Genomic DNA, 70,870 nt, shown 5'->3' with positions numbered 1-70,870 from the left:
AATAGTGCAGACTGGATGCAGGGGTGAGTATGCAGCCAACACAGCAAGACGGCACAGTGGTGGAGGGCATGGGCCCTAAACCAGGGGGTCAGTATTCAACCCCTGCTCCCCTCCATCTCTCTGTGCCTTAGTTTCCCCATCTATAAAATGGGATTCATGACAATTCCCTCCCTCAGGATTGATGTGAGGATTAAATGACTTAAGATGTGTCAAGTACTTATAACAGTTCCTGTGTCTAGGAAGATTCAGGAAATGCTGGTTCCTGCTATCATATCTTAAAACATTAGGGAAACCAGAGTTTGTTTAGGGTAAGATATTTTGAGACCGTGAAGACTCGCTTGGGAGTCTTTTGCCCTATTAAGACACTGGAGGACTTTAGGAAACTCTCTTCCCTTCTTGGGCCTCAGTTTTCCCATCTGGAACATAAAGGGATTGAATCTGAACTTGTAGCATATACTCATGTACTCACACATTTGCTGTCTGCCTCCCCCACAGGAATGAGAGGTCCGCAAGGGCAAGACCCTTGGTGCTGCTCTCTCCTCAACACCTGCATCAGTACCTGGCTCATAGTAGGGGATCACTAAGTATTTGTGGAATGGATTAATTAACCAATCTGTAAAAGGGCCCTTCCAATCCTGATCTCTTTGATTCTAGGAGTCTGTAAATAAGGCATGGCTGGGAAAGCATGTAAGAAAACCACAATATTCCTCCCAGGGCCATGGCCTATTATAGTTTAGAAAGTTCTTTCTCAGACATAAAAACAAACCAAAAACAAAAAAAACAAAAAAAAAGAAAAAAGCTAACTTTGTTTTAGCTCTTTCTATGTGGTAGGCCCCATGCTCCATGCTTGGTACACATTTTCTCATTTCATCATCACCATCTACTTAATAGGTGCCATTTAACAGATAACAGGTGAGCACATTGAGGCTAAGAGAACCCAAGAAATTTGTCCAAGGCCACACAGCAAGAAAGGGTAGTCAGGATTCACACCCAGATCAGCTGTCAAGAGGCAGGTAGCAACTGCCATCTTCATTGTACAGTTGGGGAAACTGAGGCCCAGAGAAAGGAGAATCTCCCAAGGTCATGTAATAACAACAGCAAACAGTTCCATCACTCTTACCATGTATCAGGTGCTGTGTTGAGTGCTTTTCACATATTAAATCCTCAAAACTGCTCATATTATCACCATGCCAGTTTTCAGATAGAGAAACTATAGCAGATACCTTGCCAAGGTTGCACAGTTAGCAAATAGCCAGGATTCGAACCAGGGAAGTCTAGTCCCGTGGTGTGAAAGGCTCAACTCTATCGCACTGTCCGACGGTACAGCAAGTCCGGCTCAGGCTGGTGTCTGGCCAGCACCCTGCTGCCTGGGCTGGGGGCAGGGTGGAGAACAAAAGCACATTGAGAGTATCCTCAGCCGCCAGCTGGGACTTTCCACCTTGAAGGGAGGGTACTGTTATGGAAAAAGTGATAAAGCTCTGGAAAGAGGAATGTCTCCCCAGGGGCCCCAAGTCTCCTCAGAGTCTCCCCCCTCCTTTTGCTTTGGGGGAAGACCACAAACTGTGCCGTCCTGATCCAGATGAGATGAAGGCCACCTGGATCCCAACACACCCCAGCCTGGCTACTCAAATACTGAGGATCACTGGCCCTGACGGAAAGTTCCAATTTCTCAGCCAAGGGCACGAAGCTTCCACTCGGGGACCCCCCAAGGAATCAGGTTCAGACTGGAACTCCCTTGTCCTTGGATGGTGAGAAATTCACATCTCCCAGGCACAGCTCAATCCTTCCTTTATTCAGCAAACTTTGACAAGGGTGTGTGCTCTGAAGGAAGGTAAGGAGGGTAGAGAGAGTCACAGCTGGCTGCTTTGTAAAACAAAATGTTTTTAAAGATTAAGAATCTCTAAGCTCTGCCATGACCATGTGACCTTAGGCAAATCAAAATATACGGAGTGAAGGGGTTAGGGTAGAATTCTTTATGCGACTGTCTCAAGAATATTTGAATATTCTATTTCAACAGCTTGAAAAAATATACAAGTTCAGTTTCAATTTCGGCACTGTTTCCTTCTGTTCAGTTCAGGGTTTAGTTAAAAATAATACTAATGATGGGATGGGAGCTCTGGGTTCAACAGTGTGTGTTGTTTTCCCAGTTCCATCTGATTCAAGTTCAAGGCTAAGATGGATCACTGTTCCAGTTTCTGTGCCGCATAACAAACCACCCAAAGCTTAGTGGCATAAAAACAATCATTTTATTATACTCATAGATTTTGTGAGTCAGGAATTTGGGCAGGGCGAAGTGGGTACTGCTCTTCTCTGGGACCTCGGCTGGGAAACTCACAAAGACTGGAGTGACTGTAATCATCTCACAGATCTGGAGCTGAAATCATTCACACGTCTGGAGGTTGATTCCGGCAGTAAAGTGGAGTCTCACCTACAACGCGGACTCTCTAGGTGTCCTGGTGCTTTTGTTTCCTATTGCTGCCATAACAAATTACCACAAACTTAACGGCTTAAAACAGCAAATTTATTATCTTATAGTTCTGTCAAATAGAAGTCCAACTTGGGTCCCACTGGGCTAAAACCAAGGTGTCTGCAGGGCTGCATTCCTTTCTAGAGGCTCTAGAGAAGCTTTTGTTTCCTTGCCTTTCTCAGCTGCTAGAAGCCAGCCGCTTTCCTTGGCTCATGACCGCTCGCTCCATCTTCAAAGAGAGCAATGTCGAGCCAAGTCCATCTCATGCTGCCATCTCTCTGGTTCTCTCTCTTCTGCCTCACTCTTCCACCTCTGTGATTACATTGAGCCCATCCAGACAATCCAGCGTAACCTTCCTCTTTTACAGTTAGCAGATTAGCAGCCTGAAATTCCATCTGTGACCTTAATTCCCCTTTGCCGTGTAACATAACATATTCACAGGTTCCAGGACTTCCCTGGTGGCCCAGTAGGTAAGACTCCATGCTCCCAATGCAGGGGACCCAGGTTCGATCCCTGGTCAGGGAACTAGATCCCGCAGGCATGCCGCAACTAAGAGTTTGAATGCCAAAACTAAGTAGTCCGCGTGCCGCAACTAAGACCTGGCACAGCCAAAATAAATAAGTAAATAAATATTTTTTTAAAAAACATATTCACAGGTTCCAGAGACTAGGATCTGGACATTTGGGGGAGCCAACCCATGGCAGGATAAGGTGGAGGCTGAAGGAAGGCTGTGGCTGGGTCTTTACTCTCCCCCAACACACAAACTCAGTCTTGTTCTAATGAGTACAGAGAGAAGGCCCTAAGGTAAAGGGGTTCCTTCCTAGTGGGATGTCGGGGGCACTGGGACACTGTCCCCAGAGTCTGACCTTGCCTCCCTTCCTCAAACCCATGCCTCTCTCCAGGAGCACCAGTTTCTTCAAGCCTGCACTGGGCAAATCTCCATCCACCTTTCAGAAAACCCTACTCCTTACCGACAGACATAGGTCTTGCCTCAGAATTATCCCCCACCCCTAGCAGTAATCTTCAGAAGTCTGAGTTATTGGGGCTGGATTAAGACTCCAGGTGCCCCAGCAGGGCAGTCAAGGGTGTTCTTAGCTCTTCTTAGCTCTTCTAGTCTTACAGAAGAGTCCAGAGTAAGTGTGACCACTCCAAACTCAGTCCTCTTCACGGTCTGCCCACCTGTGTGAATAAGTTTGCATGCCTTTCCACACAGTCAGTTGTCTGTGAATCTTACATACATGCGTGCACGTATGCACATGTGCACTTTGAATCCAAAACCTAAGCCAGGGGTCACAAATGCAAATGCTCACAGAATCAGGTAATATAAATCAATGACGTAGACTGGGTGACAAACATTAGGGAGCATCAAGGTCTGTGGCAAACTGGAACTCCTTTCCTACCTAAAAGGAGTGACAGAACTAAGCTGCCTATTACTCCTGTTAGGATATGAAGCCAGTGTTGCCAGATATTTCATTTTTTTCTAAGAAAAGCAGCAAGCCAGATATTTATGTGAAGTATCCCAATTCCTAAATAACTATTGCTAATTCCAATTTTTTTAAGCCCTGGATAGGAGAAGCAAAACATGTCCCCTAGCCAGGTTCTGACCAGAGGCTGACAGTTTGTAACCTCTGGTCTAAACCCAAATAGTGAGAGAGAAATGTATTCTCAGCCATTCCCCAGTCTGCAGGGTCACCCCTCATACCATGTAGTTAGTACTTAATTATAAAGAACGATTTGTTCTTTTTGTTCAGCTCCTCCCAATCCCCTTTCCCAGAGTGCCTCTTCAGGCCTATTGGGATTCCAAAGGTGCCCAATGCCAAGTGGTACATTTTTTAAATTGAACTTTGAATTACATAAATAATACATTTTAATTATAAGGATAAATCAGAAAAACAGAAAATATATGGTAAAAGTAAAAATGCATTTATCTGTTAAGCTGCCCTCAACTACACATGATAGAAACCCTTATAAGGATATTTTCTAACAGAATGTCCAGAAGTAGGCAATTCTAAGGTTGATTCATCAGCCTTAAAATGTCAGGACACTGGGTCTGCATCTCCATAATTCTCTAGCCATTTCCTTCATGGTTGCAACATGGCTACAACAACTCCAAGCATCACATCCTCACACCAGTATTACAAGCAAGAATGGGAGGCGAAAGGTCAGAAAGAGGGTTTCTTTTTATCGAGGAGGAAATTATTCTCCTAGCAGTTTCCTTTCATATCTCACTGGCCAGACTGAGTCTCATGGCCACCTCTAGCTGCAAGGGAGGCTGAGAAAGCAACTATCAGGCAAAAAGGAATGAGATCGCCACACTTGGCTTGGGCCAATAATGATTCATCCCTTTGCTGCTCTTTTGTGAGCAACAGAGAAGGGGGTAAGGGTTGTTGGATAGCAATTTTAGTATTTTCCACAGAACTCCTTTCATTTCCCCCCCATCCCACTCCTCTCCCCAGAAGTACCCACCATTAGCAGTTTGGAGTGTATCCTTCCCGATCTTTCAGCACACTTGGATATATATTGTAGCAGACATTTGGCCATCTTTGTTTTCTTCCATACTGTCAGAGTCACAATTTTGCTCTGTTGTTCTCATTTTCATGGGATCAAGAATAAATCCTGGGAATTCCCTGGCGGTCCAGTGGTTAAGATTCTATGGTCTCAGTGCCAAGGGCCCAGGTTCAATCCCTGATATGGGAACTAACATCCCACAAGCCCCACAGTGCAGCCAAATAAATAAATAAATAAATAAATAAAATAAAGATGGACTTACAAACTAGCTATGACCAATGAAATGTGAGGGAAGGTTGGCTGGAGGGTTCTAGAAAAAAGTTTCTTTGCTTTTGAAAAAGAGATGAAAAACAAGCAAACAAACAAACAAAAAGAGCTGCAGCAGAAAGGGAGTCCCTTATCTTCTGGTAATTGAAATATATGAACAAGTTGCCTGGAACTGTAGCCACCATCTGGCATTATGACGGGATCTAGTCAGAGGATGGCAAAGCTGAAAGATGGGAAGTCCCTGAGTCCTTGGTGATGGAGTCGAGCCACCAAATTAGCCAACCCTGAAGCTGCCCCACCTCTGGACTTGTTATGTAAGATAATACGTCTTCAACGTTGAAGCAAATTACCTTGGGGTTTCTGTGCCAAAGTCAAAATCATCCATCTGGTACACATATATAGGTTTGTTTGCTTTTTTTCACATAAATGGGGTCATAGTTATATGTGTTCAGTTGCACAGGGATGAAAGCTACAAGGGACTGAAAAGCTGCAAGGGATGAAATCCAAACTAGCAGTGATGGAAACACAAAAGAAGTCCAGAAGCGGGCAGTCCAAGGCTGGCATGGCATTCCACAGTGCAGGGACCCTGGCTCCTTCTATCTTGTGGTTCCACCATCTTCAATCCACTATGCTGCCCAAGCTGCAGTAGTCGCATCCACATTTCAGCCAGCAGGAACTAGTTAGGAGCTCAAAAAAAAGCAAAGCCTCTCCAAAGATGTACATATCACCTCTGCTTACATCTCATTGGCCAGAGCTTAGTCACATCACCACACTTAATTGCAAAGGAGTCTAGAATACTTTATTCTGAATAGCCATGTGCCAGCTCAAAATCAGGGATTCTATGTTTGAAGGAAAGGTAGAAGAACAGCAAGGGGCAGCAAGCAATTGCTGCCTCGATACTGTACATATTATGTATAATTTGCTTTTTTCATGTAATTTCTCCTGGCTTTCTATCCATGCCAGTACATATAAATCTACCTTATTATTTGTTCTTCTTTTTCTAGCTGCTTAAGATAGAAACTTAGATCAATTATTTGAGACCTTTCTTCTTTTATAATATAAGCATGTAAAGCTGTATTAGAAAAAAAAGCTATATAATTTATATCAAGCTATAAATTTTCCTCCAAGCACTGCTTGAGATGCATCCCACAAATTTTGGTATGTTGTGTTTTCATTATCATTCAGTTTAAGATATTTTCCAATTTCCCCTGTGATTTCTTCTTCCCATAGGTTATTCAGAAATACATTGTTTAATTTCCAAATATTTGAGGGGTTCCTATAGGTGCTTTTTGTTATTGATTTCTAATTTAATCCAATTGCAAATTTGAGAGTCGTTTTGTATATAGGGTCTATCATAATCCATGTTCCATGTACACTTGAAAATAATCTGCATTCTGCCATTGTTTGGTGTAGTCTTCTAAAAATGTCAATTAGGCCTAGGTGATTGAAAATGCTGTTAGAGGGAAACATAGGCAGAACACTCTATGACATAAATCACAGCAAGATCCTTTTTGACTCACCTCCTAGAGAAATGGAAATAAAAACAAAAATAAACAAATGGGACCTAATGAAACTTAAAAGCTTTTGCACAGCAAAGGAAAACATAAACAAGATGAAAAGACAACCCTCAGAATGGGAGAAAATATTTGCAAACCAAGCAACTGACAAAGGATTAATCTCCAAAATTTACAAGCAGCTCATGCAGCTCAATATCAAAAAAACAAACAACCCAATCCAAAAATGGCCAGAAGACCTAAATAGACATTTCTCCAAAGAAGATATACAGATTGCCAAAAAACACATGAAAGGATGCTCAACATCACTAATCATTAGAGAAATGCAAATCAAAACTACAATGAGGCATCACCTCACACCAGTCGGAATAGCCATCATCAAAAAATCTACAAACAATAAATACTGGAGAGGGTGTGGAGAAAAGGGAACCCTCTTGCACTGTTGGTGGGAATGAAAATTGATACTGCCACTATGGAGAACAGTATGGAGGTTCCTTAAAAAACTAAAAATAGAACTACCATACGACCCAGCAATCCCACTACTGGGCGTATACCCTGAGAAAACCATAATTCAAAAAGAGTCATGTACCACAATGTTCATTGCAGCTCTATTTACAATAGCCAAGACATGGAAGCAACCTAAGTGTCCATCGACAGATGACTGGATAAAGGAGATGTGGCACATATATACAATGGAATATTACTCAGCCACAAAAAGAAATGAAATTGAGTTATTTGTAGTGAGGTGGATGGACCTAGAGTCTGTCATACAGAGTGAAGTAAGTCAGAAAGAGAAAAACAAATACCATATGCTAACACATATATATGGAATCTAAAAAAAAAAAGGTTCTGAAGAACCTAGGGGCAGGAGAGGAATAAAGATGCAGACATAGGGAATAGACTTGAGGACACGGGGAGGGGGAAGGGTAAGCTGGGACGAAGTGAGAGAGTGGCATGGACATATATACACTACCAAATGTAAAATAGGTAGCTAGTGGGAAGCAGCCACATAGCACAGGGAGATCAGCTCAGTGCTTTGTGACCACCTAGAGGGGTGGGATAGGGAGGATGGAAGGGAGACGCAAGAGGGAGGAGATATGGGGTTATATGTATACGTATAGCTGATTCACTTTGTTATAAAGCAGAAACTAACACACCACTGTAAAGCAATTATACTCCAATAAAGATGTTAAAAAAAAAAAAAATGAGATGTTGAAATAATGCTATAGCCTAAAAGAAAAGTTCTTATAAAAATTCATTTTGTTGCAAAAAAAGAAAAAAGAAAAAGAAAATGCTGTTCAAGTCTTCCATTTACTTAGTGACTTTATGTCTACTTGTTTTATCAATTTGTGAGAAAGGAGTGTTGAAATCTTCAATTATAATTGTGATATGTCTTTTTCTCCTTTCAGTCTGTACATTTTTTCTTTAACTTGTTCTTTTCACTGCTGCAAAATATTCCACAATATGGATTACATATTTTACCAATCGAAGGTGAGTGAATTTAGGTTAGTGTAACTGTTTTACAAACAGTGCGGCAGTGAATATTCTTTTTTTAAAATATTTATTTATTTATTTATTTGGCTGTGCCTGGTCTTCACTGCGGCATGCGGGATCTTTTAGTTGCAGCATGCAAACTCTTAGTTGCGGCATGTGGGATCTAGTTCCCTGACCAGGGATCGAACCCGGCCCCCTGAATTGGGAGCGTGGAGTTTTAACCACTGGACCACCAGGAAGTCCCTTTGGGGTTTTTTTGTTTTTGTTTTTTTGTTTTTTGTCTGTTTGTTTGTTCTAGGCAGTGAATATTCTTGCACTTAGAGAAGAAATTACTGAATTCACATTCACTGAGTCAAAGGGCATGTACATTTTACATTTTGACAGACTGCCAACTTGCCCTCCAAAACGGCTCTTTTTGTTTATATTCATATCAACAGTACCCAATTCCCCACATTAGATGTTACCAGTTGCTATATTGTAATTTATAGAAAACATATATATTTGGTCACTCAGACAACCAAAATATATTCCTCATGTGTATTTGGTCTTCATCCACAGTTCTTGCCTCATAGCCCCCAAAACCCTTGATATAAATGACAAGAGCAATGGGAGCATATTTTGTTATAATATTTGGTCTCTTGTCCTCAGTTCCAGAAAACTAGCTTCAGAGCTATAAAGGTGAAATGAGTGGCTTGTTATTCATAACAAGCCCCTTTCTGCCACAACTGTGTTGATGTTCATAAAGGTGACTTTTGGAAAGCACCTAAGGATTGGGGCTGGTTGCCAGGGGAACCAACCCTGAATAGAACTGTGGAACTTTCAGTCCCACCATGTGATTTCCAAGGAGGGGAGAGGGGCTGGAGTTTGAATCAATCACCAATGGCCAATGAGTTAATTAAACATGCCCAGGTGAAAACCCAAAAGAAGGGAGTTCAGAGAGCTTCCAAGTTGGGGAACCAGACCACTTCCACGTGCCCCTGTGCCGGGCCCCAAAATCCACGAGGACAGAAGTCCTTTGTTCAGGACCTCACCCTATGCACCTCTTCATCTGGCTGTTGATTTGTGTCCCTTTAATATCCTTTGTAATAAATCAGTCATCTGGTGAGTAAAAGGTTTTCCTGAGTTCTGTGAGCTGTTCTACCAAATTAATCAAACCCAAGGAAGGGGTCATGGGAACCTCTGATTTATAGCCAGTCAGCCAGAAGTACAGCTAACAACCCGGCATCTGTAGTGGAGGGCTGTCTTGTGGGACTGAGCCCTGTACCTAGGAGATCTGATGCTATCTCCAGGTAGATGGTGTCAGGATTGACACCAGCAGGGTGTCCAAGAATTGCTTGTTGGTATGGGGAAGCACACACACACACACACACACACACACACACATTGGAATTGGGTCTAGGAACCCAAAAGACCAGTCTTTTCTTATTTGACATTCTCTCAGGGACAGGATGAGGGAAGGTTGGGGGGAGAAAGATGTCTCATTGTTTACTTTGCATTTCTCTGATTCTTCTGAAGTTGAGCAATATTTCTCTCAATGACTGTGCCTATTCGCTGCCCAAAATCCCAGTGAAACTTTGAAATTATAGCTTCCAAGGGCCAGATTAAATTTTTAGCCTAGGTTACTCCACTCTTCATTATCTGCCTGGAGTAGAGGGGTGTTCTTTCTTCCAGATACCAGAGCTGTTTCATTCATCTTCACAACAGTAAGAGACAATACCATCTTACAGATGAGGAAAACTGAGGCTCCAAGAGGCTAAGTATTTTGTCCAAAGTCACCCAGTTAGTAACCTGCAGAGCTAAGGATTAAAACAACAATGTCTGACTCCCAAGCCTGCTTCCCAGCGTAGCTAGCTCATTTCACGGATTAGGAAACTGAAGCCCAGGGAGACAAAATAACATATAAAATTAAATGGTGAGCGAGCAGCAACCAGTTGACCAAATATTTCCCTTCCTTCCAGGTCTGGGTGACCAGCTGCAGAAGAGACAAGAGAGTGGAGGCAGGGACAGCCACCCAGCAGAGGAGTCAAGAGCATGGAAAATGTCTCTTTCAGCCAATTTTCCTGAGGAACCCTGGCTGAGACTCAGGGCTGGGAATGGAAAGTGTGCAGGGAGGAGGCGGCAGCCGCGTCCATCCCCATCCGGAGAGGTTGTTTGCAAAGTCCTGCTGGGAGATGCAAGGCGGGGAATGCAGGGGGAGGGGGAGCAGACCCGGGAGGCCAAAGATCTGGCATCTGCCCAGGGCCTCGTCTCCTGGGAGAGGAGGAGCAGGCGTCCCCCGAGCTCCCCACTTCCTCCTTGGGCTCTCCCGCTCTGCTAGCTCCTGCTGTGCCCTGCCCGCTTGTCTGGGCATCAGCCATCCTAGAACTGAGACACTGGCAAACCCGACTCTCTGGGGACCGTGCACAGCTGACTCGGGGAGGTGCAGTGGCCAGGAAGAAGGACTGGTCTTACTCTTGGAGATCTTGACCAGGGCTGGGCTTGAAAGCCATTGGCTTCATCCGTGCAGCCCCTCTGCCTGGAAAATCTCCCTTTGCTACTCACAGTGCCTGCAATTCCACCATTATAGATTCGACCGAGGCTGGTGTTCAGCCAGGATGCAAAGTATGGCTGTACCAGTTGTCAAAATATTTAGATACATTCCTACTAGTTGTTAAGAACCCCTGTCCCAAATGTCCCCCAAGTATCCCCCAAGTAATGGCCACTCCAGAGCTTCCTCTGGGACCACGCAGACCTCCCCACTTACAACCACTGACGGGGTAATACCTGCCATAGCAGGGCCGTCCAGGACTGTGTGGGTATGTTGGTGAGTGACAGTCATAACTGTTGTTAACACTTTTCATATCATTCCTAGAAACAACCCTTTCGCTTACAACTTTGTCCCTTGTTTAAAGGCAAATTGATACAAATTTAGAAGTGAAAAGGCCTTGTGCAAACTCTTCATTTTCCAGATGAGGAAACTAAGGCCCAGAGAGAAGCAGAGACTTGCCCAAGGTCACACAGCCTGTCAGCATAAGCGAGGACAATAGAACACAGGTCCCAGACTCCTGACAACTCCCTGGGTGTCAAGTCATCTGGCCCACAAACACTAAACTTTAGCAGGTGATGGAAGAAGGTGAGAGGGAGGAACCTGTCCTAAGATAGAACTGATAACCAATCACTTGACTCTTGTACCTGGTAATTATAGTCTTGGCAACAGTCTCCTTGGTCACTATCACCACAGAGATAGTTGTCATGGCAACCACCAGCCAGGGCCCCAACTTCCTGACACCAAGAGCCTTAAGATAAACCCAGAAGCAAGTTTGTTCCATAGCACTGACCCAGATCAGAGCTCCGAGTAGGAAAGAAACTTGCCCAACATCACACAGCAAGTTGGTGATGAAGCCAGGTTTCCTGAGTCCCCAGCCCAAGGCTCACAGCTGCCCCGTCCTTTCTGTGGCTGACACCCCCACCCCTGCCCCTGTTTTTTTGCCTGCCTTAGTGCTTCCCATATTCCTTCCACCCTCAGTCAGGATCTCCTTCCCACGGCATCTCACACTTGGCTGCCTGTCAGCCACTCATCCTCCTGGGAACAGGCTGACATGAGCTTAGTGTAGGACCCATCACAGGGGTTTTCATCATTAGCTGGGGCTCCCTGAAGACTGAAAAGCCTTCAACACCCTCTGCCCGCCCCCAAAGGAAATGATCTCCAATGGTGGAATTTCAGGCACTGTTAGCTCAGAATTGAGGGGCTCTTTTTGGGCAGTCAGGCCCTGTGTGATGCCAGACAGAGCTGTCTCATTGTGGAGAGAGCTCTGGGCTGGGAGGCCAATGGCCTGGATTCTAGCCCTTCCCGCTCTGAGTCTGACCCCTGTTTTGCTTTTATCAAGTCCATCCTAAGGCTGCTGGGGGCCAGATGCAATTTGGCGTCGTAGTATCACCACACAAGGGGTAGTGTGGTTTAAAGAACTTGCCTATCTTCCTGTTATCTTCTTCTAGAATAATGGAATCTCAGGTTTGGAAGGATGGTCCCCACATAGGGAGGAGCTTGAGCAAAAGCAGGGAGGCCGAAAAGAATCTAGGAACCTATGAGTAGTTTGCGTGTTGAAGTGTAGGGTGTAAGGCTGGGAATGAAGAGAGGAGGCTACAAGGAGAGGCCAGAGGTGATTGAAAAGGATCAGTCACACCAGTCCCAGGTGTGAGGACATTGCCCCATGGGCCTCAGGGACTCACTGAATGCTATGAGACAGTCCCCTGCCTGGGTCTGACCCACATAATTCCAATACTGTGGGATACAACTATGTAGGATGAGGGACAGCCTGGAGGCAAAGAGAGCAAGGTGTATACCAGGGAACCATTCATCCATTCATTCAATGAGTATCTGTTAGACACAACCTGAGCTGTGTGACCTTGTGCAAATTATTTGGCCTCTCTGCACTTCAGATTCCTCTTGTGTGAAGATGCCTGCCCACAGAAGTGGTGGTGTGAGGCTCAAATGAGTCAGTTGATACATACATGTAAATGTTAAGCACAGTGCATAGGAATAAGTGCTCCATAAATGTGTGTTATAATTATGATGATTATTGAGCATCTACTATGTGCCTGGAACCCTCTAGACAGTAGATGTACAGTGTGAACACTGGTAAACACTGTACATTATTCTGCCCTCAAGGGGCTCATAGTCTAATGGAGGAGTCAAACCAAAAACAGAAAACTTCATAAAAACAGACAAAATAAAAATAATTACAAATTGTTGCAATCAGATGTAAATCTTAACCCCCAAACTCAGGTGGGCAAGGAATATTCATTTCTCAAAAAACCAAGTTAAGTTCTACTATTCCCCTATCCTTCTGGAATGGAGGGAAATTCAGTCTTCATCCTTACTGGAGGCTACTCTTGCCAGGGGACAAGGAGGGAAGCCAGGGGGCTCTCAGTAGCGCTGGACCATGTGAGGCTTCTAACCACAGTGCCCAAGCCCTCAAGGGCACCTGAGTCCAGCAGCCCCTGCTTCTAAGCCAAGGAGGGACCTGGGAGTCTTGCTGGAGGCTGGGATCACCAGGACTGGGTCCAGCCTCCCCATACCCTGTCCATTCATCCCCACAGTCTGGCCAAGAAGGGGGAGGATCCCCTGATCCCAGACTCCACTGACCTTCCTTCAATTCACAGCCTCCAAGAGCTCCTTCCTCTCCCCTGTCCTTGACTTCAGAAGAAATGAGCACTCTCTCTACACCAAAGATTTGCAAACTCTGAGTCTCCAGGAGACAAACTGGTAACCAAAAAAAAAAGTGTGAGACTTGGTGACCGGAGAGCACAGGTCCCACTTAAAGGGGGCAGCACAGCTCAGCTCACCAAACAGCCATAAGGCAGTGTTGACCAGTGGTTAGGAGCCCACATTCTAGAGCTATGCTGCCTGGGTTCAAATTCTGATGCTGCTGTTTCCTGTCTGTGAGTTCTTAGGCCAGTCACTTAACCACTCTGTGCCCATTTCCTTAACCATGGTAATAATAATACTCGTACCTCCTGTAGAACAACTTCCTGTGAGAAAGCACTTTGAACAGAGCCCGACATTAGTAGGTACTCAGTAAATATCAGTGCTCATCTCATGAAAATGCCGGGCTGAGACTGCCAGATCTTCTAAATATTCAAGAAAAGGCAAATATCCAAATTTTTATTTTGAAATTGCTGTTTTTTAACTTTGGCAACTGAGTGAAGACAGTTGTTAAACCTTGGTGAAGGACATACAGAACACATCTATGAACAGGATAGGGCCTAAGAAACGCAGTTTGAAATATCTGCTCTATGATGTTTAAACACATAGAAAATGAAGCCAGAAAGGAAAGAATCAGAGGCAGTTTCTGCTGTGAACCCCATGACCAAACCTCTCCTAGCCAAGAGATACAGAAAGGGGAGGAGAAAATAGAGGGGAAAAAAAATTAACATATCAAATTATCCTGGTAGATAGCACATTGCACATTGAAGTGCTACGTGTTATGAGGATTTTTTTTTTTTAAGTAGCAAAGAAAGAATAGGAAAGGTTGTGGGGAAGGTAATGTATAAGGTGTCACCCATGATAAGGAGCTAGCTTAACAATCAGGAAGAGAGAAGATGGTGGGGGGGGGGGGTGGACAGCCTATGCAAAGGGCCTGAGGCAGAAAAGAGCTTAATGCAAAAGAGGAGAGTGGTAATGGATGAGCTGGATATGTAGGCAGGGGCAGTACATGCATGGCCTCAAAGGCCACGGTGAGGAGCATGAGATTATTTTAAGGGTAATTGGGAGATATTGAAGGGTTTCAAGCAAAGAGGTATGATATAGAGTTGACTTCAGGAGACAAATTAGGAAACTGTTAAAATAGCCTGGGAGAGACGATGTGGCCTGGATTGGCCAGCAGCCTTGGACGTGGACAGCACCAGATTTCTGAGTCTGGATTGGCCTCAAAATCAGAGGCTGGATTTAAGCCTCAAAGCAAACCCGCTGCTTTTACATCAGCCAGGTAGTGGCCTTCCCATAGCCAGTGTCCCCCAGGCCCATCTTGGACATCCCCATTTCACCTGGGCTGGATCTGTTAACTGGCCTCAGCTGCCCTCTGCTGGCAGAAGAGGGCACTAGAGCAAGGGGAGCAGCTGCTTCCCAAAGCTGCACAATTCTCAATACAAGAGGATACCTCGGGCTTCCCTGGTGGTGCAGTGTTTGAGAATCTGCCTGCCAGTTCAGGGGACACGGGTTCGAGCCCTGGTCTGGGAGGATCCCACATGCCGCAGAGCAACTAGGCCTGTGAGCCACAACTACTGAGCCTGCGCGTCTGGAGCCTGTGCTACGCAACAGGAGAGGCCGCGACAGTGAGTGAGAGGCCCACACACCGCGATGAAGAGTGGCCCCCGCTCGCCGCAACTGGAGAAATCCCTCGCGCAGAAACGAGGACCCAACACAGCCAAAAATAAATAAATAAATAAATAAATAAATTTATAAAAAAAAAGAGGATACCTCGCCAGCACCCATCTTCCCCGTCTCAGTTAGTAGAATCTCTATCATCCGGTAGCTCAATTCAGAAACCCAGGACTCAGTTCCTCCTTCTCCCTCACTCCCCATCAGGGAGTCCCTTTGACTCTATTTTCTGAATAAAATCCTAAATCAGAGATGTCCTAAATATATCTAATCACGTCCACTTTTCTCCATCTCCACCAGCCACACCCTAGCCAAAGCCACCACTATCTCTTCTTTGGCCGATTTGTTCACTGTCACTCTTGTCCTGGCCAATCCATTTCCCACTCAGCAGGCAGAGTGCTCATGGTATACTCTGACTCCAAAATCCTTTCTCCTCAGTGTATAGCTCCTCATACCATTCAGTGTTGAACCAAATAGGGAAATCCCTGATATACACACAGCCCCATCCACCCTGGGCACTCTGCAGGCGTGGAAAATCGTATGAAGATTCAGGAGAACAGAGATGCTCATATCCAAGCCTTACAAACGCACTTGCCAGCCCACCACTGAGAATTTTCCCTTCTCTCCACGTGGTGTCCCAGCTTCACCATCTCACTGGCTCCTCTCCTTCCTCCATCCTCCCCTTCATTTCTGTCTGTCTCATTCTCTCCCTCCCACAAATTCCTTATCATTTCTAATGCAAAGCACATTTGCCATCTCTGTTTATTTGGCACCTGCCAGCGAGGGCTCTTGGGGTCTCACATTCCCCTCAAGCAGATTGTCAAGGTTATCTTCCCATACTATACATATACACAGTTCCCTCCCCAGGAAAAATACCAATACCAAGACAATAACATTTTCACCTGAGTACAGAGTGGTGCTAACATTCTATGACTAACATTCCATCATTCCAACATCCTACGGCGTGGCCTGAGATTACTGAAATCCCCGCTGAGCCCAGACTCAGACCATGTAATGGATGCTTCACCCCCCACAGGGGACCTGTGTCAGTAGAACTGGACACCCTGACCACAAGGGAGCCTCCGGGTTCCTGAGGCAAATCACAGCATGTTAACTCAGCTCATGGGGGCTGCCATTGTAGCACACAGGTTTGCTGTGGAAGAAAATAAAGACACATTGCAGAGAAAGGATCCTGGCAATATAGACATCCTGGTTTTCGGGGGGTAACTGAAGTCCAGCTCTGTCCCTGCCTGTCCTGTCCAGGGGTTGGTTTTTCACCTCTTCCTTGGGGCCTATACATGCCCGCTTTTGCCTAAAGTACGTCCGGCTGGCCTTCCTGGTTCCACCAACCACAGCGCCCTGACTCACCGTCAGAGAGGCACTGCCTTTCCCTTGGCAAACCCAGCGAGGAAGAAAGGGAACTGTAAGTGACAACTTTTTCTTAGTCTTCAAAGATCTTTGGGCTTCCCTGGTGGCGCAGTGGTTGCAAATCCGCCTGCCAACGCAGGGGACACAGGTTCGAGCCCTGGTCTGCGAAGATCCCACATGCCGTGGAGCAACTAAGCCCGTGCACCACAACTACTGAGCCTGCACTCTAAAGCCCGCGAGCCACAACTACTGAGCCCGTGTGCCACAACTACTGAAGCCCACGCGCCTAGAGCCCGTGCTCCGCAACAAGAAAAGCCACCGCAGTGAGAAGCCCATGCACCACAACGAAGAGTAGGCCCTGCTCGCTGCAACTAGAGAAAAGCCCACGCGCAGCAGCGAAGACCCAACACAGCCAAAAATAAATAATAAATTAAATAAATTTTTTTTAAAAAAAAAGATCTTTTATTTCCTTTTTGAATGTCAGGAGCAGAGGGATGGGTTCATCACACTCATTCCTTCATAGTAGACCATCATCACTCTTTTCCTCAAGGCCCCTATTTTACTTTACTTATGTACATATTTTTTGTTTGTTTTAATTACCAGTTCTCACCCTCATTCCCATCCCTCTATAAGCAACCATTCTAATGTACTCAATATATATTCTTTAATATGTAAATATCCTTGTTAGATTTGCAATGTTGCTATGTAATATGTACTTTTTAAATTTATTTTATTGTAGTATAGTTGATTACAATGTTGTGTTAATTTCTACTTACAGCAACATGATTCAGTTATACATGTATACATTCTTTTTCATATTCTTTTCCATTAGGGTTTATCAGTGTGATATGTGCTTTTTTTTTAACTTTTTATTTTTTATTTTTTAAAATTTATTTATTTTATTTATTTATTTTTGGCCGTATTGGGTCTTTGTTGCTGTGCGCGGACTTTCTCTAGTTGCAACAAACAGGGGCTACACTTCATTGCGGTGCACGCACGGGCTTCTCATTGCGGTGGCTTCTCTTGTTGCAGAGCACGGGCTCCAGGCACGTGGGCTTCAATAGTTGTGGCACGTGGGCTCATTAGTTGTGGCTCATGGGCTCTAGAGCACAGGCTCAGTATTTGTGGCACACAGGCTTAGTTGCTCCACGGCATGTGGGATCTTCCCGGACCAGGGCTCGAACCTGTGTCCCCTGCGCTGGCAGGCAGACTCTTAACCACTGCGCCACCAGGGAAGTCCCTGATATGTGCTTTTAATCTATGTAAATCATATCACACATTTTTCTTAACACTTAGCTCTATGTTTTAAAGATCTACACATGTTGATGAGGGTAGGGGGATTATAAGGGATGCAGTTGCTGCCCCACCCAGATTCCCTTTACCAGACATAGTGGCCTGACCACCAGCTGTTGTGAGTATTGGCTAAAAAACACTCACAGCTGCCACCTTCTCTGGAGAATTGCCCTTGGTCAAACAGAAGACAACTGGCCAGGGAGAATCCCCGCCTCCCTCCCTGACCCCTAGACTTGGCCAGTGACTGACAGATACAGGGTTACAAGAGGCCTCAAGGCGGGAACAAGTCTGTGGCACAATTTGTGCCACAGAGGTCCCCATGAGGTCATGCTGGAGCGAGTCCCTGGCAGAGACCCCATCCTCACTTGACCTTTTATCTCCTGCCTTCCTTCCTTCTTCCCTTCCTCCTAAGGACACTCCCCACCAAAGGCAGTTAAACAAGAATACTCATCTCTGGCTCTCTGACCTATGAGAGTGACCGTGCATTATCATCCAAACTGGTACACATTTGAGAATGCAAGGAGTTCTATTAATAATCAGCCAGGGCAATCTTATGGTAAACCATAATGGAAAAGAATATTTAAAAAAAAGAATGTATATATATGTATAACTGAATCACTTTGCTGTACAGCAGAAATTAACACGACATTGTAAATCAACTATAATTTGATAAAAAATATTGAAAAAAAATCGTCCAGGGCAAAGGGCAGAAGCCATGACTGTCCTGCCCAAACCAGGACATGCACTGACCGAGCAGGCACTTGGCTCATTGCTTCTCATTGCTGCCTAGTATCCCATGGTATACACCCAGCACATTTTGTCTATTTGTTCCTCAGGGACACACACCTAGGTTCACTCTAACTTCCTGCTACCACCAGAAAAAAAAAAAAACACTGCAGGAAAATCCTCAGACATGTTCCCTAATAGACCTGTGTGAGAATTTCTCTAGGATGATGGAACTGAAAACACAAGCCACATGAGCAGTTTTAGCCTCCAAAAAAATCTTCCCAAATGAGAATTCCAGTCTTACTGTAAGGAGGTATAGGGGCACAGAGAGTGTTTCTCCCTGTTTCTTCTATCTTAGTAAAATCCCTGTGGCGCTTACTGCTGGCTCCACGCTGCTAGAAATACAGGAGTTCCCTGAAGTTTCCTGAGGAAATCACATTTGACTCAAGCTTTGAGGAATGAGTAGGGGTTAACCAGTGTTGTGAGGAAAGATAAACATGGTTAGGTGGAGGGAACAATAAACTCATTCATTCACATATAAATATTTATTGAGCACATATATTTAAAGGTCCTGTAGCCTCAGTAGATAATTTAACAGTAAACGTTTACACAGAGTTTTACTGCTTCCCTGCCCATTGTCTCCCAAGAATCAAGAACACAGGATCACCTGGGCTCCTGAGGCAGGACTATACCTCCTAAAAATACAGAGGGTCTCCTACACCAGCATTTGTCAAACTAAATGTGCACTTAGATCACCTGGACATCCAGTAGGTCTGGGTGGGGCCTGAGATTCTGCATTTCTGATAGGCTCCCAGCTGCTACTGTGAGTCTGGGGATCACGCCCTGATTAGCAACGTCCTGCAGAACAACAATACCATTATCACTCCCAAACAATCCACATTCAAATTTCCCCACGCGTCCGAAATTTTTCTTTATAGCCTTTTTTAAAATGTTGTGATCCAGGATCCAATCAAGGATGATAGATTACATTTGCTTTTCCCCTCCCTTCATTCTCCTTTCATCTACAACATGGATTTTTTTTTTTTTTCTCTTTCATGGCACCAATATTTTTGAAGAGTTCAGGCTAGTTGTTCTGAATATGCCACAGTCTGGCTTTTTCTGATTTTTCCTGATGTTTCCTCATGAGTAGATGCAGGTTAAACATGTTTGGCAAGAAGACTACGCAGGTGATGTGTCCCCCACATTGCATCACGTCTAGTCATTTTGTCCCATCCCATTCGGTGATGCTAAATTTGATCGCTTGGTTAAGGGAGTGTCCACCAGGTCACTCCACTTTAAAGGGAAGTTTTTCGTTTATAAATAACTAGTAATCTGTGGGGTAAATTGTGTGACTATCCTGTCCCTCAAAAACCTTTCTCCCAAGGGTTAGCATACACTAATGATCCTTGCTTACTATTTTCAGAATTATTTAAGCATGTAAGAGTGTGTGTAAGTGTGTGTGTATATGTGTGTGCGCATATATGAGAAAAAAGTTGGAAAAACTGAAATCCATTCACAGTGACTGAACACAGTAATAAGAGAAATGGGGTGGGAGTAAGGTCTGCATCTTTCTTTGGAATAAGTGTTTGGTAATTTAACTATCCCAGGCTCTAAACAGGCTCCATTACTGACCTCAGCTCAGATCTCCTCTGGGAAAGTAACACCATACAGGAGGCTTGGCAGCTGAAGCCTCGGGGCACCCCCCCCCCCACCACGCACAAGATTGTCTTATCCCTGTCTCCAGAGAATACCAAGACAGGCTGGCTCCAAGCCAGAAATCCAACCCTCCAGAAGCCTTGACAGGAGCTTTCTGAACTTGAGTCGACCCCTCAGTTCCCTGGGTCATATTCACAGTCTCCCATGAGTGTAAAGGGAGATGGCCAGATCTGCCCCAGACCAAGCTAAATCAAGTGCTCAGCCTTGCATGAAGCAGGAGTGTCTCTGATTTCCAATTGTATGCTCTCAGATGAAGAGGCTCGGAGCCATGAGGCCCAGCTGCTGGGCAAATCCTGTAGCCTGAATTATTGATGGATGAATTCATCAGGCACACTGCCTTCACCCATCCACTCAGGTCATGTCCAGCTTATTGAAAAACAGAGCCTGGAACTGTATACCACCTGCCCAGAAGGAAGTCACTCTGGTCCAAACTCCTTAGCCCTCTTTGTAGCTGGAATATTATAAAGAGCAGAGGCTTCGGAACCCTACAGACCCGAGTTCAAGTCTCTCCTCTTCCTCTGCTGGACTGTGTGACCTGGCTGGCTAGTTTACCTCTGTGAGCCTGTTTCCTCATCTGCAAAATGGGACTAATCATATCTTACCAGTGTTTTTGAGATCAAAGAAAACACCCATAAAGTTACCAGTACAGTGCCTGGCATGAACTAGGCAAACTCAACTTTGCAAACTTTTATAGTCTGACTCCTTGCCTTTGTCTCCTCTCACTGTGAACCCTATACTCCAACCCCACCTCACCACCTGTCCAGCTTGGACCAGGCCATGTGATTTTACACTATCAGTGTCACTTATCAACTTATTGCCTCTCTGCTCTAAAACCACTCTTTTTGCCAGCTCTGTGATAATGGAGGCAGACCTCGTAAATATTTCTTCCTTGCCAGCTGATATACGTTAAGCCTTTTCAGTAGAGTATACTAGAGGAACACTGGAGGAGAATGGACCTTCCCTTCCTGGTTTGAGGTTGGCTCACTTCCTGGGTTCCTGGAGAGCATGCTTTTTTCCCACTGCTTGGCGCAGAGTTTCTCCAGTGCTAGGTGCCTGCAGGGTACAGCTTTCATCAATTTGTCTGCTACATACTTTCTCCAGCTCTTAACTAGAGCATCAGTAGCATAGCCAGGAGCCCCAGACAGCTTGGGTCTGCACCCAAGTTCAGGTCACTCCTACCCACACCCTCTCCTCACTCCTGGACACACATACACTGGGAGCCCGACAGAGCTGGCCATCTGCAGAGCAAGCCACCTGACTTTTGTCCTCTGGAACTGCCTGGAACCACCCTGGCCCAAGCCATATACAAAAGTTCACTAGGTTCCTAGAGAGGGAGGTCTCTCTAAATTACTAATCTCCCTTAAATTACTTAATTTAATTTAATTTACTTAAATTACTAATCTCTCTCTAAATTACTTAATCTCCTATGCAGGGCTTCCGTGGTGGTGCAGTGGTTAAGAATCTGCCTGCCCATGCAAGGGACATGGGTTCGAGCCCTGGTCCGGGAAGATCACACATGCCGCAGAGCAACCAAGCCCATGCGCCACAACTACTGAGCCTGCACTCTAGAGCCCATGAGCCACAACTACTGAGCCGGCGTGCCACAACTACTGAAGCCCGAGCCCATGCTACGCAACAAGAGAAGCCACCGCAATGAGAAAGCCCACGCACCTCAACAAATAGCCCCCGCTCGCCGCAACTAGAGAAAGCCCGCACACAGCAACAAAGACCCAATGCAGCCAAAAATAAATAAAATAAATAAATTTTTTTAAAAACATGCTATGTAACATATAACTACACACTAACATCCTATAGACTTTGATTTATTTATTTTATTCATTTTATTTATTATCCTCCCAACAACCCCCCACCACCACCACACTAAAAGTGCAAGCTTCATGAGAGCAGGGACGGACTTTTGCCTATATTGTTCCCTTCTGTGTCCCCAGAGCCTAGGACAGTGCCTGGATATGATGGGATACTCAAATACTTAAGGAGTGAGGGAATGATTTAATATTGAATGAATGCCTGCATGAGTAAACAAGTTCTTAGTTATTAGGATCTGCGGGGAGTGGGACATCCTGGGGTTAAGGAGGTTGACTGGGACTGGGGAATGGGGTTCTCAGATCTCCCTAGGGATGGATACCCACTGCAATGGTCCAGTGTTCCTCTCCCTGCTGCCAGCAAGTTGCTTAGCAACCGGCCTCCTGTCCCTCTGCCACCGCTAGAGGGCGCGCGGGCGGGGAGACGTGAACGCGCACGCGTGCGCGGCGCGGGCCGGCGAGGTAAGGACGTCACTTCCTGTTTCTTTAGGGGAACGTGGCTTTCCCCACAGCGCCCGTCTTCACTTCTGCGTCTCTGCTGCAGCTGCCGGAGCTGGAGTTGGACCCCGAGTGCAGCCTTGCCATGGACTCGGCCCTCAGCGACCCGCATAACGGCAGTGTCGAGGCAGGCGGCCCAACCAACGGCACGACGCGGCCGCCTTCCACGCCCGAGGGCATCGCGCTGGCCTATGGCAGCCTCCTGCTCATGGCGCTGCTGCCCATCTTCTTCGGCGCCCTGCGCTCCGTGCGCTGCGCCCGCGGCAAGGTAGGGTCAGCGGCAAAGCCGGGCCCTGACACGGCTGGCACGGACCCTTCCCCCGCCCGCCCTAGACGGGACAGACACCTCTTCTGCCCGGACACTGACCCTTCCCAGCATCCCCAACCCGGGCCCACATCCCGGGGCTGACCTTAGGTGCCCCAGGATCTGGGCACCGATCCACGAACCAGGTACTGACACCTTTCTCAAATAGGGAGCGGTTTCCACCCCCGTTCGGACCTTGACACATCCCTCCCTCTGTGCACCGTGCTGGAAGCACTGTCGGCCGACCCTGACACTGTGATTCGGGTACTAATTGTTTTGAGCCTGCTGGACCCAGCCAGACCAGCCTCACCCTCTGCTCTGGCTGCTCATCCCGTCTGGGACAGTCACCCCATCCCAGGCTCTGGGTCAACATGTGTACCTGATGGGGCACTGGTTCTGACACCTCCTGAATGGTACAGCCTCTTGTCATTCCTCACCCTAACCCAGGGCAAATTCTGGTACCCAGGCTCGTCCCTAGACTCTGACACCTGTCCAGCTGGAATCTGTGACCCCTAGAGTGCTCTCCTAGAACTCCCAGATCAGGCCTTTGCCCCACCTAAAAAAAAAAAAAAACAAAAACACAGGAATATTAGCTCCTGGAACCCCCAGCTCAGCTCCTAGTTTTTTGCATCACTTTCTGGAACCAATTCTGGTCAGCTAACTCCTCAGAACCTGGCACTTTGGTGCATCTCTTTTTAACCAGCCATAGACCCCTTGGTTTGCTGATTTCCTCTCCCTGACTACACCCAAGCTCGGACCTGTCCGAGCCTGAGCCCAGACCCTATTCCTAACCCCTAACCCTAACCCTGTTCCCACCCCAGACCCTACCTCAAAGTAGCTCTTCTCCTCATGCCTCTTAAGACAGTCTTTCCACCAAATTGGGCTTACCTGCTGAGTAACTGAGCTGCTGTAGGCCTCTCTTGTGAGAATGGGCCAGAGTTCATCCCTGTCCTTCAACATCTGTCCCATTGGATACCTAAGAGGTCCCCAGGGCCTTCCACCTTCTGACTTCCTCTCTGTCACCCTTCTTCCCTATATTAAGCCCTCTCTAGCCTGTTGCACCAGTGGCTTCTCACTTCCTGGCAGCCTCTCCCATCATCCTCCACCACCTCCTGATCTGCAGCTCCCTGCTGCTCCTCCCCCACCCAGACCTGAAGTTGAACCTTAGCGGAAGCCGTCGTACCCAAAGAGGGCAGACCCATAGAGGAGCTGCCACTTTTGAAACTGCTCAAGCCCAGGTTCTCAAAACATTACCCAACTTGAGCAGTGGCCGAGGCCTGCCACCTTCCTTTCTCAAGATCAGAGAACTTGAGGCTGGTTCCCTCTGTGGTCAGATGCAAAGGGGATTGGTCACGCAGGGCTTAGGTGGCCGCATTTTCCTTCCTATTCTGCCTCTTCTAAGCAGAGTTCTGGTGGCTTTCATCCTCCCTACCTTTGCCTTTCGGGCAAACACTTGGTACAGGGAGATGTTCTGAAATAGATCAGGACAAAGAAGGTGAAGGGCAGCATGGAGTGAGCTGGGCACTTGATGTGAGAGGCTCTCTATACTGAGTAATTCTCCTTGGCACATCTACACATGGGTTAGTAATCTCTTCAGAAAACATCATACAGACAACAGAATTTCCTGAACCTCCACTGTTGTCCAGGTCAGACGGATGCTGCAAAGATGAATGGGTCGGAGCCCTGTCACCGAGTTTAGGTGTCTGGATGAGAGAGGAATAACTAGATCTGTGATTGTAGTACAGGTAGTGCTGCAGGCTTTAGGGAGAAAGATTGAGCATACCTGGGGCAGGGCAGGGCGGCTTTGTGCTGGAGGCGGGCTGGAGCCTTGATGTAGAGGTCGAATTTCCGCCAGAAGACATTCCAGGCAGAGGATACCAGGAAAGCAGCTGTACGAGGCAGTTTAGGTGATGGTGGAAAGTCTGGAGTGGCTGAAGCAGAGGGTAGGGATAGAAGAGAGCTTTAGATCTACTGAAGCATCTAAATACCTCTCCCCAGCATCTCCGGCAAGACAGGGGGGCTGGAAGACTGTGCATGGAATTGCAAACAGCCTGACCCTTAGTAGCCTCCCACCACCAGTAACCAAGGTATTCTAAAGTTTACAAGCCTTCGCCCTCTGATTCTCCCAGCACCTGAGTGAGACAGGCAGAGCCAGTTTTATTATCACCATTGTACAGAGAAACTGAGAGTCAAAGAAATGACTTCTCTGCCAATTAGGAGCAGAACCAGGTGTCCCTGGTCCTAGTCCGGGGCTCTCTCCTTGATGCAGGTGCCTCTAAAGACCCATACAAGTGGCATTTTGGCCTAGGGAGAGGACAGGCCAAACGACTCCCTTTTTCTACCCTGAGTTGTTTCCCTAATCATTTGGCAAGGAGAGAAAAGTTAGCTTGGGGGCCCAGGAGTTTTGATTTCCCACTAGTGTTAGACCCCCCCACAGCCAGCTGAGAGAGGGCACGTGAGGACAGAATTCTCCCTGGGGGCAAGTTGTCCATGACAGGCAGGGCGAGTTGTGAAATCATGGGAGGAGAAGTCCAGGAGTGTGTGGGGAAGAAGTAGCCATGGGCAGAGCCATCTGAGAGCAGTGCCCATCCCTGTCAGAGACCTCTGTTCCCAGAAGGGAGCAAATCCCAGCAACAGCTACTCATCATCGCTTCAGAGGCCTTTGGCCTGTAACTCAGAGGAGCCCCTCAGCCAGCTGGACTGGGTTCCTGCTCTGGGCTGGGTACCAGGGGTGCCAAGACAAAGAAGGCCAAGCCCTCCCCTCACAGAGCGCAGTCACCAAGGAGAAACAGCTGTGTGACCAGCCCACTGCTAGAGGTGGCAGCAGTGGTCTTTGGCAGGGTGGATGAGAGCTCAGCAGGCAGGACAGGAGGAGAGGGAGGCCTGGGGCCACAGGTGTTTTCTGGGAGGCAGTGAGCAGTTTGATGTGAGCCCAGTACAGGTACTTGGGTGATGTAACAGGAAGATGCTCTGGGATCCTGTGGCCCTTCGGAGGTACAGAATCCTGAGGGCAATGCACCAGTTAATCTTCATAGTTACTACATGTTTGCATTTGTAAAAATTGAAGCAACGCAGAAGTATAAAGGGAAAGCCCCCCCAGTACCTCTTCCATGGAAGTAACCCAGGTAGCTGTTTGGTGTGCCATCTTCCAGACCTTTTTCTGTATATATACAAACATGTATGTGCCTGTGTGTATATACATATGTAAATTTATTTTTGTAAAAGTGGGATTTTGCGGTACATAATTGCTCTGAGACTTGATTCTTTTTTTTTTCCTTAACAATATATCTTGGTCATTTTCCTATGTCAGTACATGTAGATGTACCTTGTTGTTTTATGGCGGGGAGGGTAGGTCACGCAAGCCCAAGGTGTAGAATTCCAAAGGTACAAGGGGACAAAGTGAAATCTCCCTCCCACCCCAGCTGCCCAGTTTCCCTCCCCAGAGGCAGCCCCTGTTACGTGTTTCTTGGCTATCCATCGAGAGCCTCTGTGCCTTTACAAATAAATAAGCATATGCTTTCCCCCCATTTTTTGCTATATAACTGTTACATTTTGTTATAGATACACTCTTTTTTACACCTTGCTGTTTTCACCACTTATATGTTGCAGATCTAATATGTCAGTACCCATGGCACAGTTGTGTTCTTTAACAGCTGTGTGGTGTCCACCTGTACCCCCCAGCCATGATTCTCAAAATGTAATCCCAGGACCAGCAGCATCAGTATCACCTGGGAACTTGTTAGAAACGCAAATCTGTTCACAAGCCCTCCTGGCGATTCTGATGCGAGCCCAAGTGTGAGGGCCCCTGATTTGGAGTCCTCCACTGGTCAGTTAGGTGTGTCAATCTTCTGCTATCGCAAACCATGCTGAAATTAATCTCCTTATACATTTGTTACTTCACACTTTTCTGCATATTTGTAGGATAAATTCCTTGAAATCGATTTGCTGGGTCAAAGGCTCTGTGCATGTTTGATTTAGATGGATTTTATCAAATTATCCACCATAGAGGTTGTACCAGTTTATACTCCCACCCGCGGTGACCTCAGTTCTTGTTTGATGGCTGCTTGGTAGTCCATTCTTCAGAGGTTTCTGAGCTGTTGTGGATGCGATCAGGTCCTTCAGAAAGAGCTCCTGATAGGGGACGTGACAGGCGGGAAGGGGGCTGGTGAGGTGGTGCTAGTGGAACCTGCAGTAGGGGCAAAGGGCTGGGGTTGGGGGGGGGTAGTTCAGGAGATGCTCAGGTGAGTGAGTGCACGTGGCAGTGAGGAGAGGAGACCCTGGGGTAACAGAATGGTCCACGAATTCCAGATCCTTTCTAGGGCATGGCCTGGAAGCAGAACTCCCAGAGCTCCAGCTGAGCCAATGACTTGAGCGAGCCATCTTCCCTCGCTGCTTTTGCTTCTGCCCTGATAACCGAGCATGCAGAATGTCACTGGAAGCTGAATTTATTTCTGCTCTTTGTGTCAGTTCCCAACCCCCCCCCACCGCCCCCAAGTATGTTTTGCATTTTAGGAGCCATTGCATTTGCATAAGAACGTCTAGTTTAAAAATCCAAATTGAATCAGTGGAGAATCCTGACAACTTTTTGTATTTTTCTAACTACAAAGATTCTGTTGCCTTCAGGATTCTGTTCCTCAGAAAGGTCGCAGGCTCCCTGAGCATCTTGTCACAACTTTCCAGCAGAAATTTCCAGACGGAAAAGGTAGAGGACGTCTAGGGGGTAATAGCCAAGAGTTTGGGCTCTGGAACCAGACTGCCTCAGTGTGAATCCTGGCTCTGCCACTCGTCAGCTGTGTGACCTTAAAGCAAGTTATGTCACCTCTCTGAGCCTCAGTTTCTTCATCTGTAAAGTGGAGCTATTAAAAGTACCTGCTTCCTGGGGTTACTGTGAGGATGAAATCATGTAAAGCGCCTAGAACAATGCTTGGCACCTAGAAAGCTCTCTAAGTGTTATCCGTGTTACTGTCATCATTGGTCAGATTTGAAGTCTCCCGTTCTGACTCAACATTGCACGTGGGATATTTCTAATAGTCACCCACAGAGGAGACCAGATTCCTCTGTGTGATGGAGCATCTGTCCAACCTGGTTTGTCATCGAATAATATTAAGCCTCTTCCTGCCCAGGATCCTGGGCTGAATTGAAATGACTGTGTGGAAATGAGCGGTAACACTGGTTTGTAGGTGAAGCCAGAGTCTGTGAATGCTTTCATACCATGTGCCCTGCCTGCATCTACAGGTCCCTCTGCCTGGTAAGCACTTCCCTTCCTCGTACACAAAGCAAACTCCTCAACTTAGTCAGCGTTTATCTGGCTCCTACTACATACCAGACCCTGTGCTTGGCCTGCAAGGCCTTGCTTAAGTGATATCTGCTCTAACCACCTCTGACCCTCCCCTGCTTCCTTGCGAAAGTAGTGTCCTGTCTGCTTTCTCATGATTCCCTTATAAGAATAATACAAATAGTTTATACAACTTGTGGGAAGCTCAAGGCACAACACAAATACTTCCAGTGCTGTGGGGGGAAAAAAAAAATCATCAAATCCTGGCAACCCATTTTACAGCTGAGGAAATTGAGGCTCTGAGAAGGAAGATAACTTCCCCAAGGTCCCAAACCTGGAAAGAAGCAGAGCTGGGATTGCAGCTGGGCCTGCTGACATCAGAGCCCTCCCTCCACCACTGGGCACTCATGCCATGTACCACCGCAGTATGTGTGTCTCTGTTCTGTCACATGTCACACTATGTGGTGATACTCTGTTTACATGTCAAGGTCTTGGCCTACCTGCCTGTGAACTCTCTATGGTCAGGAGCTTATTTATTTTTGTGCCCACCCTGCTGCTACACAGGAAATATAATGATTTTATGGAGGTACACAGAGAGGGTGATGAATTTGCCCAGACCCCACAGCACAGTGCTGCCAAAAACAGAAACCAAGGGCTGGGAGAGAAGAGGGAAGGAAGATGACCCTGCCTCTCAATGTCACTGTTGCTCACCCACCACCACCCCACTCCCAGCAAAGCTGCCAGAGAGTGACTCACACAAAACTACCTGGTCCCTCCACAAGGGCGGGTCTCGCTTCAGCCCTGTGCCTGGGCCGCCTCAGCCATGCATATGTTGGGGTTTGGTTAAGGGCCTCCCCACTTGACTAAAAAACATTTTTAATATAAATTTAAACCAGAATTATAATACTATGATGGATTTTTATTGGAAAGTCTTTTGTCATGAATTCTATGGAGCTGACTTAATTTTCTATGTTGCACTGTTACTCTATTTCCAATTTTTTTCCATTTTGATTATACTGAAATGATTTTGATTGCCTTCAGTTGTTTTTCGTGTAAATATTTATCCTCCGTCGGCTCTTTACCTAGATCACATTCTTGCCAACTATTGCATCTGCCATTGTGAATTTAATTGTGGCGTTTACTCTGACCAGATTCAGTTTTCGCAGTCACACTTCTTGAGTTTGAGTTTTGTCCAGATTTCCTTCTCCTTGCAGTTGGTGTCCTCCCATACTCGGTTTTAGCCATTGTTAAGTTTTGTGTGTTGTTGGTTTATTTCCGCTCATAATATTCACTGCCTACTGGATAAAAGACTGATCATATTTACATCTCAGCTAATCCATAAGAAAACTGGAGGTAGTCCTCACGAGACCCAGAACTGCTCTCTTGTCACCAGTGTCCAGGGTTTTCTCTTTCAGTTATTATGTACCCACTGCCTCTGCCGCATGTGCCCTGGGTCCTCCCAGGACTGTCCCTGTTGGAGTCCAGGTCTCCTCAATAGCAAGACGATGGGATCAGAGCGTCCTGCCCCAGGTTGGGTGGTCCGCAGCCCAGGCAGAGGGAACAGCACTTGCAAAGCCCCGAGTCAGGAGAACGTGGGGATCCCTGAGGCACCTCAGTGATGGCAGGAGGGGAAGGAGATGAACGAGCTGTTGGGGCACCAAATTCCCGCCAGCGTCCAGCCGTCAGAGGCCAGAAGCACTCCCCGCACTCAGCAGGGCCTTTCTTCTCTCGTCTAGAATGCCTCGGACATGCCCGAGACCATCACCAGCCGGGACGCTGCCCGGTTCCCCATCATCGCCAGCTGCACGCTCTTGGGGCTCTACCTCTTTTTCAAAGTAAGTCCTTTGTCACCTGTTGTAGCATTTGGTTTGAATAACTTTATTTGATTTTGTTTTATTTTTCCCATCACAGGAGACATGCATGTTCATTTATAGAAAATAAAGAGCAGGAAAAATAACAATTTACCCTTAGGCCCACTACCCAGAGACCCCACTGTGATGTCGGGGACCCCTTCCCACCAGTCTTTATTTCCCTTCTTCGAGGAGCTTTCTGTTTTGTTTTCCTGGTACCGGTTTGGTTTCATTGTACTCTTCATGTTGGGGTGGGGTATAGCTATATCTCGGACATACCTCTACCATACTAATTGCTTTTTTTTTTTTTAATTTATCGAGGTTTATTTTCCCAATAAAAGTTACACAGGCTCAGTGTTGAAAACCTGGAAAACACAGAAAAGTAAAAAGGGGAAAACAGCAGCCATCCAAAACCCCCCTGCCAGAGACAGTCACAGAGTCCCTTTGGAGGTGTGTCCTTCCTCTGCTTTTCCCTGTGCATGGTTCCTCCATAGCTGTGAACATGTGGTGTATTCAGTCCTGTAGCTGCTTTTCTCACTTCACATTAATTACATCGTGAGCATTTTCTCATGTTACTGCAAACTCTCAAACTTTTTTTTTTAATATACCATGTACTGTTTTCTGATTATAAAAGTAATATATGCAGAAAACTTAAAGAGAGGGAAGAATACACAGAGGTAATCACTATTAACGTTCTGGCATATCTTCTCTCAGGCTTTTCATAATTGTATTTTTAACCTAATTATAATTATTTTATGACTAATTTTTTTTAATAATACATTACAAGCACTTTTTTCCTGGTCATTAAAAATTCCTCAAGGATAACTTTTTTTTTTTTTTTCCCGGCCATGCTGCTCGGCCCATGGGATCTGAGTTCCCCAACCAGGGATTGAACCCGTGCCCCCTGCGGTGGAAGCTCAGAGTCCTAACCACTGGACCACCAGGGAGATCCCTCCTCAAGGATAACTTTTAATTCACATTTTAAAAATACATGTACATAGTTTAAAAAAAGTTTTTTCAATCTAAGGGAAGGTGCAAATGAGCCATAATCCTCTCCCCAACATAGTTTCTTGTGACTCATTCTATTATGCATAGATCTACATTTATGTAAAAATTTTAAAACAAATATATGTATCGAACATATGGTTCTTACCAGGGAGATATTTTCGTATCAACACAGTCAGAGCTACCTCATTCTTTGTAACAGCTGCTTGTGGTTGTGTTTCGTGGATGTGCCCCTGAGGGGCATTCAGTGGTGGGATGTCCCAGCACTGCTGCCATGAGCATCCTCATGTAAGTATCTTGGCAAGTATATCTGCAGTAGCATCACCAGATCAAACAGCATCTGGAATAGTTGGTGCCAAATCCCTCTGATTGTACCAATTTACATTCCCTCCAACAGTTACAAGTGTGCTGGCTTCACTGTACTCCCACCTACACTGACTAGCATCAGAATTCTTTATTTTTACCAGTCTGTGAGTGAGTCAGAAACATAATTTTTAACGCCTGCTTCCTGTTCCATCACTCCCTCATTATTGGATCAGAACTGCTCTTCTTAATGATTTCAGAATATCCCCACAAGCAGATACACCACGACTGACTTATAGCATCCCCCTCACTTTAAACAGAAAATATCGTTCTGATTTTTACTCTTATAAGTAAGAGTGCATCAAATAACATTAGGTATTCACTGATTTTTTTTTTTTTTCCTGGACCTTGGGAGGAGAGGTGAATTTATCACATGCTTTGGTTCACAGCACACTGGCATCAGCCCGTGCCAGGCCCCCCTCCTTGTTTCCTTCACCGCCTTCACCCTGATGCCCATCTCCATTTGCCACCTTCATTTCCCTTCACCAGAGGCACCTGCCCTAATGCGTTTGATTTGTGTCCTTGGATGTGTGTCTTTTTATAAAATATATGGTGTTAATGTATCTGTGTGTATTTAGTGAGAGTCTAGTTTCCATAAGTAGAACTGTGTTCCTTTTCCTCTCCCCTGTGCTCTTGAGATCTCTCTGTGGCTCTGTACACATCTAGCTCATTGCCTCCGACTTGGCTTTTGGCAGATATTTCTCGAGTCTCTGCTGTGCTGAGTGCTAGGAATATACACCCAGGCCTTTGCCTCAGGACCAGCTAACATTTTTAGTATTTAGGATTCTCTCCTTAGGCTAGATTCCCCAGAAAGGACTTTCTGGCAGCAGAGGGTGTGAACATTTTTATTTAAGGCTCCGGACGCCTGTTGCTCAGCCTGTCCTCCTCTCCAGGCAGGTAAGCCCCAACCTGCCTTGTGCCAGAGGACACAGCATACCTCCTCCCAAGTCACCAGAGTGTCCTTGTTGAGATGTCTGAAAGGCAACTGCCTGGATAACACGGCCACCAGATCCCTCCCAGACTCCAGACTGACTGCTGGTTGTGGTTTGCTTAACAGTGGCTCTCACTCTGCCCCTTTCCTCCTCCTTTCCTGGTTGGGGCACTGGAGTTTGTTGCATTTCTCAAAATCATAAAATTTACCTTATCCCACCTCATTTAAACCTGATTGCTTTGAGGCAACGTATAAAAATTAAATCCAACAGCATAAGAAAAATAATAAAGGAAGAAACTGGCGTAAAGGAGAAAAAATAAAATAGGAAAAGACAGTGAAGATTTGGGTGAGGACCATACCCAGACCCCATGCTCTAAAGTCTAAAGACTTGTACTCTTGCCAGAAGTGCCTCTGACACAGGCGTGACTCTGATTTTCTAGCAGCCAAAGCACAAAGAAAGTGAGACTTGGTGCACAATTCATAGTCCACACAGTCAAGCCGACCAGAAGCTCAAAGGTGTAGCCAGAGAGAAATTTCTCCCCAGGGCCCACGTTGAAAGAACACTGTGTGGGAGGACACCATGTCTTCACGGGTAAGCACGGTCCACACGCCTGTGTGGGTAGGAGCATTCACACTGCAGCCACTGATGTGCTCGTCCATTTGGGCATTCTTCAAACACACACCAGATCCTGTGCTGGGTGCTGGGGACACTGCAGTGAGAAAAACAGCTGGCCCACCCCTGCCCTCAAGGAGCTTCCTGTTAAGTGGTGGAGACAGACACCAGTCAAGCAGTCACACAGATAAATGTGAAGTGACAGTCCTAGAAAGTGGTGTGAAGGCGAGGTCTGTAGCACCAGAAGAGCACAGAAGAATCTGCTCCTGCCCGAGCCCCCATCTCAGACAACAGCACCTCATCCACCTCACTGCTCAGCCGAAAACTCTAGAAGGGCTCCTCCCTCCTCAGCACGCAGCCCTCGGCACAACCCACTTCTCTAGTCCAGAGCTGATCGGGGATCCGACCCCGGCTCATCACATCCCTCCTGCCCCCCAGCCCAGGGCACCATCCACCTGGATGCAGCTTGCTCCTCGCTGGGGTGTCGGCCTTGACTTTTGCCCTGTGGAGTCTGCCTTCCACACAGCAGCAGAGGGATCCTCTCAGGCCGTCAGATCAGATCACAGCCTTGCCCTCAGCCCTGCAGTACCGGCCTGTCTTACCCAGACGAAGCTAAAACCTTTTTCACGGTCCATCTCCCTTTTACCTTCCCAGCCTCGTCTCCTGACACTCTCCTTCCTACCTTGGCTCCTGGCCACAGGCCCTCACCATCCCCTGCACACATGAACACATGCCCACCTCAGGACCTTTGCACTCACCCTTCCCTCCGCCTCAAAGGCTCTTCCCCCAGGTATCACAGCCGCTCCCTTACTTCGTTAAGGGCTCTACTCCTAAATGAAGTCAGTGTCGGAGGCTTTCCCAGGCCACCTGTCTGATGGCCACCCCCCCGCCTCCTTGCCCTGCTCTGCTTTGCTTCTTAGCGCCCACCTCCACCGGACAGTGTATTGCATGCTCATCTCTTGAGATTCTCCCTCACTGGCACATGAACTCCATGAGAGCAGGGACTTTTCTGCCTATTCCAGTGCTGAGCACGACGCACTGCACGTAGCAGACAGTCGGTAAACATGAGCTGAATTAACGGAGGTCACGTCAAGGAAAAGTGCTTGGAAGCCTGGGTGAGGAGAGGAGAGCGTCCTGGGCAGCAGAGAGGCATGTACGTGGGCTGCCCCTGGGTGGGAATGTGGCACAACAAGGCCAGTGTGGCCGCAGCACGGAGAACGAGAAGGAGCGGCTGAGGAGGCCTGCGGTGGTCACCATGAGAGCATGAGAGGCCAAGGGGAGGATGTGGGCCTTGAGCTCGTGGGAGCACAGGGAAGCTGCTGAGAGGCGTTAAGCAGCGGATCGAGGGGATCAGACAGAGGTTTAAACAGGTCCCTACTTGAGAGTGGCCAGTGGCCCCAGACCCCACACCACAGCACATTATTCCCTCCCAGTTAGAAAGCCTCATGATAACAAATTAGAAGACGATGCAGGGCTTCCCTGGTGGCGCAGTGGTTAAGAATCCGCCTGCCAATGCAGGGGACACAGGTTCGAGCCCTGGTCCAGGAAGATCCCACGTGCCGCGGAGCAGCTAAGCCCGTGTGCCACAGCTACTGAGCCTGCGCTCTAGGGCCCGTGAGCCACAACTACTGAAGCCCGCGCACCTAGAGCCCATGCTCCACAACAAGAGAAGCCACCGCAATGAGAAGCCCGCGCACCGCAACGAAGAGTAGCCCCCACTCGCCGCAACTAGAGAAAGCCCACGCGCAGCAACAAAGACCCAACACAGCCAAAAATAAATAAATTTATGAAAAAAAAAGACAGTGCAGCAACCCTGGAGCCATATGGCACAGCCTGCCTGAAGTCCAGAATTAACAACATGTGACCACTGGCTTTAGCCCTGTGAGAGACAACATTCCTTGGGTTCACCTAACAACAGGACCAAGAAGCAGCTGTGAGGGCCTGCCATCAGAGCTTCAGAATCACTGTGGGAGGGGTCGTCCAGAAGAGCATGGAGAATGGAACAGGGTGCAGATGACTCATAACTGGGTGGCCGCTGTACGGGGCTCCCTAGATTTTTGAGCAGAGAGAAGGAAGCTTGGAAGAGTGCATTCTGAGGTTCAGACGGCTCTCTTGGGACTCTGAAATTCAGACTCCCCTCCCCCATGCAGGACCCTCGACACGCACACAATACTGCCTGTCTGCAAATAATGGAGCCACGAAGCGCAAACCTACAGACTCCTTTGGGAGGTGCATCTGAGGGCTTGAAGTTCCTTCCCTTTTTCCCGTTGCCATAGAAACTAGAAGCCCCCCCCCCCCCAGTACCATTTGAGAGTCTTTCTGACACCATTCCCCAACTCCAGAAGAGAAGCGTGGACTCTGGTTTCCTCATAGCCACTGGCAACCCTGACTTCCTGTTTCTCTTTGTATTTCTGCCTCAGATATTCTCCCAGGAGTACATCAACCTCTTGCTGTCCATGTATTTCTTCGTGCTGGGAATCCTGGCCCTGTCCCACACCATCAGGTCAGAAGGCATCTCTGCGACATTTGAAGCAGCTTTCTCAAGAGCAAGTACAGGGTCTCGGATGAGAACATGACCTTTGGCGTCATTCAGAGCCAGGTTTGAATCCTGGCTGTAAAATCCAAGGGAATCTTTCCCCTGTGTTATACCATGGGTGACCTAGAACAAGAACCATAACCTCTCTGGGCCACAGTTTCTTTACAAGGAATGGTAAGAATATCCAGTGGGTATTTCCCACCACGGTTGTTGGGAAAGTTATTTGTGAACAGTAATGTCATGGTAGTTGTCACAGTACTGAGAAGAGTGATGCCAGTGCCACCTGCAAGGTGTCGTAGTTGCTGCACACGCACTAAGCTGGCCTCTCACACGTGGTCTCAGCTCATCAGAGAGCGAGGCAGTATTGAGAGAAGTTAGGAGCACAGGCTCTGGAATTTCACTATCTGACTTTGAATCCAGACTCTGCCACTTAATAGCCCTGTGACTTTGGGCAGTTTACTTAATCTCTCTGGGCTCAATTTCCTCACCTGAACGTGGAGAAAACTGATAGTACCTTCCTTATGGGTCATGTGGAAAGCTTTTAGCACAGTATCTGGCACTCAGTGTGTTCAATAAGTGTTAGCCGTTGTTATTATTATTATTATTATTATTATTATTACCTGTTACATTCAGAAACTGAAGCTCAGAGAGGTTAAGAAATTTGCTAGGACAACACAGCTGATAAGCAGCAGAGCCAAGATTCAAACCTAAGTTTCTGTGGCCCCGGAGCCCATCCTCTTTTCACCGCCACCCTGCTCAGATTGCCACATGCTGTTTCAGTTCAGTGGGGATGAAGGGTCTAAGCCACTGGTCCTCAGGTGGGGCTGCTTACCAAATGGGAGTTGTGCCCCCAGCACACCCCCTCACTGTGACTACAAAAGCATCCCAATCTATTTCCATCTGGTCCCTTGAGGAGGTACAGCCTCGGGCTGAGAACCACAGAGGTGGTCAGCAGACCAGGAAAAGTTCCCAGAAGACAGGAACACAACTTGAACTCAACTCCGAAGTGTAGGAAACCCGGAAGAGGGTGTAGGAGGGAGACACCAGGCCAGGAGCTGGAAGGTCTGTGCACATTGACAGCGCAGGCGGGATCTTCCCAGAACAGTCAGAGAGAAAGAGCAGGATCCTCGTAGAAGCCTGGAGAGCCAGGGGGAGTTTGGCCTCGTTCCTCTGAGCAGGACCCTGGAAGTCAGGAGCATAGGCTCAAAAGGCACATGGCCCTGGAACCAAGGCCTGGCTCTATTATTTGTGCAAGTTACTCAAGCTCTCCTAGCATCAGTTTCTTCACCTATAAAATGGAGATGCTGCGAGTACCTCCTTGTAGGGGCGTGGGAAGGATCAAGTGAGCACGTCTGTGACGTGCCCAGAGCAAGTGCCAAGCGCACTGAGAGTGAGCAGCTGGCCCGAATTCACACAGCTGGGACCGAGTTCCATGTTGTCTTCAACTACACCTACCTTCACCCACAAGGCCTTGTTCTAGCGCCCCCTCTCCCGCCAACCCCGCCATCCTTTTAGGGTGAAAACCCAGAGAGCCTGACTGACTGGGACCCACCAAGATAGTGGCAGACCCAGTCACCCTTCCTCAAAGGACAGACCTCTCCTTTCCTGGTGGACCAGTGTGGGAGCAGTCACTTCCCATGCTGGTTTGGATCCCCCCCAATTCTAGCCCATCTCCCCCCACCCCCCAGCATCTGCAAGAGCCTTGAGACCCGAGTCCTCCCCACAGCCCAGCCACCACCTCAGAGTGCAAGAATCCAATATATTTTGCTCGGCCATGTGCTGAGGAGCTGATTATTTCACTTTATCTCAACAATCCTACAATCAATACGAGCAGAGTATTTTGAGCCTGTGTCATTTTGACACCAGAGACCTTTTTTTCCCTTTTAGAATAGTAACTGAGGAACATTGTCCCAAATTTCTCATGGACTAACCAAGAAACAGTTGTCTGTCTTTTAACCAATTCATAATTTTTACTGTTAGAAATTATCAAAGAAAGTAGAACCAAAGCAACTAAAACTGCACATGGTAAAATTTGTTAGTGACTAAAAATTAACAGAAGAATCATTTTCTTGATAAGATTTAGAGCACACAGTTTGACCTGGGAAGATTAGACCTTATGAAAATAATGGGTGGCCATGGGCATAAAGGGTACTCACCATTCAGGGTCCGAGCTATCCTCTGAAAAAAATGGATACGGGCTAAAAGCTGGGATGAAAGAAATCATTACTGTAAAATGCACATGGAAAAGAACTGAATCAGGTGAAAATAATTTTAGTAGAAAAGGGGAAGGGCATAGTTTAATCATGCTATTTAGGTAGTTGATCTAAGAATTAAATTTACTTTTCTTCAATCAAATTGAATTTTCTTAAATATTTTCTCAAAGAAGTCTAACAGTGTTGTTAGAATTTTGATGAATTGTTCATATGTATCCACAAACTCAGTCAGACCCGCCTCAGGATCCAAACAAGGTCTAAAGATTCAAGACAGGAAAACTGAGGCTCAGAGAGCTTCGTAGCTGCTAGGAGCAGAGTGAGGTTTTGAGCCCAGGTCTGTCTAACTCCACGGCCAGGTATTCTTTCCGGTCTGGCAAAAGTGAAGGGGAGAGAGAACTTAAAGACAGGGGCCTGGGCACCCTCTCTGGTGGGCCTGTGGTCTCCCGAGGACTGGCAGAGGAGAGGCCTGCTGAGAGGCTGTAGACGCTGAGCCCGGAGCTGGGTAGCCCAGGCAGAGACGCTCATGGGATTCCTTCCACTTCCCCCGGCCGCCTCAAGCCTCCCTGGAAAGATAGCACAGCTTGAGGTTTTGGAGGAAGGCAAGGGCTCACAGCCTGCCTTCACCTTGTACGGTCACCAAGACTCAAGCCCGTGCCAATATTCTTCCTCCCAAGGGAACCACAGCTTATTTTTATCACCTCTGAGTTCATATCCCACCCAGATGACCTTTAGACGAAAAGGTTCATAAGACCAAAATCTGCCACCCTAGGGGGGCGAGGCCACATCACCTGTTTCACTGACCCTTGCCTTCACTCCCAGGGGAGAAGGGCACCAGGATGTGGTTTCCCAGCAGGAAGCAGTGACCTTTAGGCTTGGCATGAGCCATTGAGGGCCAGAAGGAGTCTCTGCCTGCTGCAAAAGCCCGCATTCAGAGGTGTTCCACAGGCATTTACTAGCTGCCTCCCAGGCCCCAAGCCTGGCATGAGTGTAGTGAAGGCGATAAGTCGGGACCCCTGCCCTCAACGCAGGCTCACACCGGCCAGGTTGCTTGACTCTTACCATGTGTTACCCAGCAGCCTCTCTTTTCTCGAGATAACAAAGACATCAGTCTAGAGACGTCCTACTTGGAGTTGAAGCTGCAGTTAAGCTTACAGGGTGCCAAGCATTCATATAATCCTCTTAATATCCCTATAGAAAGATATTGTTATAGTGTTCCAAATGAGGAAACAGTTGCACAGAACAGTTAAGTAACTTTGCCAAGGTCACACAGCTCAGTGGCAGGGCCAGGTGTTGAACCCAGGAAGCCTGGCTCCAGAGTCCATACTCTTAACGACTGCATTCTGCTGGTTGAGCTCCTAAGGCAGATGCCAGGCTGGAGTGAAGGGCTTAGCACCTCAGGCCTTCTTTCTGCCTCTGCACACACCCTCTGGCTTCAAACTCCCTAAAAGTGATTCAGCAAACTGAGTTGAAAGTAGCTTCCAGCCTCATCCATCCCAGCTGCTGCCTCCCACCTGCTCAGAGCCCATTTGTAGAAACCCACTCCCAATTGCATCCTTGTTTTGACCATGTCTCCACGTAATCATGAAGACCTCTCATCATTCACGCCACAGCCCTGCAGACTGGGAGGGATTGGCTGTTGGACAAGTGGGGAAACTGAGGCCCAGAGATGGTTCTTAATCCATATTTTCTTCCTCCAAGCCCCAGGGTCTTGGACAGCTCCCTTTTCCCTGCCTTTACCACTGTGCCCTGGGTACCACTCGGCCTGGGTCCATTTTCCTACAGCTGGGAGCACCATTCTGGATTTGCCTACCCCATCAGTCGTTGTCAGTCTGATGTGGTGTTGCCAAATGCTTTCGAGCTCAGGCTCTGGACAAGTGCCAGCGATGATGGACACTCACAGTTCTTTTGACCCCTCTTGAGGATCCAGTGCTGGGCTAAACTTCTCCCCAGCTTCTCTCCTACCTTCACAGCAACCCTTTGAGTCAGGTGGTATTATCCCCACATACAACCAAGGAGACTGAGCCACTAAAGTGGCTCGCCCAGGGCCTCACGTGGCAGAGCACGTGTCGGGGCTGGGCCCCCCAAGCTTGTGTCCCCTCCACAATGCTGCCGCACCAGGCTGAGCAGAAGCCCCTGGTTTTCTGTTCCTGCTCTGAAGGTGACCCGGAAAAGAAAGTCTCTGCTCCCTGCCTGGCCAGGAAGTGGACCATGCTGAGTAATCAGAGAGAATGCTTCCAGAGGCGAGGCCAAGCCCACCGTGAGCAACAGGGGCCTCACGGAAGGAGTGAATGAGGTTGCTCCTACCCAGGGGGCTGTGATTCATCTAGCTGATCGAGTCCGGCTGAGTTTGTAAAAATCCCAAGCCTGACAGGTCATGGAGTGGGGTGTCCATCAGGTCACCTGACTTAATAGGTCTGGAAGAGAGTCCAGGAATATGCATTCTTTTTTTTCCCCAAATTTAATTCCTTTTAGTTGGATTACAAAGCTGACACCATGCTTATTATTGAAATAAGAGGTGCAGGTAACAGTAATTCACATTATACTGTTTATGCTTTGTCTGTGTTGGCATAGTTTATATAATATTTAAGGGATCACCTAGAAGGAATTGCCTCATGTCAACATAGGTAAGTGTTCTGGGAAACTGAAAATTAAAGGAAATAGTTAAAACAAATCCCCTCAAACCAGAATAGTGTACTTTATAGTCAACTCCGGCTGGCTCTGGGTCTACTAAGTGCTAGAGAGAGAGAGGAGGGTGCTAGATTTTTATGGGATTTAAAAAACATTAAAATAGTTTAACAGGCTACCTTTGAAAGAGTGATTGGATGGACATTTTAATGGAAAGTCTCTAATAGCCTCAAAATGCAAAGGAACGCTGCAGCTTTGATTTGCCACATTGAACACATCTGAATGGCTTTGGGAATAAACAGAGACTTCTGAGGAATTGGGACAAGGGGTTTATCTTTCCGTTCCTAGAGTCAAAAGCAGAATTCATGGGACTACCCTGGTGGCGCAGTGGTTAAGAGTCCACCTGCCAATGCAGGGGACACGGGTTTGAGCCCTGGTCCTGGAAGATCCCACATGCCGCGGAGCAACTAAGCCCGTGTGCCACAACTACTGAGCCTGCGCTCCAGAGCCCGCGAGCCACAACTACTGAGCCTGTGTGCCACAGCTACTGAAGCCTGCATGCCTAGAGCCCGTGCTCCACAACAAGAGAAGCCACCGCAACAAGAAGCCCACGCACCGCAACGAAGAGTAGCCCCCACTTGTCGCAACTAGAGAAAAAGCCCATGCGCAGCAACCAAGACCCAACACAGCCAAAAATAAATAAATAAATGAATTTATTTAAAAAAAAAAAAAAACAGAATTCATGCCTCCTCACCCATCTACCTCTCTACCTCCAGCCCAGGAGAGAGGGCTGCAGATCTTCTTTCCCTCTGTGGGCCTGGCCATGGTTGCTGCCTCCTCTGCTTTACTCTGGACCAGGCCAGGTCAGCTGCCTTTGGCTGGGCAGGAGCCGGCAAGGAGAAAGTGGTTTATCTAGGACCATCTGAGGTTAATGAGCCCCTCTCGGCTGCTAGCCTTCCAGCCTCCTAAGCAGTATGGGGCCCAGGCATGCTGACCCTCTAAGGAGTCAGATCTCACCCCAGGCTGCTGGTTGGCACCTCATTTCAGCTCTGCCATCTGCCTAGACTCAGTGGGTCTTCTTCAAGAATGAGGACTTGCCCTACTCAGGCTTGAGCCAGAATATGCATTCTTGACAAGGGACTCTGATACAGATGGTACATAAACTAGACTTTGGAATCCATTGCTCTCCTAAAAACTGTGTTTTATGTGAAAGTCTGCCTCTGCTTTGTGTTTCTTGGGTGATAACTAGGAGGCAGTATGGAAGCACTAGGAATCCAGAGACCTACGTTCAGGTCTCAGCTCAGATATTGACTTCCTATGTGACCTGGGCAGTCACTTGCCCTCTGAGGGCCTCTGTTTCCACATCTGTACAATGGGCACAATAACACCTACCTCTCAGGGCAGCTGTGAGGCTGTTGGGAGATAACAGTTTGTAAACAGATGCCTGGGGGCTGGCATCAGTGACTGTTGCCCATGGGGGCTCTGTTTGCCAACCTGCTTTGTCTTTCCTTCCAGCCCCTTCATGAATAAGTTTTTTCCAGCCAACTTCCCAAATCGACAGTACCAGCTGCTCTTCACCCAGGGCTCTGGGGAGAACAAGGAAGGTGAGTGCTGCCCACTTTCCCCTGCCTTGGGTGTCTTCCCCCACCCCCACCTTCGTCTCTCCAATACTGGGATTCCCCGGTACAGCGAGTGATGGAAAAGGTGGGCTCTGGGATCACATCCCAGCTCTGCCGCTGGGTGCACACCGTTACCTCTCTGAGCCTTGAGTGGTTTTGTTGGGGTTTTTTTGTTTTTGTTTTTTTTTCATCTGTAAAATGAACATCATTATCTAGTACCTCCCTTATAGGCATGTTGTTAGGACTGTGAGTAAGTGATGAGTGGAAAGCATTCAGCACACCGCCTGGCTCATAATAAACAGTAAACAGTTGGCTCTCGTGGCTATTTTTATCATGTCAATTTTTAGTGTGATTATTCCCCACCTAAGATTTGAAAGGGGAGTTCCGTGGCTTTCGAAAAAATGAAAACCGCAGGGAATTGGGGAAAGCCTGGGTCACGTGGGTTAGTTAGGTTGTGGGTTCTACTGCTGTGACAGGATTATCAATGGCTTGGCCAGATGGAAGGTATTTCTCTCTTGTGTCAAAGTCTGAGCTTGTGAATGTCACACTTGTGAATGTGCCTAGCATGTTCTGCCTTGTCCCTGGAGAGCAGCGATTTTATATGCAGATCCTGGAGAGCAGGATTCCTTTGTGCATTTCTAGGCATCTGTGCCTAGTCAGTGACTGTTGAGTTTTTTCACCTGTTTTGTGCTCTGCCGCACCCAGGGGCCCACGGGTCCAGAATAGCGCACCGTTGCTCCACGGGCCCTCCCGAAGGAAGGAGAGACAACTGTATCACGGGTCCATTTAGCTAAAGGGAAGCTAGAAAATGTGGCCGAGAGCTAGTTGGCCTTGTGTCCAGTTGAAAATCATCAGGGTATTGTTAGCACAAAGGAGAGAACAACAACTGGGGCCAACCAGCAGTCTGCTACAGTCTGGAATCTGAAAGGAAATGCTGTGCTCTGTGACCCTGGGCAAGATCCACCGCCTCTCTGGGCTTCCTTAGTAGGACACTTGGAAGTGGTGGAGAAGGGGTCTAACATCAGGACGTGTGCCACAGGCTCCCCACCAGAGCAGCCTGGGGGCCTCCCGCCTGCTGCTTCTCCAGGCCTCCCTCTCTTACCTTCCTCCTCCTGTGCTGCTGACACAGCGCTGCCAGCAAGCTTCTTGATTCCTTTGGTGGCACAGTAGAAAGATTCCTGAATGAACTGGGACCTTGCGAAAGCCTTGGGCTCGGTGCAGTCAGCATTGATTGAGCACCCACTGTGTGCAGGCTCCATGCTGAGCACTGTGTAAGGGCCATCTCACTTGCTCCCCACAGCAGTCCTGTCAGGGAGGTGCTGTGATCCCCTTTTTACAGATGAGGAAACTGAAGCTCAGAGAGGGAACTGCCTCCCCCGAGGTCGCCCAGCTACAAGCGCAAAGCCCGTGCTTCCAGCACCACAAACCACCTCCCACTGACCCTGTGTCAGGCCTGGGTTCTCTCTGGGCCTCCATTCCCTCCTCTAGGAAATTGGAGGGGCTGGGTGGGGGGGCTCTAGTGAGCACCCCCAACCTGTGGATCTCTGACAGAGCCCACAGCCATGCCCTCCTCCGTCCAGGGGCTGACAGGTGGGAGGGGCAGCCCCGCCCCGGGGAGTGGACTTACCCGGCCTCTCTGCCCAGAGATCATCAATTATGAGTTTGACACCAAGGACCTGGTGTGCCTGGGCCTGAGCAGCATCGTTGGCGTCTGGTACCTGCTGAGAAAGGTAAGTAGCCAGGGCCCGGGGCAGTGTTGGGGGAAGCGCCTGAGGGGCAGCTTGGGGGCGGGAGAGCTGGTCTCACTCACATCTTTCCCCAGCACTGGATTGCCAACAACCTCTTCGGCCTGGCCTTTTCCCTTAACGGGGTGGAGCTCCTGCACCTGAACAACGTCAGCACCGGCTGCATCCTGCTGGGCGGGCTCTTCATCTACGATATCTTCTGGGTGAGTTGGGCAGGGACCCAAAGGATGTCTGGCTACCGGGCCCCCTCGCCTCCTCCTCCCCTGTTTCTGGCCCAAGCAGCGGTCGTCTGATAGAGGGAAGCTGCCCTGACCTGGAGGTAAGACCCCAGAGCAGGTCCTTTCTGGGCCCAGTGCCCTCAGCTGTGGAATGGATGAGAGAGCAGGGTCCGCACTTGCTGAGAGTCCACCCTATGCCCAGTGCCTTCCAGCCGCCCTCTCTTCCTCATGGTGGCCCCAGCAGGGGTATTGCTTATCCTGTGTCTCTCCGGCAAGCGAGCTGAGGCTCAGAGACGTTGAGGCAGGTGTGGTTAAAGCGGATGAGTGGACACTGGTGAGCAAGGCACTGACTGAGGACGTAGGCTGCGTGCCAGCCCTGGGCTAAGAGACCTGCCACACTCACTCTGAGGGGCCCCGCTGAGGGATCGAGGGCAGCCTGACTCAGGCACCCTTTCCCTGGCCTCAGGCAGCCTCTTCTCCCCTTAAGTGCGTGGTGCTGGAGGACTTTCTCTCTTGGGAGGGGCAGACCCCTGAACTAACATAGGATGCCTGGCCGGGGCCATCAGAGGCCCTTTACCAACTCCTTGGAATTGCCCCTCGTTGCTACCTAGCACAAGGAGCCCCGTGAAGTGTCCACATGGCCAGTGTCGGGGGCCACCTCATCTCAACTTCACATCTGCTCTGGAGCCCTTCCTGGCTCCCTGCCCCTTTCCCGCCTGTTTCAGGCAGCAGCACATTGAGAAGCCCAAGCATAGCCATTCCTTCCCACCCAGCCCTCACCTCCCTCCAGACTCCTCTCTTCTCCTTCTAGGTATTTGGCACCAATGTGATGGTGACAGTGGCCAAGTCCTTTGAGGCACCAATAAAATGTAAGTGACCACCCCACCATGGGGAGCCCGTCTGCCCCCACCCTGGTGGCCCATCCCCTCATGGTCCCTGTTTTGGTCCGTACCCTCCCTTAGCTCTTCCTCCTCCAAGCTCCCCTGTGTCTCCAGCCTGGTTTCCTTCTCCCCTTTGATTCGTCCGCTGTGTTCCTGCACAGCCATCCTCCTCCCAGGCCCTGGCCTCCGGCCGTCTGGTCACAGTGCATGGCGCTGTGGGACGAGCTGGAATGGGGGCGAGCACAGAGAGGGGTGTCTAACGCAGCCTGTGCAGGGCAAGCAGGGGCCTCCAAAGGAGGAGACCCCCCACGCCAAGACCTGGAGCCCCCTCCCTGGATCCCTTTGGCACATAAATATCAGGTGCTGTCTGCCCCACACCTCTCACACTGCCCTGTTTTTGTTCTTCAGTGTATCCATTGTTATAAATATTAGAAAGCCCACCTACAAGCATCTGTAAAGAATGTGGAGACTTCCTTGGCGGTCCAACGGTTAAGACTCCGCGCTTCCACTGCAGGGGAAGCGGGTTCAATCCCCGGTCAGGGAACTAAGATCCTGCATGCCGTGCTGCGTGGCAAAAAAAAAAAAAAGTGGAAGTGTTGTTATTTCACACTGCAGCAAGCCCAGTGGCAGAGCATCTAGAGTTGGGTTTCTGACCCTCAGTGGCGTTGCCAAGAGCCAAGGTCACCTCAGCCCTCCACCCCACCATTCTCAACATGTTCAGGGGCAGAAAGGGGGAACTTTATGTCTCTCTTTCATCAGAGAGGGATGTTTTTCTCCATATCCCCCCTGTAGCCTCTCTCATATTTCACTGGCCAGAATTGGGTCACAGGCCCGATTCTGTCATTCATCATCAAGGGGGATGGGAAAAGCATGATGAGCTTGGAGTTTAAGCCTTAGACTAATCAAGAATCACCTCCTGGCATCACAAGACCCAAAGAGGCGGAACGGAATCAGTCAGACATGATGGAAGGAAGCAGGGGGATCCTGTCAGGAAGACATCACAGCTCCACGAGGAGTGCTGCTTGGGCAGCGGGCAGATGGGGTGGAGTCAGCCCCAAGAGTCAAGAAATGGCTGTCCTCCTCACGGTCTGACTCTCCCCTGATGCACACAGGTCCTCTCTGTGAGCTGGAGAGAGGTTGGTGGCTACTCGTTGTTCCTGGCTGCTGCAGTCGCAGCTCAGCGACCCTAGAGGAAAACAGGTTTCTCCCAGCTTTGGCTTGGATGAACCCATGGAGCCTGGCCTGGCCCGTGAGCTAGGCATTCCAGCTGGGAGTGGTGGAAAGGCCAGGGTCACTGCCCTCTCCAGTGCCTGAGGGCAGAGTATTTGAATCAGCAGCCTCCCAGAACCAAGGATGTAAGGTGAGGGCAGTTCTTCAGAGCAAGAGAACAGATGCTGGGCAAGCCAGAAAGAAGAGCAGCTATGCCGTACGTGCTGTGATGGATGAACCCAGCCAAGGTGTCAGGAAAGCTTTCCTGGGTCACGAAGGATGAATATGTGTTTACCAAGCGTGCAGGGGCAGTAGGGGCATTTGAAAGAGAGAGTACAGCTTCAGCCAAGGGCTACAATTAGGAAAATGCATGGAGGGAGCAGAGAATCGGGGAGGGAATGTGGCTGAGTTTAGGGGAGCAGCAGAAAAGAGGCCAGATATGGGGAAGCCAAGGATGGCATGTCAAGGAGCCTGGACACTGCCCAGTAGGCAGTGGATGAGCCATTGGAAGACTCTGAACAGGGAAATGACAGTCATCTCTGGTTTCTGGTGCTTGAAATATGGTTTTCTGGCTTGGGGAGAAAGCCCGTTGCCCTCCACTGCTAGGAGGCAGTCTAACAGAGTGGTTAAGTGGACAGATGCTGAAGTCAGGAGGCCTGGACTTGAATCCCAGATGTGACGTTCGCTGGCTACGTGGCCTGAGGGAAGAGACTTCACCTCCCTGGGCCCTGGTTTCCACATCTGCCACTCAGAATTGAATGGCACCAGGTTTAGGAGGATCAAATGAGGAGAGCTGTAAATCACTGTGATTGTGCATTCAAGGCAGGAAGAAGCAGACAAGGAAGGGCCTCTGTACAATTCATTAGGGAAGCACAAGCTTGCCCAGAACCCCCAGCTTACCTCTGCTTATGTACCATTGGCCAGAGCTGGGTCACATGACCACTCCTAGCTGCAAGGGAAGTCAGGAATTTGGGGACCAGATTGTCCTGATTGTCTTAGCCTTATGCCACACTTGATTCATCCCCTGGGAGTGCGGCCTCACACAAAAGCAGGACTGGGTTAGTAAAGAAGGCATGACAGAGCAATTAACAATGTGTGCAAATCACCTAATCCTCGCCACAACCCTATGGGGTCAGTTCAGCTGTTATACCCATTTTATAGGTGAGACAACCAAGACCCAGAGCAGTTAAGTAACCTGTGCAGTCACACAGGAGAGCCAGGATTCAGACCCACACAGTCTGACCCTGAAGCCCACACATAACTGCTCTCTGCTCCAGGCCCCTATGGATGAAATCCAGCTACAGCTGCCTCTTGCCATAACTGGACATACAGGGAGGCATTTCTCTCAATCTGTATTTATTCAAACAAGCTGGCCAGCAGGATTTCTAAGAGTAAGGGGCTCTAAGCAAGGAATTTATAGCTATGTGACCTCTTCACCCTCAGCAGATACAGAAACAACCTGTAGCCCAAGCTCTCCCTGCTTCAGAACAAGGGTCTGTCCACACCCCAGCTGCAGTGAGATGCAAAGCCTATTAGATGCCAGCACCGTGTGGGCTGTTTGATCTTTTATATACTAGGCTTTAGGGTCAATCCCATTTAACCAGAGTTCTAGCTATAAAAGGGCACTGAAATTGTATGACATGTGAGTTACAGCTGAATAAAGGCATTAAACCTTTAGCCTAGGTAATCCTAGATTCTTCCCAGCTCTAACCAGCTGTGATTCCAGATGGAGACATTGCCCTTCAGCCCTTCGACATCCTCTCAGCTCCCCATTCCCATCCCCCCACCCAGAAATGCAAGTGTGTAAGTTCCATACACCAGAGATGGAGGGCTAGGAGTCAGAGTGAGCTGGGCTCTCACCACCTCCTCGCATCCCTGCCTCCCCCTGCAGTGGTGTTTCCCCAGGATCTGCTGGAGAAGGGCCTGGAAGCGGACAATTTTGCCATGCTGGGACTCGGAGACATCGTCATTCCAGGTGACCAGGCTGAGGTGGGGGCCACAGTGCAAAGGGTGGAGGGGGCTTCCCTGGAGAAGGAGGAGTCCTGTGAAACACAGCCTTACCCACCAGGAGAGGGAAGGAGAAAGGATTAGGCTGGGAGATCTCCCCGCCCCCTGCCCGGGGGTCTGGTGAAGGGGTCCACCTCAGCACACACTGTGGAGTGCCGGTCCTGGGCCAGGCCCTGGGCTGAGCACTGGAGGGACAGTGGTGAGCAAGACTGCCCCTCACGGAGCTTCTGGCTGGGTGAGCAGACATTACTCAAGAACTACAGAAATAAATGTATATGACAGACTGAAATACACTCTAAAAAAGCACGTTCTGTGGCAGTGTTAAAGGAATCTGATCCCCTCACACACTTGCACGTGTACACACCCCTTCCCAGTGTTTTCAGGTAAACAGATGTGCTAGAACTGCCACAGTCCCCTTGGTCCTCCTCTCCCCAGTGCTGGGAGGGCTCCAGGGAGAACATGCACTGTGTGTGGACACGGGGCACCATGGCTGTGGGCTCCTTTGTCTGCAGTCTTAGCAGAGGGACAGGTGGCACGCACCTGCTCGACTGCACGAGCTGGCCTCTGAGCCCATTATCTATGTGTGGGTGCTAGTCAGCGTACCTGTGGATACAGGGACAGGTGCCCCGTGTGCAGGTCTGAGCGTGGACATACATCCCTGGCGGCCTGCAGCCTGAACTACCTGGGGGCAAAGCTGAGCTGCCTCTCTGAGGGCAGCTGAAATGGCTGAGGCTTGGATGCTGTGTGTCTGCGAGATCCAGGCCTGGTGACAGGGGCACAGAACATCCAAAGAGCACTCTTACTCTCCTAGTCCCAGAGGCTCAGAGTCAGAGGATTAGAAGCACCCCTGGTGCTTGCTTAAAAGAGGAAAGTTTGGAACAAATTAAAAGCCAATTTATTTTCCAGTGTAGGACATAATAGCAATTCTGCTAGTAAGCTGGGATGGTACAGGCACTTGTGATACCTTCCTTTTGTGTTACGTATGATGGTGAAGCAAAGGCTTTCTCTCTTGTGCCAGTGAGGAAACTGAGGCTCAGAAATGAAGGGACTTAAGGTAAATTCACACACTAGGAAGCAAAAGGGCCGAGACTCAGACCAGGTCTATCTGACTGCAAAAAAGGTTATATTATCAGAACTGCTTTTATGACAGTAATAACAATAATAAGATAGTCCCAGAACTATCATTTGTCAAGCACCTGTTGTTGGCCAAGCACTATGCTGGGTGTTTTTTAATATGTTATCTTTGCTACTTCTAGCAGCCCGATGAGGTAGAGGGTATTTCCATGTTACTGATGAGGAAACTGAGGTTGAGAGAGACTTGCCTAAGGCCGTGGGGCCATGGTCTTGAAGCCAGGCGTTCCCATAGCCTGTGGTGCTGGGAGGAGGGAAGCAGCTCCATCAGACTGAAGAAACTGAGTCCCATAAAGCATTTGTCTTGCCCTGCAGGGGAGGGTCTGTCACAGGCACCCGCAGACTTCCCCATTGTCCTTGTTGGGTGGTTCTGGGCTTGAGGCCTGCATGGGACATCTCTGCATATCCCCATATTCCTGTGTATCTGAGTCTTTTCAGCAGTCACAATCAGTGTGAGTTATTGCACCCTCACAGAGCCTCGGGGATGATCTTGAAGGAAGAATGGGTTGTGGGGTGTTGCTTTGAGGATCAGATGCATTATTATGAATAAAAGCTCTTGGGAGCTCTGGCCCGTGGATTAGTTGAAGAACAGTTGCAGAATTCAGCTGCCAGGGGCCACTGAGTTCCCAGTTTTCTTTCCAGAACGGCAGCATTTGTCTGTTCTCAGCACCCACCAGCTCCCTACTCACAGTCTTCAGGGAAGACTAACTCATTTTCCTCTTTGAAGTTAATCACATGTTGCCAGTCAGTGCTTCTGATGAGCACAGAATGTTTTGGTTCCTGAGAACCTGCTCTCAACTGAATGAGGTTCAGCCCTGCTCTGTCTGAGCCCAAAGATAAGTCAGGGAGACAGACACACAGATGGACGTGTGTACAACATGCAGAGACCGGACTGGCTGGCTGTGTGTCTCAGGGACTCAGGTTTCCAGCGTGACTGGGCTCGGTTTTGAAGTGCAAATAGTGCAGTGGGTGGACAGAGTTCACTGTCCCTGCCTCAGCTCCTGCAGGACCTCCAGGTGGTCTGCTTGCTCCTACTCTTTATCCCTCCAGCCAAGCAACTGCCATGGGGGCCTTTTTCAAAATCTTTTTAGGTTATTCTCCCACTTAGAATTCTTCCAGTATGTCCCCTTACTCCCACTCCTCTCGTACCCATGGGGCCCTGCATGGCTGGTCCATCCCCAGCATCTCCTGCCCTGGGCTGCAGCCTTACTGGCTCCTTGACCCCTGCCACACCTCCTGAGCCCTCTTTCCTCTTTGCACACGCTGTTCCCTCTCCCTGGCAAGTGTCACTTCCTCAGAGAAGCCCTGCTTCCTCCCCACCTCCCCCCAGCCTGGGTCTCATCCCCTGATAGACCTTCCCATGACACAGGAAGCACCCTTTCACAGGCACAGTCTTACATTGATTTTTTTTTTTAACATCTTTATTGGAGTATAATTGCTTTACAGTGGTGTGTTAGTTTCTGTTGTATAACGAAGTGAATCAGCTATACATACACATATATCCCCATATCCCCTCCCTCTTGCATCTCCTTCCCACCATCCCTATCCCACCCCTCTAGGTGGTCACAGAGCACCGAGCTGATCTCCCTGTGCTATGCGGCTGCTTCCCACTAGCTATCTGTTTTACATTTGGTAGTGTATATATGTCCATGCTACTCTCTCACTTCATCTCAGCTTACCCTTCCCCCTCCCCGTGTCCTCAAGTCCATTCTCTACGTCTGCGTCTTTATTCCTGTCCTACCCCTACGTTCTTCAGAGCCTTTTTTTTTTTTTTTTTAGATTCCGTATATATATGTGTTAGCATACAGTATCTGTTTTTCTCTTTCTGACTTACTTCACTCTGTATGACAGACTGTAGGTCCAACCACCTCACTACAGATAACTCAGTTGCGTTTCTATTTATGGCTGAGTAATATTCCATTGTATATATGTGCCACATCTGCTTTATCCATTCATCTGTTGATGGACACTTAGGTTGCTTCCATGTCCTGGCTATTGTAAATAGAGCTGCAGTGAACATTGTGGTACATGACTCTTCTTGAATTATGGTTTTCTTAGGGTATATGCCCAGTAGTGGGATTGCTGGGTCGTATGGTAGTTCTGTTTTTAGTTTTTTAAGGAACCTCCATACTGTTCTCCATAGTGGCTGTATCAATTTACATTCCCACCAACAGTGCAAGAGGGTTCCCTTTTCTCCACACCCTCTCCAGCATTTATTGTTTGCAGATTTTTTGATGATGGCCATTCCGACTGGTGTGAGGTGATGCCTCATTGTAGTTTTGATTTGCATTTCTCTGATGATTAGTGATGTTGAGCATCCTTTCATGTGTTTGTTGGCAATCTGTATATCTTCTTTGGAGAAATGTCTATTTAGGTCTTCTGGCCATTTTTGGATTGGGTTGTTTGTTTTTTTTTTGATATTGAGCTGCATGAGCTGCTTGTAAATTTTGGAGATTAATCCTTTGTCAGTTGCTTGGTTTGCAAATATTTTCTGCCATTCTGAGGGTTGTCTTTTCGTCTTGTTTATGTTTTCTTTTGCTGTGCAAAAGCTTTTAAGTTTCATTAGGTCCCATTTGTTTATTTTTGTTTTTATTTCCATTTCTTTAGGAGGTGGATCAAAAAGGATCTTGCTGTGATTTATGTCATAGAGTATTCTGCCTATGTTTTCCTCTAAGAGTTTTGTAGTGTCTGGTCTTACATTTTGGTCTTTAATCCATTTTGAGTTTATTTTTGTGTATGGTGTTAGGGAGTGTTCTGATTTCATTCTTTTACATGTAGCTGTCCAGTTTTCCCAGCACCACTTATGGAAGAGGCTGTCTTTTCTCCATTGTATATTCTTGCCTCCTTTATCAACGGTAAGGTGACCATATGTGCATGGGTTTATCTCTGGGCTTTCTATCCTGTTCCATTGGTCTATATTTCTGTTTTTGTGCCAGTACCATACTGTCTTGATTACCGTAGCTTTGTAGTAGAGTCTGAAGTCCAGGAGCCTGATTCCTCCAGCTCCAATTTTCTTTCTCAAGATTGCTTTGGCTATTCGGGGTCTTTCGTGTTTCCATACAAATTGTGAAATTTTTTGTTCTAGTTCTGCGAAAAATGCCATTGGTAGTTTGATAGAGATTGCATTGACTCTGTAGATTGCTTTGGGTAGTATAGTCATTTTCACAATGTTGATTCTTCCAATCCAAGAACATTGTATATCTCTCCATCTGTTTGTATCATCTTTAATTTCTTTCCTCAGTGTCTTATAGTTTTTTGCATACAGGTCTTTTGTCTCCTTAGGTAGGTTTATTACAAGGTATTTTATTCTTTTTGTTGCAATGGTAAATGGGAGTGTTTTCTTAATTTCACTTTCAGATTTTTCATCATTAGTGTATAGGAATGCAAGAGATTTCTGTGCATTGATTTTGTATCCTGCTACTTTACCAAATTCATTGATTAGCGCTAATAGTTTTCTGGTAGCATCTTTAGGATTCTCTATGTATAGTATCATGTCATCTGCAAACAGTGACAGCTTTACTTCTTCTTTTCCAATTACTTACATTGATTTTTGTTAATATTCGATCAGTATGCCCTGCCCCCTCGGCTGGGCTCTGAGAGCAGTGGTTTTGCTTCCCCTTGTATTGCGTACGGTGCCTAGTGCTTAGGCACCCTATAAATGTTTGGGAGGGTAGGCCCAGTGTGCCACACTGTGGTGCTATGAGGTGCCAGGTCAACGTGGTCCCAGACCAAAGCAAAATCCTGGGACCGTCTCATTGTTCCAGGTGGCCTGAAGGTAGAGAAACGGGATTTCTGCTGGCAGTTAGCAGTGTCAGCCACACGCTTGGCCCCTGATGATTGCTCCGTGGCTGAGACCAAGTGGGGACCCAGTTGCATATTAGCTGACTACCCTGCTCCTCCTCTACCACTGTCTAACCTGGCTTTCTCCCCGCAGGAATCTTCATCGCCTTGCTGCTGCGTTTTGACATCAGGTAAGCCGCTTAGGCACGCTAATGCTCAGGTTCCACAAGTGAGGGGCCTCCCCTGGGCAGGGAGGTTCTCTGGGGTTCTTCAGCTTCCAGGAGCCCAAAGGAGGTAACTCGGGACCACACCTTCCACCCCCACAGCAGCCAGGGCAATTCCAATTTTATCTGCGTTTTGCATCTTGAGGTTCTAAGTGTTCATAGAGCCTGGAGAGGGTGGGGGAGGTATGAATCACAGAGTGAGATTTAAACCCAGAGGGTCCTGGTGGTACCCATAGAGCTTTCTCACTGTGTGATCTTGGCGAGTGAACTGACCTTTCTGAGGGAAGGTTTCTCATCCTTAAGTTAGTAGTAAACAGGAGCCCCTGCCTGGGGCTGACCGAGAAGATGTGGAGGGAGTGCTGAGCACAGGCTGACCTCAGCGGCTCCCAGGGAAGTCCAGCTGCAGGCACCGTCGTCATCATTATCACTTTTTATCAGCCCGGGGTCAGGTCACCGTGTCCCAGCTGCTCTAGCTGTTCCACACCCTCTCCTTACTCAGACATTTTCAGCCCATTGTAGAAAGTGAGCACAAGGGCGAGGGAAGGGGGCCAAGTTGAGCCACCCCTTGAAACTCAGAAAAGGTCACACCGAGTTAATGCACCTGGTCAGCCGGGCCTGCCACCAGTAGGTGGTGCTCAGTCTTCCCGGTGGAGGGCTTGCTGTGTGTGCGCTTAATTTTGAGGTGGTTTATGAAATTTTCTTAATCTCCTTGGGCCCAATAGTTGCCAAAACAGTAATAGTGTTGAAAGTGGTAGTGAGAAACTCAGTGCCAGTGTCATGGAAATCCAAGTTGCATGTGAAACTTTAACTTTTCCTCACTGACATAGATCTGGGTTATTTGGGTAGTGCCACTGTGGAGCCTTTGGAAGGGACCTGGCCAGTCTGTAAGTAGAAGCACATCTTTGCCAGCTGCTCTGCCCCTAGATGTTCAGAGGTAATACAAAGAGCAACCCACGGGAGTCTCCAGGCCATTTGCTAGAGATACAGATTCAGCTGGCAGCACCCTCGGAGGAAGGATCTCATTCCTGGCCTGGACTTGCAGGATAGGCAAGTCCTTCCGAGATGGTTCCAGAATCTGCATGACATTCCCAAAGGGAATCCGTTACCCTCCAGGCTGCACAACAGGACAGGTCTCAGTGTACTTGCAGCTCCAGGCTCAGAAGCTGCCAGGGTAAGGAGGGAAGGGCATCAGAAGTACTCATTCATTCCACCGATGTTGCTGGACACAGGCAAAGGTCCTGAGCTGGCATTGTGAAAGGGCATCAAGTGATGGCAATGCCAGGTTGCACGGGTCAGCTCTTCTGAAGCTGATCTTGGGTGAATCTCCCAGGAAGCCACTGGCGTTCTATCCATGTAATCAACATCCATGCAGTATTCACAGCGAGTTACTGAACTATTAGCTCCACTGCGCTTAAAAGAACTTGGCTGTACAGTTTCTGTATCAGTGTTCCTCAAAGCATGATCCACCTGTATCAGATTCAAAATGCAGATCCCCAAACCAACAAGGACCTACTGTATAGCACAGGGAACTATACTTAATATTTTGTAATAACCTGTAAGGGAAGAGAATCTGAAGAAGAATATATATATATATATATATATATATATATATATATATATATATATATATCTGAATCACTGTGCTTTCTACCTGAAAGTAACACGATATTATAAATCAACTATACTTCAATTTAAAAAAAAAAAAAGCCAAAACTAAATAAAGTTATTACGAAATTAAAAAAAAAAAAAAATGCAGATCCCCAGACCTATTAGATCCAACTCCCTGGGAATTGGACCTAGAACTCTGGGTGTTTCTTTTGTTTTGTTTTTGTTTTTGTTTTGTTTTTTTGGTCATGCTGCGTGGCTTGCGGAATCTCAGTTCCCCGACCAGGGATTGAACCTGGCCACGGCACTGAAAGCCCAGAATCCTAACCACTAGGCCACCAGGGAACTCCCATACAGCTCTGTATTTTTTTAACATGCTGTCCAGGTGATTTTTATGCTGGCCTGAGCTTCCTAGCCACTGTTCTAGGTTATAGCATTTGATATTCAACAACCACTAGGGAGATGGCTCGTGGTTTTCCCATTTTGCAGATGAGTAAACTGAGGCTGAAAGAAGGAAAGTGACTGGTCCAAAGACACTTAGCTGGAGCAGAATCAGAGTGCATGCCCACCTCCAAGCCCCCGGCCCAGAGCTCTCAGCCACCCCACACAGCCTCCAGGGTCTTCCCCAGCTCCCCTCCTCCTCACTGTTGCTCTGCAGTGCCTCAGTCTCACCCTCCTCTCTCCCCACATCATCACTGAAGCTTGAAGAAGAACACGCACACCTACTTCTACACCAGCTTTGCAGCCTACATCTTCGGCCTGGGCCTGACCATCTTCATCATGCACATCTTCAAACATGCCCAGGTGAGCATGACTGTCCTCGGTGTATCAGGAGTGCTTTCACTGCAAGTGGTGGGCACTTACTTGTCCCACATGCAAGCAGTCCAGTGGTGTAGAGCAAGCGTGTCTGTGATTCTCTTGACCTTTTCACCTGTGGTCGTTGCAAGGTGACTGCCCTACTTCAGGCAGCACATGCACACTGGTGGCAAGGAGGAGAAGGAGGAAGGATGCCAGCATGCCTGTCGCCTTCATCAGGAAGGCGACACCTTTCTCCGAGTCCTCTCAGCAGATTTTTGCCCACATCTCCTGGGACAGATCAGTGTCACTGGGCCCCAGCTGTAATGTGGCCATGGCTTCTCAGCCTCGGTAGTGGGAGCAGACAGAAGAACGGGATCAGGTGGGTGTTGGGGGTCTCAGCCCATTGTCCACCCACCAGGTAAGTGATAGGATGTCAGGGCCCCCCTTCCATCACTCCCCAAGCAGGCCAGGCTCTGCCCCCTTCTCGCACCTAGATGGGTACTGAGCTGCCACAGAGTGAACCAGGCTGGGCTGGGGCTGAAAGCTGTCAGTGTGGCCTGGAGAAGAGGAGCTGGGGAGGGGAAAGCAAGCAGACAAGGTTGCTCTCTACTGGAAATAAGAGCACTCCCCATGTGTCAGGCTCTGCTCAGTACTTCACGAGGATCCTGTGAACAGATGAGGGAACTGGAGTTCAGGTGCTACGTGGCAAGTGTGTGGTGGAGCCAGGATTCAAACCTGTGTCACGTGAAGACCAAGCCCAGGCTCTGAACCCCTGGCCATGGGAGAGGCAGTGTGGAGTGGAGGCTAAGGGAGCCCTGGTGTGAATCCAGGCTCCACCGTCTGCTTTTGCAGGACTCTGGGCAAGTTGCTGAAGTTATACTCAGGATTCCTCATTGATTCGTGAAAACAGAAAATGAGGATAAATAATAGTAGCCACCTTGGGGTCGTCTGAGGGTGAAATGAGTTAATATAAGTAAAGTGCTCAGAACCATGCCCGGCCCAGTGAGTATTACTGTACCCCCTCCAACCTCCCCTCCTCCTCCTCCCTTCCCCCTTCCCCAGGGCACCGGCCACAGAGAAGCCACATTTAAATTAATCACAAGAGCTGCTGGCCAGTTACTCTGTGCCAGGCACTGTGCTAAACCCTCTCGCTCATTAACTCATTTAGTCCTTATAATATTTTCATATCTACAATGTCTGTGAAATTGATACTAATGTTTTACAGAAGGTCTAAGGTCTCCTGGCCCATAGAGAAACCAAGAACCAGTGGGGAAGCACCTTTCATTCACTTCTGCCCCAAATGGCCTTGGAAGCTCCACAAGCTGAGAGGGACATGCACTTGGCAAGGAGGGCGCAGAGAGTGCTTGGGCCTCCTTGGAGGTCTCTTCTCCAGCTGTCAGTCCCGTGAGAGTCCAAGCCCAGAGCTATTCCACAGAGGGCCACCAGGTGGCAGGCTTGCCTTCTGCCTGGGCTAGACTCAGAGAAGGCTCCATTGGGACCTCTCACAGGCTCAGGGCAGAGGTGGGAGAGGTGGTCCTCTATGTGGGAGAGAGAAAAGGAGCCTTCCCTGGGTGACACAGCAAGTCAAGCTGAGACCTGGCTGGGGCCCTAGACTCCTGGTCTCAGGCCTCTGCTACTCCCCAGCAGCAGCTCAGCTGTTCTCCCCAGTCATCCACATGGGCATCTCTCTGAAAATCTTTTTTGGGATGGGGATCGGGACACAAGGGAAACCTGTTCTTTGAGCTCCTTCTCCCTCTCCAAGACATAGGCAGTCCCAGTGCGAGCAGTTCCCTAGGTAGGGGTCACCTCTGCCTCTGTGTTCCCATTTGGCTTCTATCAAAAATGCACTCCAAGCCAGGATTAGCAGCCTCCTAGAAAGGCCTTTAATGATGATCAGGTGTCCTCATCATACGGACGGAGAGGGAAGCCCAGAAAGGAAAGTGGTTTATCTGTGGTCACACAGCAAAGCCAAGGCACGATGGAGAGGCAGGAGTCCTGACCCCCAGCTCACTGCCCCGAGCTGTACATCCCATCCTCTCCTTAGCACTGACTTTCTTTGGAGAGGTTCCCTGGTGCCTTGAGAGGAAAAAAAAGAATAGGTTTGTATCCCTGTGATACTAAGCAAACTCACTTCTTCCCAAAGGAGCCCCTCAGTTGCTGCCAGCTCTTAAGTGAGGCAGGCCATGGTGGGGCCAAACTTCTTCTCACCCTCCTCCTGGGAAGCCTTCTATTTTGCCCAGCCTGGCCTTGGTGAAGAAAATATACTGGACTTAGAGACAAAGGAACCTGGGTCTGTATCCTGACCAACTGTGTGATTTAGGGCAGATCCTTTTTTCTCCTCTGATCTTCAGAAAAAGTGATCTACTTTTCAGAAATTAAATTTTAATCAGTTTGTATTTGTTTTATTTTTATTTCATTAATTTTTGCTTTGCCTTTATTATTTTCTTCCTACTTTGGGGGTGTTTATTTTATTCTTTTTCTGGCTTCCTGATTTGAAAACTGAGATTGTTTATTTCCAGTCTTTCTTGTAAATATACTTAGGGTTACAGATTTTCCCCTGAGTACTGCTTTGGCTGCCTCTCACAAGTCTTGGTGCACACCTTTGTCGTTGTGATTTCTATCATTCTTGGCCCAAAGCCTATCTCATAGCAAAGACCTGATGCAGGAGAAGAAGCTCAGCTGCCCAAGTTCAAATCCCAACTCAGCCACTTAACACCCTGTGTGACCTCAGGCAAGTCATTTCCTTCTGAACCTCAGTAGCATCATCTGTAAAACTCAGATCCAAATGATTAGGGTGTTATTAGTTTCAAGGATAATATATATGAAGTGGGGTAGTTCACAGCTCACCCATGGCAGGAGCCAGGAAATGGTCTGATGGTCAGCCTCAGGAGACTGTGGAGCCCTGTTCTCTAGCCAGGGGCTGGCTTTGCCTTTGGAATGATGTCTCCTTCACGCTCACCCTAGTTATCTCCAGGACACCCCCTTAATTTTCTGAGCATCTGTGAGGAAGCCATTGGCTTAGTATTTACCAGGCCTCCTTCTGAGTACCAGGAATACAGCAGTGAACAAGACAGCTGTGGAGCCTGCCCTCATGGAGTTGACAGCGTAACAGGAGACAAACTCCAGCCTATAATGGCACAGGGATGTTTCAGTCCAAGTTGCCAGAGAATGTTGTGAAGAATTGCGGGGGGAGTGGGGGTGCTGAGAGTGTGCAGCAAGAGGGCCTGACTCCATGCAAGCAAAGGCTGCCCCACAGAAGTAACAGCTGAGCTGAGGTCTGATGGAGGAGGAACCTAGGCACAGGTGGGAAGAACATCCCAGAAACGGCACATGCAGACGTCCTGTAGCTTCAGGTGACAAGGAGGACCAAAATGAGACCAGTGTGGCCAGAGTAGGGCAGGGCAGGTGAGGTTGGAGAAGGAAGCAGGGGTCACATCTCATGGGGACTTCAGGCTGCTGGGAGCATTGGGGGCCATGGAGGGTTGATCAGTAGCATGAGGTCCAGCTTTCAGATGCTGCAAGGAGAAGAATGGCTTTGGAGTTTGGGGGGTGCCCAAGTTCAACCTCCAGTTTGCCATTTAGGCCTCCAAGGCCTGGGCTACCCCCTCTCTTCCCAAAGCATCAGCCTTCCTTCCGTACACAAGGAGGATGGTCACAGCGGGTGTGGAGATGGACTGAAGCGCACCCCAGAGACTGAGCTCGGTGCACACGTAGGTACTCTGGGAGCAGGGCCTGTTAGTGTAATTGTCCCATCCTGCAGACCCAGCTTCACCAGGAGTTTCCTCACAGGCTCTGGGCCCAGACCACCTGGGCATGAATCCCGGTGGAGCCAATGACCAGTTGGGTGACCTCAATCCAGGCCACAGAAAGTACTCCATCCATAGCAGCTATGTCGTAATCATTGTCATTCTAACAGCATCTCCTGGAGCGTTGTTAAAAGTGCAGACTTCCAGCCCCAGACCTAGGCAAGCAGGGTCTCTGGGAATAGGACCAACTCAGGAGGTTGCAAGTTGGAACCTGATGTCGTGGGCAGTTGGGATGCTGCCATCCAGACTCATGGGCGCCCTTAAAGCCCTGCATACTTGAGTTTCTTTGGGTTTCTTGTGTTCCCTCCCAGAGAAGAACAGCCCTGGTCTGGAGTCAGGAGCCCTGGGTTTGGGCCCAGCCACTGACTTGCTCTGTGAACCTGGGCAGTCGGTGTCCCTCAGTCACACCCGGGAGAGGGTTGGGGTGATGGGCACAGCCCTGAGCGTGTGCCCTGCCCATCATTGCCTCACCAGCCTGTGTTCTCTCTCAGCCTGCGCTCCTGTACCTGGTCCCCGCCTGCATCGGCTTTCCTGTCCTGGTGGCACTGGCCAAGGGAGAAGTGACAGAGATGTTCAGGTAAGAGGCGGCAGGGGGCAGAAGTCTGCATGGCACAGGTGCACCTGCAGGCAGCTAGTGGAGCCTGCCAGGGCTGTTGGTACATGTCTACAGGGGAGCACTGTTCCCACCACCGGCCTCACCCCTCGCCCTTTCCACCAGCACATGGGTGCCAGGCCCGTGGGCACCAGCAGAACCCTCCTGGGGGCCAGGAGCCAGGGGAGGGCAAGGCCTTGGGGCTCTCGAGGCAGCCCCCACACCCAGATGCCAGCTGAGTCTTGAGAAGGAACTGGCTGGTGTAGATTCCCCCCCAGGCTGCCCCACTGACTCTGCTGCCATGTGACTTCAGGCATGTCCTTTCCCTCCTCCAGCCTCAGTTTCTACACGTGAGTAATAGAGGGGACCCTAGTGTGATGGAAATGCCCTATTAGAAGTCAAGTGTCAGTCCCCATCCAGTCGCCTCTGTGGCTGTAACCCACAGCTAGCTGCTTTCTCTCTGTCTCAGTCGCACACATACCCCTTCCCCATGGCCGTCCGCACACGTGCCACACCGATGATCAGCCCCACCCTGACCCCAAGGCCTGCATGACTCCGACAGGTGTCTGCTCCCCAGCAGCACTGACCCCACCCGCCAGGGACCCAGAAATAGCTGCCAGCTGCAACTGAAGCTGCCCACTCAGGGGCCTTTCACCCAGCTCCACCTGCGTGGCCTCCCGGTTGTCCCTCGAGCGCCTGCCAGAGCCTTCTGTGCACCTGGCTGCCTGCAGGGGAACCTGTGACTCACCCCTCCCCCGTGCCTGCCTCTGCCCTTCCTAGGAGCCCCAGGCTCCCAACCTGCCTGCTCGTGGCTCCCGGCCTGGCAAAGCCCTGTGGACTCTGAGGCAAGGCTGGGGGTGAACTTGGGGGCAGATCTGGGGGAGCTCTGGGGGCAGGGGTGGGACCTGAGCCCTGAGCTCAGTCCCTACCCTCACCCTCGGCTCCCAGCCCCCACTTGGGGTCACCTCCCCCGCCAGGACAGAGGGTGCCTGCCTTTAACCACTTGGTGCTTGGTTTCTCTAAATGTTCGCCCACATGGGCGCCCCACCTTTCTGTCCCCCACTCCCCAGGAGGTTCTTAGATTGAGGTGATAAAGCAAATGGTCTCTCTCTTCTCTTTCTGCCCATCTCTCTCCCTACCTAATTCTCCACCTTATCTTTGGTTTTACTTTTCTTTTTATTGGCACTCTCTTTTTTTTAATTCATTTACTTCTTTTTAAATAGGTAACACATGCACATCGGTCAAAATTCCACAGCATGAAAAAAAAAAAAAATCCATAGCACGAGAGGGACAACCCCTCAGACCTCAGCCACCCCCAGAGGCCAGCTCTGTCCCTGGACATTCAGAGACATCTCTGCACCTAAAAGCACGTATGTGTGTACACATTCTTGTGCAGATGGTGGCATTCTTGGAGCATTCTGCATCTTGATTTTTCACACAAGGGTGTATCTGAGAGATGTTTCCGCAGCAGCACGTATACATCTAGGGCATCCTAGTTTTTTTGCAGAGTGTCCCCCTATGTAGGTGCATCTTTTTTTCTTTGTTCTCCAAGTAACACTGGCTTCTTTCCACAGAGCCTGAAAGTACAGAGATAGATAAAAGTAAGACCCAGTTCTGCTCCCTGCTCCTTGGAAGAGAAGTCTCTGTCCTCCCTTAGTCTCTTCCTCTCCATCTCTTTTTTCTGTCTCTCTGTCTGTCTCTCACACAGCTACGAGTCCTCAGCGGAAATCCTGCCTCATACCCCGAGGCTCACCCACTTCCCCACAGTCTCGGGCTCCCCAGCCAGCCTGGCGGACTCCATGCAGCAGAAGCTAGCTGGCCCTCGCCGCCGGCGCCCGCAGAATCCCAGCGCCATGTAATGCCCAGCGGGTGCCCACCTGCCCACTTCCCCCCACTGCCCTGGGGCCCAAGGTAGGGCAGACACCCCAGCTCCAGTGTACAGGGCAGGGGCAGGCGGCAAGAGGCAGCTCCTCCCCCACCACCAGGCAGTCACAGTGCCCAGCCGCAGGGTGGGGGAGCAGGGCCCCAGAACCCTGGTGTCCTCACCAGTACGGTGGGGCTCATGTGAGAGTGGGTGTCAGCAGCCCTTGTCATACAGCAGTAGACACTGTTACCACTCTCCGTATATGTATAGCCTTGGGCAAGTCACTTTCCTCTCTCGGAAACCTCTCTGTTCATCTGTAAGTGGGCACGTGCCTGCCTTGTGGGGTTGATCTGGTAAGGAAATGTGAGTATGGTTCTTGGCATGAGCTCACTTGCTCAATAAGTGGAGCCCCTAGTAAGAATTAAGCAGGGTGTCCGCCTGGGAGAGTGGCACCCTGCCACTTGCCAGTAGAGCAGCCCCCTGCCTGCCCGCACCCCTGGGGCTGAGCTGTGACTCCTGCCGTGTGCCCCGGGAGGCAGCGCATCTCCCGTAGCCTCATCCTGGCTGCCCCTTTTTTCCCCCATTCTCTCCAGTGGAAGGTTCAAGAAGCTTAAAATTGGTCTTCACAAGCCCAAGCCCAACCTCTCCCGTTTGCCACTGCCCTTGCCACCTCTTGGCACCACCAGGCACAGAGAAAGCGGAGCAGGCAGCCTGTCTGAGGAGGGCGCACAGCGGGGCCGGGCCAAGTCCTGGAAGGTGCTGGGCCGAGGATGTGTGCGCCCAGGGGTTTCCCGGCGATGGTGGGAGGTGGGGCACAAAGATTCTGCTCTTCCCTCCTCTAAATGTGTCGTCGTCGTTTTGTTCTTTTGGTCAGTTATGAGGAGTCAAATCCTAAGGATCCAGCAGCAGTGACAGAATCCAAAGAGGGAACAGAGGCCTCAACATCGAAGGGGCTGGAGAAGAAGGAGAAATGATGCGGCTGGTGCCTGACCCTCTGAGGGCCAGACACACGGGCGGGGTGGTCCCCCCCACACGGGCCCGCACGGCCGCAGTCCTGCTGAAGGGGACCGGCAGCTCCAGGAGAGGGGCAGGGGCAGCAGGCTCCCTCCAACGGGACCTCCGGGGCCTGGTTCCCTCTCCCCCTTCTCTGGCCTCGCTCTGCCCCTCCCCATCCCTGCCCACAAAGGAAGCCCCAACTGCCCCCACCCCCCCGCAAGGTGCCAGGTGGGAAAAGTGGGTCTGATTTTTAGACTTTTGTATTGTGGACTGACTTTGCCTCACATTAAAAATTCATCCCATTGCCCGGGCAGTCCACTGTGCTTCTGGAAGGTTCTTACCCAGTATCTTACAATGGGTTTACTAGGTCTCACCCTCCCACCCAGAGACTTTCCTGTAAGGAAGGAGACTGGACCGTCGCAACCTGTGTTGAGGCCCTGACCTCTGGGCCCCTCCCTGTATGCCCACCCAGTGCCTGGCCAGTATGCCAGCTCAGCACCCCCAGGATACCCTCTGGCCAGAAGAGGGGGCCCTCGAGCCCTCTCCCCTGCCATCCAGTTTTCCTGCCACACTGCTCCCAATACTTGGGGGCAGTGAGGGTGTTGGACAGCTGCTGGATGCATTACCTACTGGCGGAAAGGTTTGCAGGGAGGAGGCCGTGGTACCAAAAGGCTGACCTGACTCAGCAAGGGGATCATTATCTGCAAAGCCAGGGAAATGGGCAGGGCCGTATGAGCCCCAGGAAAGAGTTTGGATTTTATTCCCAGGCTGGCAGAAGTCATCTTCTGTGATCCTGATGTCCCCATGGCTTCAGCTGGAGAGCACTTGGACTCTAGGTTGCCCTAGAGATGAAGGCCCCACCGCTCCCGTTCTGCCCATTCCTGAGATTGTTCCCAAAGTGACTACTGTAAGGCCAGAAAGATCCTGATTCTAGGAGCCGCCCCCAGGGCCCCTGGAGAGGCTGGGGGGCGGGGGTGGGGGGACTGGGCCCACTGTTTACGAGAGGCCATCCAGGCCCAAGAGCTGGAGATCCCATAGCTAGGGTTTCTCCAAGGTTTGCTAAAGACAGCAGCCCTGGCCTGTAGGAGAACCCCCAGTGGACCAAGCCAGGGGTGGGCACAGCCCTCATATGCCTGCCTGGGGTGGGGTCACTGGGTGGAGAAACTGATGTGGGAGAGGGTGGCCACTGGCCTGAGACTCAGACCTTCAACACCCCACCCAGAGATCTCTCTTGCCTGAGCTTCAGGTTTAAAGGCTGAAAATGACAGGGGCTTCCAGACAGTTTGGAGCTAAAGCACAGGTAGGAGCAGAGAAGCGCAGCTGTTACATGTACCGAGCACCTCAATACAGGATTTCACTTCTCATACTCTCAGGCTGTGGGTGCTAGTATCAGCCCCATTGCACATGTGAGAGAGTTGAGGCAGATTACCTAATCATAGACATGGATTTGACCTTGAGCAATCTGAATCAAATTCCAGAGTTCCTAAGGACTTCGCAACTCCTCTGCAGACCCCTGGGCCTGAGTCCCTACCAACTTCTCTGGGCCTTCTGGAAAGGAGGGGTAGGAAATCTCAAAAGCTTCTCCCAGTCCAGGGGGTCCCTTTCAGGGACTTCTTGGATCTCTGCCGACTCCAGCCGACTCCAGAGGGGAGGCCGTGTGGTCCTGGAACAAGGCCTCTCTGAGGGCGGCAGATGGGGCAGGCAGCCCAGGCACACAGCACGGTTGGTTCTGCAGCCCGGAGCCCACAAAGGCCTCATTGAGTCACCGCCGGCCCCCGGCGGAGGCTGAGGTGGCAGTGGCGCCGGGCGCCTGCCACCTAATGACCGTCCTGGCCCGGCCAGATGTTCCACAGACCTCGGCAGCGGCCGGCCAGGGCCCGCCGGCCAGCCGGCACCGCAGAGGCCACTCTAATTCCAATTAACCAGCTTCAGCTGAGCAAACAGCGGGCAGTGGTGGCCCAGCCCGGGCGGTAGGCCCGGCCCGCAGAGCCTCCGAGTCTAGACTCCAGATGTGAACCGCCACAGCCAGAGTCCCATGGAAAAATGGCACCAGGCCGGGCACGGATTGGGTCTGCACGCCGGAGAGGTGGGGGTGGGCAGGGCCCTGGGTGGGCCTAGTGCCAGCCTCACCCTGGAGTAGGAGTGGGTTCTTGGGAAACTGCTCCGAAGCCCCCATATTCTGCCCCTGATTTGTTAGGTGTCCCTCTCTGTGGCCTCAGTCTCCCTTGACTATGGTAGGTGGGAGGGGTCTAATGTAGGGGAAGGGAGAAGGCCAGCCCTGCTGAGAGCTCCAGTACATTATTTCATTTGTATTTCACCTGTGTCTAGCATTATGCTATGTATTTTAGAAAAATTTATGTAATCGATATAACAGCCCTGTGAGGTAGGTACCATCATTTTTACAGGTAAAGGAAATTGAAGCAGAGAGACATTAAGTGCCCAAGGGGAGGATTTGAACCCAAGGTGCCTGGCTTCCAGAATCACGATGTTCACCACAGGTGGTGTTGATGCAAGTCAGGATGCTAAATTCTGGGTTCCTGGCCTTGTGGTGGTGTTGGAGGAGAGGGTCAGCGTCTGACAGCAGGGCTGGCTACCACAATGTGACGGGCAGGCCTGCCCACTCTGTCCTGTTTCCTCAGCTGTGAAATGGGTAAGACCCTCCTGGGTGGCTCCAAATTTGGGAGTAAAGCCCTGAGATGCCCTTTTGGGGCTTCAGCACCATCTATGAGCTGGGCATCGGTCAAGCCGCTGGACACAGCAGGGAACACAAGTCAAGCGCGGGTTCCCCAGCTGACCTTGTGATCAGGGAGACAGACTTAAAACGGCTGAACAAATGGATAATGCCAAGACCTCAGGCAGGAGAGGTGCCACCGGTCCCACGCCAAAAAAAGGGCAAGACTTGCCCGGGGTCTCATAAGGAGTGGAGACCAGAGGCGGGGCCTGCTGCTCCCTGCCCACCCGGCTCTCCCACCGCTAGGATCCCCTCCACGTTCCAGGCCGGGTCGTGGGAGGCGGAGGTTGGGGAGGAGGCAGCATCCTGTCCGGGTGCGTCAGGAAGGGCCGAGCGGGAAGGAAGGCACCACCCCCACCCCCGCCGCGGCCACACCTGGGCTCTCCAGGCGGGCAGGGGGGCCCGGGCCGGCGCCTGGCTCCAGCGAGTCTGGGCCGCCTCCCCGCGCCGCCCGGCGGGGGCCGCCAGATGGGCCGGCCGCCCGCCCAGCTACGCAGGCAGGAAACAGCCGCCACGGCTGCCAGGAAGGCGGACGCGAGTGGCGAGGCGGGGCCGAAGTGGCCCCGGCCCCTGAGGGGAGGGGTCAGGCGCAGGCGCGGCCAAGACCCTGTGAGCCGTGGAATGCCGGCTCAGCCGCCTACTTATCAGGGTTTCCTTGGGCAAGTCACTTCTCTTTTCTATCCCCCAGTTTCCCCACCAGTAAAATGCGTCTGCTTATCCCAGCTCTTTTCTTATCACTGTGTGACCTCAGGTCAGTGTCTTTCCCTTCTGTTCCTTGGTTTCCTTACCCAGAAAATGGGGCAACAGCGATGGGCCATCTCCACTGAGATAAAACTCTGGGAGGGCTGAGCCTTTGCTTTCCTCCCCACCGTTGTAACCTAGCATATGGCCCAGTGACCTAAACAGTGGCACTCAGTATTTGTTGAATGACTTGTTGAATGTCCCAGGTCTAGGACGATCCTAGGGGACTGGCACATAGAAAGCACTTCATAAATGGACATGCTCACATTGCCTTGGGTCTGCTGCTTACCCACAGTGTGGCTTCAGGCAAGCAGCTTCCGGTATCTGAGCCTCAGTTTTCTCGTCTGCCCCACGGGTGGCTGTGAGGATTTAATTGAAATAATCCATGGAAGTAATCCATGGAAAGCACATACAGCAGGTCCCCAATAGATGATATTTATAGAAGAGTCTACAAGATGTGTAAAAAGAGATACTAATTTGGGTAAATTTGACGATAAGAAAAATATGAAGGTGGCTTGGAAGGAAATTTTTACTGTACATGTAATCTTTTGTATACTTTGTATTCTTTAATTTTTGAATTTTTCAAAAACAAATACAATTGAAAATAAAAATAAATCCATCCCTAGCAAAAAGAAGTATCAGCTATTATCTCCAACTGTCAAAGGAAGCCCCTAAAACTCAGAAAGGGTCCAAAACCTTTCTGAGTCACAAGGAGCTGGGAAATGGCAAAGATGAGATTTGAACACAAATCTGTCAGACTCCAAATTAAAAACAAAGAGGAGTGAGGAAAGGAAGCTCATTTAGCTTTCATTACTGTTTCCAGGAGAGGATCCCTGTCTGAGTAGAGGGAAGAGGCCAGCAGAGTGGAAAAGAGTGAGAGATAAGGAAAGGTGAGCAGATCTCACAAGGCCAGGCCGTGGAGCTTTGGCTTTATCCTGGAGGCATTGGAAGCAAAGGAAGGATTCTGAGCAGGGGAGTGACATAGTCCTTTCTAAGCATTAAAATTGGGAAGGCCTGGAAGCCAAGGATGGGGCCCCAGGTCAGGGATAGTGATGCGCTGAGTGATAAAAGGGCAAGGGCTCCGGGGGCAGATGAACAAGAGAGATTGAGAAATCAAAGCAGGCCAGAGAGTGGACCCACGGTCATCCAGATATCCCTCAGCAGCATGGCAGGGCCATGAACCCACGTGTCCCAACTCTACTTACGAATTTCCTCTTCCTTGGAGGTTGTTCAACCCATACCACTCCCACCCTTAAAAATGTCCTAAGACCCCTGAAGGGGCCCTGAGTCTAGTCTGGTGCCAGGAAAGAAGCCTAAATTCCCAGCAGCTTTGAGCTGAAGGGAACCAAGGGATGAGCGCATGCTGGGGTAGATAACTGATTGAAACAGCATTTCCTCCACCCCAGAGTGTACTCGGAGGGAAGGGCCTGTGATCTTGTTTGCAGGCACTTGTGCATATGCCTGATGCCCCCATGGGAGTGCAGTGCTCCTAGTGCAATGTGCATACTTTGGGTGTGCCCAAGGCACACATAAGTGCACGGGCAGACCTATATGTGTGTGAACCTGCATGTGCACCAGCCTAGGGGCCTCGTGCACACCCATCCTTGCAGGCACCCAGGAGGTGTCCAATCTGTACTGGGCAGTGTGAACAGAAACCTTCAAGGAAGAAGAAGAACAGCAGCGCCATTATTGAGCATTTAGTGTGTGCCAAGCACCATCCCAAGTGTTTACATTCTCCATGTGGTGAGTCTCCATCATACAGATGAGGAAATAAAGGCACAGAGAAGGGAGCTGCCCACACAGCAATCAAGAGCTTCCCCAGCTCTGAGTTCACATGAGGCCACCACCCCCTTGTCATTTTTCATGTCATTCAAAATTCATTTATAAAAACCTTTTATTATCTAGAAGTTGCATCCATGCCTTGTAGAAAATTAGAATATGTGTTAAAAAAAAATGGGAAAATAAAACAGCATATTCCTGCCACCCAGAGATTACTGCTGTTAACAGCTAAACATAGATTTCAGGGTTTTTTTCTACTATGTATTTTTTAGCACAAATAATATCTATAGTGCAAACTATTTTGACATCTATTTTGTTTCCGTAGTTGACAATCTTCCCCTTCTCATTTTGGTCAGGTATCATCTCCAGTAATACCCAGACAGCATCCAACCTCTTTGTCATTTTAAGGCAGACCAGGTGAGACAAATAAGCCATCTGCATGTGAAGGCGGACGCCTGAGAGGCGGATGAGGCCCGCTGGGGTCTGTGATGGGCCCTTCCTCCCCACTGCACCCTGCCCTCCTCAAAGCTGTGGAGGGGCCCAGACCCTTGCCCTCCTGAGACAAGCTATTGGGGAGGGTGGGCAGCGGCAGAGGGGACCAAGAGAAGGCCCAGCCCCTCGGCACTGCATTCAGGGCCTCTCCATGTGCCCGTGCCCCGCAAGTAGGCACCCCCCTTGCTGCTAAGAGCTGCGTGCCCACCCCCTCTCAGGCTACCCTAGGGTCCAGCTGGGGCCCTGGAGTGGGGAGGGGAGGTGGAGGCACACAAGACACACGTGTCAAAGGTGTGATGGGGCGGGGAGTAGAGAAAACCCAGGGGCCAAGGCCGGAAAGCCAGCTGCCATGGTGTGGAGTTGTGGGGAGGGGCCAGGCCCCTTTCTGCTTGAGAGGTTCTCTGTGCAACTGTACCTGTGTGTGAGGGTGAAAGAGTGTGTGTTCTTGTGGAATCTGTGTGAGTTTGGGGTTGGTACAAGTGTGTGGGTAAGTGTGAGGATGCGGAAAACTTACGTGGGGCAGAGCTGCAGATGTGTTTCTACCTGCTGGTGGTTGTGAACTCATGCTTATGCGTCTGGATCTATCTTGGCGTGTTTAAGAGTGTGTGTTTGTGAGAACTCTTGTGAGCCAGGGCCTGCATTGGTGTGTGTGTGAGAGAGAGCAAGAGAGGGCGATCCCGTGTGACTGTGGGAAAGGGTTTGGGGAAAGGCTCTGCTGGTTCGAGCTGGTGAACGTGTGCTGATCCACCTGCTTTCTGCCCTCGTGTGTGAGTAGGTCTATGTTCCAGGTCTCGTGCTATGGTCTGTGCTCCCCTCTGCCTGGGTCCTTCCAAAGCCTCAGCTTCCTCATCTGTAAAATGGGGACACCCAGTCACCGGGTGCTGTTTTGATTCTGATTACCTTATTCTCTCTCTAACGCCGGCCTTCTGTCCAAATGCTGGCCAGTCCTTACTGCTCCAGTCAAATTGATGACACCTTGTTTTTTAAGCCTAAAACCTGCTTCTCCCAATTTGCTCAGCAACTATTTGCTAATCACCCTGGATTTACCTAGGACATACTTTCCACGAATGAAAAGCCATTCAGGGAACAGCGCTGGGAAATGCCCCCACGGAGATGCTGATTTGTGCTTTATGCTGTGCAAGTCTCCCACTCTAACTGTTCAGGCCCAGATGTGCAGCACAATCAGTGGGAAAGTTGCAACTGAGGGAAAAAAAGGGTTTTATCTTCCTTAAAAAAAAAAACTTTTTGTTTTCAATCTGTGTCTCTTTTAAGCCCCACGGGATGGAGATGTCCTAAAATAAGAAATTAAACAAGAGGGGAAACCCCATTATCTTTTTTTAATGGATCCCTGAGGATTCCACGCGGACCCCCTTCCCAGCCGCTGTGTGGTCCAGGCCTGAGAACACCCAGCCCCCAGCCCCGCGGCCCACGCCCACCCACCACCCAGCCTGGGAGGCAGTTTCCCAGGATTCACATGGTAATGAAGGCATCCATCTTCTCCCAGACACACACTGGGCCCTCCGACCCTCCCAGGCCCCCCACACAATGGCCCCCCAGAGCGGAGGCCCCACCACCTGTTGGATTTTCCCAGGGAAGGGAGAGAGAGGGTGGAGGACAAGAGCCCCTTCCTCCCAACCCGCAGCCCACTGGCCCCTTCTACCTGGGAGTCAGACAGTGAGAAAGCCCATGTCCTCACTCCTTCCTTAACTGACTGCACCTTCAGTTTCCTCATCCGCAAAATGCAGGTGGTGGTACCTGAGTCACTGGTGGCTGGAAGGATTCCACTGGGAGTGGTGCTAAGTGAACTGCAGACAAATGGGGAGTGGAGTCAATGCTAAGCTCTCAGCGATCACCACCACTTTACATGGGACCAGGCCAGATGCAGCACGTTGCATCATTGTCACCGTGCATCTCCATCACAATCCTGCGGTTGACACAGCTAGGATCCATTTGTAGAACAGGACACTGAGGCCCAGGGAAGATGGATGTCGTGCCCAGAGCACCACAGTTCTCAAAGCCACAGAGCCATGAATCCAGTTTGCCTCACCCCAGAGCCTGAAATCCTAACCACTACTTTAGATCATTACCATCATCATTATCATCACAATTATTGAATTAGATAGTGATCCTGGAAAAGGCCACATGAAAGTCCCTAGGGAAGCCAGGAAGGGTGGCTTTACTCCTCTCTGTCTCCCCAGGACTTAGCCAGAGCCTGGCACACAGTAGGTGATTAATAACTGAGGATTGCATGAGTGACATAACTGAAAAATGAAACACACATTTATTCTCTGGGTCATAGAGTCTGTTTCACTATCTTTTACCTTCTATTGAGCATCTACTGCAAAATGCTCATGAATAAATGATTCCGCCAATAAATGCATAGTTCCACCTTGCAATAAGCAAA

The 70,870-nt window shown here is 49.4% G+C and overlaps 1 protein-coding gene across 3 annotated transcripts; it reads left to right on the top strand.

Annotated features, from left to right (window-relative positions):
• Positions 1 to 22,500: 22,500 nt before the first annotated feature.
• HM13 (histocompatibility minor 13) lies at positions 22,501 to 63,028 on the top strand. 3 transcript variants are annotated; one of them, XM_061208449.1, is made up of 13 exons: positions 22,501 to 22,801; positions 29,849 to 29,947; positions 35,295 to 35,377; positions 41,764 to 41,852; positions 43,512 to 43,597; positions 43,690 to 43,815; positions 44,642 to 44,699; positions 47,812 to 47,895; positions 52,993 to 53,029; positions 55,369 to 55,471; positions 59,763 to 59,848; positions 61,572 to 61,718; positions 62,602 to 63,028. In XM_061208449.1, the coding sequence occupies exons 1-13, from the start codon at positions 22,619 to 22,621 to the stop codon at positions 62,699 to 62,701; spliced, it is 1,281 nt and encodes a 426-aa protein (XP_061064432.1). In that variant the 5' UTR covers positions 22,501 to 22,618; the 3' UTR covers positions 62,702 to 63,028. The 3 variants fall into 3 exon arrangements, with proteins under 3 accessions (XP_061064432.1, XP_061064431.1, XP_061064430.1); XM_061208448.1 differs by lacking the exon at positions 61,572 to 61,718; XM_061208447.1 differs by lacking the exon at positions 61,572 to 61,718 and having other exon boundaries at positions 43,419 to 43,597.
• Positions 63,029 to 70,870: the final 7,842 nt, after the last annotated feature.

Source organism: Eubalaena glacialis, chromosome 13 (assembly GCF_028564815.1).
Source record: "Eubalaena glacialis isolate mEubGla1 chromosome 13, mEubGla1.1.hap2.+ XY, whole genome shotgun sequence".
NCBI lineage: Eukaryota > Metazoa > Chordata > Mammalia > Artiodactyla > Balaenidae > Eubalaena > Eubalaena glacialis.
The sequence above is the reverse complement of the archived record's forward strand: the minus strand, read 5'-3'. Positions and strand labels throughout refer to the sequence as shown.

Excerpts from the sequence above, each read along its gene's own strand:
- HM13 (XM_061208449.1), top strand. The coding sequence starts at position 22,619 with ATGGACTCGGCCCTCAGCGACCCGCATAACGGCAGTGTCGAGGCAGGC. Across the intron at positions 29,948-35,294 it reads GGCTCTACCTCTTTTTCAAA|ATATTCTCCCAGGAGTACAT; the intron begins GTAAGTCCTTTG and ends TTTCTGCCTCAG. Across the intron at positions 41,853-43,511 it reads CTCTGGGGAGAACAAGGAAG|AGATCATCAATTATGAGTTT; the intron begins GTGAGTGCTGCC and ends CTCTCTGCCCAG.